The 72,089-nt window shown below is 39.0% G+C and overlaps 1 protein-coding gene across 1 annotated transcript; it reads right to left on the bottom strand.

Moving 5' to 3' along the window:
* Positions 1-13,451: 13,451 nt before the first annotated feature.
* Positions 13,452-44,352, bottom strand: LOC124544744 (aldo-keto reductase family 1 member B1-like). The gene is made up of 7 exons (XM_047123404.1): positions 44,205-44,352; positions 43,103-43,270; positions 42,907-43,023; positions 42,554-42,748; positions 37,055-37,258; positions 28,224-28,372; positions 13,452-13,715 (listed from the first exon to the last, which is right to left on the bottom strand). Exons 1-7 carry the CDS (start codon positions 44,268-44,270, stop codon positions 13,673-13,675), a joined length of 942 nt encoding a protein of 313 aa, XP_046979360.1. The 5' UTR covers positions 44,271-44,352; the 3' UTR covers positions 13,452-13,672.
* Between the last annotated feature and the right edge of the window lie 27,737 nt (positions 44,353-72,089).

Raw genomic sequence — 72,089 nt, 5'->3', positions numbered from 1 at the left:
TTTTTCCACATACTTTCCATCCCTCTCAACTGCCTTACGCCATCTTGGATCCAGCGCCTGTATATCAGCACTGTAAAATTCTGGACCAACTTGTTGGAGCCACTGTTTGGCAGCATGCACAACGGAGTCATCATCTTCAAACTTTGTTCCATGAAGAGCGTCTCTCAGTTTCCCAAAGAGAAGACAGTCACATGGAGCCAGATCAGGACTGTAAGGCGGGGGTTTCAGTGTTGTCCATCTGAGTTTCATGATCACTTCCATGGTTTTTTTGACTGACATGTGGCCGTGCATTGTCGTGCAACGGCAAAACATCCTGTTTTTGCCAATTTGGTCAAACACGACTCAGTCGAGCTTGTCTTCAGTGTTGTCACACATGCATCAGAATTTATGGTGGTTCCACTTGGCAAGATGTCTACAAGTAAGAGTCCTTCGGAATCAAAAAAGACATCATAGCCATCACTTTACCAGCAGAATGTGTGGCTTTGAATTTTTTTTTTTTTTCTTGGCTGAATTTGCATGGTGCCACTCCATTGATTGCCTCTTCGTCTCTGGTGAAAAATGATAGAGCCATGTTTCATCACCTGTCACAATTCTCCCAAGAAATTCATTTCCACCATTCTCGTACTGTTTCAAAAGTTCGCTGCATGACGTTTTTCTTGTTTCTTTGTGAGCCACTGTCAACATCCTGGGAACCCACCTGGCGCAAACCTTTTTTAACGACAACACTTTCAGTATTCTGCAAACACTTCCTTCCCCTATCCCAATGTAGCATGACAATTCGTTCACTGTGATGTGTCTGTCAGCAGTCACCAATTCGTTAACTCTCTGCACATTGTCTGGAGTGTGTGCAGTACGAGGCCTGCTGCTGAGAGGACCATCCTCAATATTGCCGTGCCCACTTTTATCATGTAACCTGCTGCCCATCGAACAACTGTACTGCGATCGACAGCATCATCTCCATACACCTTTTTCAACCTCTTGTGGATGTTTCCCACTGTCTCGTCTTCACAGCACAGGAATTCTATGACAGCATGCTGCTTCTGACGAATGTCAAGTGTAGCAGCCATCTTGAAGACGTGCTGTGACAGCACCACTCACGGGAACAGGTTGAACTAAGTTTGAAAACAGGTGGGAAGGATATATCTACACACGGTAAAACTTTCATACATGCAAAATGAAAACTGTATTTTTCCAAAAATAGTGTGCATTTTTTTTGGAGTGACCCTCGTATTTTGATAACATATGTGACAGAGAAATAATACAACAAATACTGTTGAGTTTTGTATAATAATCCACATAAAAAAGCATTAAACAGGAATAATGTTACACCATCTGGGCTTAAGCAATCTGATACATGAATGAAGCATCTACTTCAGAAGAAGCCACTGCAGCTTCTGTTAAACTAATCAGCTTCTGTTTGTATCAGATTCTCAATGAAGCATTTACCAGTACTACATAATTTTACATAAAACACTACCAGCTATCTGCTTACTAGAAAAGCCTAAACCATACAAACATTAGAGTTAACCACAATTTACATCTCTGTCCCATTCTTACAAAAATTATAGAAGTGTGTATTGTAATATGCTTCTGCTCTCTCTCTTTTACTATCAGGGTACTTTCAACATCCTGCCTGCTGTCTTCCTGCAAGCAGTTACAGGGCTGAGTAGGCCTAAGGAAACTATTTCTACTATGTTTTGTGCTTTTGAATTACACAGTGTTTTCTAACTTCTGAATAACAACAAGTAGTGTTATGGAGTAAATGTATTGGAATGTAAGTGAAAATATTGTTATGTCAGTTATCAACTTTACATAATATTCCAACAGTGTGCATCTGTAAAATAAATACCTTCTTCAATCACAATATCATTGCTTCGTAATACCATGCCAATGGACAGTACATTATGCCATGGGTCAGTACTGAGTGAAAGTATACTAATAATCCATCTGCTGGTCTATACAATGAAAGAAATTTCGAACTGCCAAGAAACACTGAACATTCTGGTTAAAGTATCCACATAGTGGTGGCACCTGAGTTTTATGTGCATCCGTAACATATGACTATAATGAGACACTAAAACTGTCCCAATTTACTTTCAGTCACACAGCAATCAAAACCATCAGCTTACACAAATAAATAGTTAAATTTTCATTCTGTGTTTTGCATCTCTTCCCATAATGAAACTATTAACCTTTTAAGGTGGTTATGCAAAGTAAAGATTATCACATCATGGATTCAAGTGCTGTCTTGACACTGAGCTCCACCTAGTTTCTGTTAAAAAAAAAAAAAAAAAAAAAGGAAGAAGAAAAGAGAGAGAGAAGAAAAAGAAGAAGAAAAAGCACGCCCCCATTACATTCTCAAATCTGCTGCTCCCTTGTAGGTACTTATCTTGTGGTCACTGATATGCATCAGGTCCATGGCTTCAATCTGCTTGATGTGATTTTAAACTTAAAAATAACTAGCAAAATCTGAGTACATTTTGTTTATCATTGTTTGGTATAAAAATTATATCTTCCTCCAGTTCCACGTAGCATGCTCAGTGTTGTCATCATACGATTCAATAACATCAGAATAACTGTCCTAACCAACTCAACAGACTCCAGAACTCTCGACAACTGCCCAGATTCAGCTGCGGTTGCTGTTTTTATTATGGTAGCTTGTGGTGTCATTCTGATGGTGTCAAACCAGCCCTGCATCATTATTAATAAGTGCCTAATTAATCAAATGAATATTTCTATAATTTCAAATTACACTGAAGGTCAATCATTTGGCAGATCAAAATAGTATTCAATGATACTCATAGAATGCTGGTTGTATTTACTTACAAACCATGATGATGTATTGGTTGAAATGGGTTTACATAGGGATAGAAGGACTAAAACCATAAATAAATGTGTGCTTTTAATCTTTCTACTCCTCTGTCAAACCAATTCCATGAGTATATTACAAACTTGATTTGCAACGACCAAGAACTGACAATCTGTGAGAGTCACTGAACATCTGCGTCTACATCTATATGGATACTCTGCATATCACATTTAAATGCCTGATAGAGGGTTCAACAAACCACCTACACAATTCTCTATTATTCCAATCTCGTATAGCGCGCAGAAAGAACGAACACCTATATCTTTCCGTAAGAGCTCTGATTTCCCTTATTTTAGCATGGTGATCGTTTCTCCCTATGTAGGTTGGTCTCAACAAAATATTTTCACATTCAGAGGAGAAAGTTGGTGATTGGAATTTCGTGAGAAGATTCTATCGCAATGAAAAACGCCTTTCTTTTAATGATATCTAGCTCAAATCATGTATCATTTCTGTGACACTGTCTCCCATATTTCACGATAATACGAAATGTGCTGCCCTCCTTTGAGCTTTTTTGATGTACTCCATCAGTCCTATCTGGTAAGTATTCCACACCATGCAGCATTATTCTAAAAGAGGACGTACAAGCGTAGTGTAGGCAGTCTCCTTAGTAGATCTGTTACATTTTCTAAGTGTCCTGCCAATAAAACGCAGTCTTTGGTGAGCCTTCCCAACAACATTTTCTATGTGTTCCTTCCAATTTAAGTTGTTCATAATTGTAATACCTAGGTATTTAATCGAATTTATGGCCTTTACATTAGACTGATTTATCGTGTAACCGAATTTTAATGAATTCCTTTTAGCACTCATGTGGATGACCTCACACTTCTCGTTATTTTCGCAACATTCAGATATATTTTCTAAATCTTTGTGCAATTTATTCTTACTGATGCCACAAGTGATGCACCAGACAAGAAATGTATGCACATAAGTTTTTGTATGGGCACAATTTGCACTGTACTGTTATTTTGTTTCGTAAAAGTTTGTAACTGTCAAAACATTAGTTTACATGACCCTTGGGACAGTTATTTTCCTACTGGTTTTTGGGATTCACTGGCATGAAAAGTGTATGAACGATGCACTTTTGGCAGTCTACCCATGATGAACTTTCCTGCAATGACTTAGCAACACGTGATCATGTGGATTTTGGATCTACAATGAGAATTCACATTTTAATAATGATTAGTAGTATCATAACAATGCAGGGAGAGATTTTAAATGTAGTCGCTATAAGAAAAATATCCAAGAAAACAAAAACTATCAGATGAAACAAATTATAACATGGAAAACCAAACTGGAGCTCACAACAACAATTCTACCTACACATTATTTCTGACACACTGTATATTTGTTTAGGCTGTGAAGTGTCAAACAAGCTAATACAGAATACTGGTGTTGTATAAACATTAACGTTGGTGCAAATTTTGCACCATTGAGAAAGGCATTAAATCTTTATGTAAGTTAATTTTCGAAACAGTTACAGATGACAGAAAAGATCAGAAATGAATGAGATTTATGGCTTCAGGATCAATGTAAATTTTCTCTGTTATCTCATAACATTGATGGTGTTCATAAGTCATTTAGCAGTGGTGATGGATATCCAGTTGAAAAGTGAATCATGGTACTCTCTCTCTCTCTGTCTTCCTCTCTTTAGGATTTGGCTAAGCCTTTTATTCGGGGCTGATCTGAAGACAGCTTAACAAGAAAAATTTGACATGAAGACAGGTGCTGGAAAGACCCATGAACTGCTGTCTCAACAGAAAAAGAAATAGGAAGGATCTCTCCAGGAATATTGTCATGAGAGAGATTGCCACTGTGCTGCCAATTGCTACATAGGGTGGGCCTTCACTGTCTCTACATCTCTAATGCAGATATAAATCTGTAAGTGTGACATCTTCCAAAGAATAAAAAACTAGATTGAACGAGTATTGTGAAGTAGTGCACCATGGCTCATTGTCACAATCACATGGATGAACAGATGCTAGCTTTTGTAAATAATACTGAGTTAGTTGAATCCAAAGGAGGATATGTAGATGACATTTCGGCTGATTCTGGTTACCGTACATGGAGCTCGGATGAATCAGAGGACAGCAATGAAGATTCTAAAAAAATTTCCTGTGCACACAGGAGTGGAAAAGGTAAAAAATAAAATGTCTCTGCGAACATACATTTTTGCTCCACATTTTTCATTGCAACTGAGCCTTTGTTCTATGAAAAACACTCACTTTACTTGTCTCTACATGTGGCCTCATCCAAAGAGCAACGATATCCTTACGGTATTAGAAAAGATAGTAGAGACAGTTACATTGCAATAGTTTGCAGTAGTCCTGCTAAGGTCGGTATTTTGCAAGATAACAATGATGAACACATTACCGCTATAGGAGACTGTGATTTTCATCTGAATGACACAGAATTTAGCCATGCACATGCTACAAGGCAACACAGTTCGGGTAAAAGATACTTTCTAAGTAACTTATCAGTTTAGAGATTGAAGCACCTGAAGGTGTCAAGTGGGATGTAGTTCCTACTAACTCCTGGAAGGCATAGACAGAAATTGTGCTTCAGGAGATTCTGGTCCTTCTCCAAAGCGAAAAGTGATGTTCCGTCGAGTGCTTGGCATTTGTTTATTGACAAACCTGTTCTCAAACATATTCAAATATGCTCTGAAACAGGGACGTGTAGTGTTGGGATGTGGAGAATTGTCATTAGTATTACAAGAGTTTGATACATTTCTTGCTAACTTTTATTTTAGGGCTGCACTGAATCTAAAGTAACAGAAGTGGACCTTCTTTAGTCACAGAAGTAGGAAATACAATTTAACAAGTCTTGTGATGTCACATACTTGCTTCAGAGAACTTATCCCAACCAGTAGAGTGGAGGCAGGGGTGAGGGGATTGTTCGAAAGTCACTTTTTGTATTCTTAAATAACTCAAAAATTGTGGCTTCGAGCAAATATACTTCCCAGCAAAAAAATTTAACTACATTGCATTTCCTACAAGAAAGGTTGTATTCCTTTTTTTCTATAGGACTAATAGTTTCCATGTTGCAGGGGATGGAAGAACCACAGGTTTTAATGGTACAAAATTAATGTCAGTTGTTAAATGAAGTGGGTTAAGAAATAAAGATTCAATTTGTGTACCACAGCAAAGTGCAGTAGAACCGTATGAAGGGATAAACTGCATTCTGCAGGTGTGACAGACTGGACAGGAGTTGGGGTTAGGTATGTTAAGTTAGACACGTCAGGGAAGATGACTCACAGGATTGTGGTCATGCACATGCCTCCTTGGTACACCTGCAAACTGAATAGTGAGCGGGCAAATCCCCACTCCCTCTGCTCCTCTACTTCACAAGAAGGAATCACAGAGTGGTTCACAAAGATATGCTGACCATTACACAACTCTGTGCATAAATTACTGGTGATGCAGTGCACAGAGTTGCCGAGGGGATTTTATTTTCCACAAAAAGTGTTAACAATACATGAAATACAGATATACGTTACTAATAATACTAATTCAAGAAATGTGTATGGACAGATTCTATGTAAATCTCTGAAAACTGTTCTGCAATGCAGGAGGGGAAATTGATTCCTAGTCATCCTGCAGGGCAGCTGTAGGCTTCTTCTGCGAAAGGCAATGTCTCCCACCATGAGTGCTGCTCACTTTTCAATTTACAGACAGACTATATCCCCCCCCACAAATTCCTGTCCAGGTATGTTACATGAGTACACAAAAAAGTGCACTCACATTTGTTATAGTGAAATTATTTTCAGAATATTAAGTGAGTACTTATTTGCAGTTTTTAAGTGAGCTTTAATGTGAAATACATTAGCCTATTGACAATGACTGAGAAGTCTTTTAATCTGGAAGTGTGATGTCGTCAGTGATCTATGAAGCACTGAGATTGGATTGGTAAATATTGCACCTTGTGGTATTGCAAAAGCTGTGTAACTGTACTTTAAAAATGGACACAAACAGTGTCACTTGCAAAAACCTCTTAGTCTGAAGCAAATAAACGGGCACAAATGTCTTCCTTCAAGGCTTCTAAAATATGGAGAGCACATGGAGATAAAGCGGGAGAGTATGCAGGTGTGTAGGAGCTTCCCAGCGCGCCTTCTGCAACATAATCGTATCAACCATGGCAACATGTGGGACTGATCTCTTTATAAAAAGAGCGGAGAACTTCATAGAATTACATTACAATATGACCTCTTGTCTTTCAGAATCAGTTCTGCTGGAACTCACTGTCGTTTCTGGTGGAATGCAAATTTATTTAACCACTAGTTGGCTGGCTAAGCATTTCCATCTCATCTCAGAAAATGTCTGCACGAACTCATCACTGATTTTGTCAAAAGTTATGGTATACGCATGGCTTGGCCACAAATGAAATGCGTAGAAGTGGGAGCACCATGTAATAAATTGATAAGAAAAATTAGCATTTATGGTGCTGGTCGATTGAGACCTGAGCCATTTTGTTTGTGGTTTCTATGTAGTGCTAGTACAGTGGGACGAGTACAAAACAGCAATCTAAGGATCATGGAGTCTAGTTCCTATGTAGAAACTTTTCTTTTTTCATATTTTCAATTTTTATACTACTTACACTGCAAATAAAGTGAAACAATGCCCAACATATTGCCTTTATTAACACTTTTATAAAAGTCATGAAAAGGAAAGGTAACAGAAAAAATTCGGGATTGCAAATAAATTTTTGGGAAGTGATTGTATCACTAACTTCATATATACAATAAGATACTTTTATTGTTTCATAGTTGATGATTTACACATGGTGGTGTTCCCAATTGGCCTATTTTACCTGCACCATAAACTTTTGTGTGCAACTGCCACAGCAACTCAAAGGTGAAAATGAAACAAACAGAATACCAAGTTCTGTATGTTTTCCAACCTCTTCTTGGAAAGATATCTGCAGGGTCCTCATGGACACTGTAAGTACATGCAGTTTTGTCAAAGATATGGTTGGAGACCATGGCTGTTATATGAAATAAATTGTTGATGGTTTTTCCTTTCTTGGAAACCTATCTGCAATCCCAAATTTTCCTTTCCCTATTCTTTTCAAGCCTTTTATGAAAATATTAGTACAAAAAATACACTGAAAATAATTTTTTTTAAATGATTTCAGTTAATTTCCAGTATAACATTAAAATTGAAAATAAAAGTTTCAACACAGGAGCTCAACCCTTGCATTGCCGTTCTCTACCCTCTCCACTGCATCACCTGCTGCTGTAAACCATGCTAACACAAATGGCTCATGGCTCACCAAACCAGAGCCAAAATGGCTACACTTATCTAAACATTTGGCATCTGTATCTCTCACTTTTTGTCACTTTCATTTCTTCACAAACCCTGCATGTACCATAAATCTGGACACAACTAGTTATGAACAGTACATGCAGTCATACCGGGTGTCAATTAACAACATTGCATGCCACAAGGCCACCAGCAACCACTGCAAAGCCTCACGCCTGACAGCATGTGCCCCCCCCCCCGTGGCCGCACCAGTCTCATGCCAAATGCCCTCAATGTAATGTCAATTACTACACTCACAGTAATCACTATGTTAAAGGTTATTATTGTTTTGGAAAAATCAGTGAATCTAATGACTTTAATGGCTACATGATGTGTTCCACAGATATTTCTCAATTGTGGGCATGATGCACAAGAATCATGCAGCCATACTAGAAATGGTCAATCATTTTACTAATGAATTAAATGGCGTACTGAGTGACTGAAATGACCACAAGGTATTAATGTTGCTTTCAACACTACATAAAAATGGCCACTTTTTATATGTCAGTACTTGATTTGGCACCTCTGAGATATTAGGTGTTAGAGCTCCATGTATAAGGCACATGACCTCCTATTTATGTTCATCTCAGCACCACACAAAAACCAGACTGAAAATGCTATTAAAACTGAAGGAAGCAGTTTGATAATACTTAATATGTTTTGTGATCATTATAATGTAACAACTGAACATTCCTGGCTCACAGTCTGAGTTACACTTCCTGAAAGGCTCAAGTTTCTCCACATCACATTTGTTTGCCTCTAAATTCACAAATTAGTTTGGTCCTTACTACTTCCTCCCAAAATATGGAAACCAAAGAGCCTGCAGAAGATATTTTTTTCACAGTATCAAAGATGAAGTGTTCACAGCTCTAAAGATACGCATTTTGGAGACAGTGTCTACTGCAAAATATTGGTTCAAATGATCGTCCTGGAATCTTGAACATTCCTCCTGGGATAGCATGTATATGCTACTGCCAGTGTAGGAGAAGTAAGTTAACCACTGTGCTAAGTTGAAAAAACTGCGTGTGATGGGATAGAAGATATCCGTGAACATCTTGTAACAAGATTTAATCTCGAGCATGAAGCTGATGATGCTATAAAGAGATGCTACTGGATTTGTACACACCTTATCAACATTAGTAACAAACACGAAACTGTTTTAATTCAAAATGAAAGTACATTAGGCAATTCCAATTAAAAAAGAATAATGGCCTGCTATGAAGCTTGTGGAAGGGTTTCAATCAAGTCACAACTGCGTTGCATGCCGGATTGGCACATACATTGCAAGAATGGTTCTCCACGAAATGCAGCCTTTTACTGTGTGTGAAATGTAGGGACCACAGTATACATTAGAAGACTTTGTAGTGAGCCACTTCATTTCATGTGTGTATGACAATCAGTGTTGGCTGGGACAGATAACAAGTCTCTCATGGGCTGCAAGATATAACCATCTTCTTCATGACACCGCATGGTCCTGCTAATTCTTTCAAATGGCCATCATCAAAAGATCAGTGTGCAGTTCCCATTTGCCAAGTGCTGTTATTGTTGGATCATCCTTGTCTGTGTGCAAATTCAGCTCAGCTACACATGTTCAATGAGAAGCAGATGAAAAAAATTACTGAACTCTTTTCAACAGTGAAATGTTGATTGTTACACTGTAGGCAATTTTAATGCACAGAAACTCATGAAGAAGCAAAATCATGACTGAAGACAGTAATAATTTGTGAATAATATAAAAATAAAAATGGATATATATATTCTCTATCTCATTTTTGCTATAAAATGCTTTCGAACAAAATTGTGAATTGTTTTCTAACTCACTTACAATGATGTAAAGTAACTGTTTTGAGTCAGAAATACCAGTTTTGCATGAAATTTACTTAAAATCAGCAACCGATTCAAATATTTGTGTGTCCATGATTTTTTGACCTTGAGAGTAGAGCTAGGTCTACCTAAAAAATTCTCACATTTTGTACAGCCAAGTATTGCACACTCTGATTGTACATTCCAAAATTACAATGACCAATAACATACTATGAAATTTTTAGAACATTTAGGACGGGGTTTTGGAGAAAATTTCTAAATAACCAAAAAATTTCAGATTCTTTCATCTTTATGTACAAATATTTTGACAGTTTAAGAATTTCATTCATTAATATCACAGTTGACAGCAGTCCTTCCATCATTTCTCAAGACAGTTAACTTCCCGCGACTATTCATATTTTCAAAAAATAATTTCAGAATTTGCAATAAGTTAGAAATTTTCAGTTATTTAAAAAAAAAACATCTCAGAAGTGTGTATATATTAACCATGTCTCCTAGTACTAAGAACAAAGCATTTATTGAAAATAAATTCAGATCTCTATCACTTTTGGTTCCTTTATTACAAATACTCTCTTTCACAGAGATCTGTAGAATTTTAACAGAGCATCAGAAAATCAAAATTTTGTATTTTTGGAGAGGTATCATGTGATTTACTGATGCTACATTCACTATTGATCTGTATGATTTGAGAGGAAATTCTGCTAAGCTGTAAAACAAGTGCTGATATTCAATAGTAGAAAATGAACACATTGATGCATCTGAATGTTTTAACACAAATGAAAACTTTACACACGTGTTGAAACATGGCAAAGCAACCTACTGTAAAGCCTTACTGTGTGAACTTAAAATTCCTGAAAGGAACAGGGAACTGGTAGACTGTTATTCAGATTGTGGAAGTGTTTGTCTTATGTTCTTAGTGTTTATCAAGTGTTACATCATTTAATCTCAAGATGTATCAACAAAAGATTTTTGGGCAAGCTTTGTGAACAACATAAGGCATACTTTCCACTGAAAATATTGTGGCTAAAGTTTGTAATAATTTGCAGCTGAAGGTAATAAGTGAATGAAACTTTCACCAATTTATAAAACTGAGGCTTCATATAAAAATTACAATGAATTAATTGTACAAATATTTTCACTGATTCAGTATCTCAAGTACTTCAAAATACTACATAAGCTGCCTGGACGGCACAGCATGACACGTAAGCATGTGGTACTGATCGCACACTTTTACTTGGCCCCTTAGTGGAGAATTCTGACAGCAGAAGCTTGCAATCAGCTTGTAGCACATTGGCTGCTGAGATGAACCCCAGCCCCTTCTCCTAGAGGAGCCAGCCTGCGGCTTACAAAAGAAACGAATGTGCAATAAGTTAACACACAGTAGAAATTGGCACCAAAGTTGATGGCGAGGCACTTCAAGGATCAGATCCCAGGTAAAGCCTCTTCACATGAAGTAATACTGTATTCAAAACAGTTATTGTTACAGCAGAGAACACTATTACATAGTTTATGTTTGCAGAGACCAAAACATTCTGGAGCTGACTTCCACTGATCAGAGGGGAGCCGAGAGGTAGCATGTGATCAGTATATATACAACCTACAACTACTTACGTGCACGGTTGGTCTGAATGATACAGGGTTACAACACTCCAGTCTGATATTCAACGAACTACAAGGTAGCTGGGAAAGGATGCTTTTCATGGATGGAAGCTAAACAAAATTTATGCATATCATTGCAAGGTGCTAAAGGCATTTTATCTTCTAGATGTACACAAAATTAATATGTACACAGCTGAATATGATTTGTTGCTTCTTATGAAACACAGTTCCTGCAATTACGTAAAGGTTTTCACAAAACTTTAGGGTGACCGTTTTAGTCCAACGTGATGTGGATACCACTCACTTCAACATGTACAGTTCAGTAAAATTTAATTCAGCAACATTCCAGTATGAGATGCAGCAATGTTTCGTACACATACCAAAATTTGAAGGCTGCAATCTGCTCTGCCAACAACAACCCACTACACAGTTCAATAGTGTCATATTCAAGTGTATTCAAACCAGTTAAGTTATTTGTGTTGCCTGTCTTTTAACTCAATTCTCCTGGAAGCACTTTATGACATTAATGGTAACCAGAAGCTGCACAAATATTCAGTCAGATTTTGAGATTTCACAGTGGTGCATAGATTGTCCAAGTAGTACCCTAAGACTACACCGTTGGACTCTGCTAACTCATACAAATACTTGCGTTTAATACTCTGTGGGAGTATGAAACGGAATGATTAAATAGGCTGTTATGAGAAAAGCACACGGCAGACTTCAGTTTAATGGCAGAATACTGGGGAAACACAATCTGTCTACAAACGAACTGGCTCACAAATCACTTAGTAAGAGCCCAACGTCTAGTTTTCGTTTTCTGTCTTCTATATGAAAATGGAAATGCCATGTGGCTAGGGCCTCCCGTTGGGTAGAGCGTTCGCTTCGTGCAAGTCTTCCGAGTCGATGCCACTTCGGCGACTTGCAAGTCGATGAGGATGAAATAATGATGATGATAAGGACAATACAACACCTAGTCCCTGAGCGGAGAAAATATCTGACCCAGCCGTGAATTGAACCCAGGCCATTATGTATGACATTCCGTCGCTGACCACTCAGCTACCATGGGCGGACTGTCTTCTATATGTAAAGTTTAAAAGGTTTGTCACAAGGAGAAGGACCAAAAAGTCCACTAGTGATATTTAACTTACTGTAACAAGTTCGATTATAAATAAAGGAAGGTACAGCCTTTACTTTTTTCTGCAAGCAGTGAGAAGCCTTATCAGCCTTTCATTTACAACTGTTACTTCAAAGGATGTGGGAAATTTCCAATGTGAAACATGTCCACCTTTGGCATAATACAAAATATTATTTTATCAATCTTTTTTCTGTGCCCCAATGAATCTCCAGTCCCAGAAATGAAGTTTGACATTTTTAACGTTGTGAATCCTACCACTATGAATCCAAGATAAGCTGTAATGATCTGTATCAGCATTCTTAGTTAGTAATATTCTTCGTGGAACGAAGCAAAAATTAATTAGGTACCGTGGAGAGGGCGAAAGTTATTACCGTCTTTCATTACTTCCTTTCATCTTGTTAGGTAGCAATCACCAAACTATCGCAACAAAGCCTACTTACAAAGTTACAAGAACCAGGTTTAAATTATGATTCTAGGAATATTCTACAACCCCCTACTTTTCACTTAAATTGGAATTGTTAGGACAAAATTAAGATTAATTACAGCATACAAAGAAGCATTTAAACTTCCATTCTTCTCACACTCAATACATAAATGGAACAGGAAGAAATCGTAATAACTGGTACAATGGGACATAGCTCTCCAAAGTATTTTACAAAGGTTAGTGGAGTATACATGAAGATGTATTGCTACAGTGGGCTGTGAGTGGAGACTAGATATAACATACTATTGGTACACAATAGCATAACTTTATTTCAAAATAATATTTGATTGTACATGTAATACATGGAACATGGTATTACAACAACAATGGAAACAAACAAATATCACGACATCTATTACATACAATTACGAAATGTTTTACTGATTAAATTAATATGTTTAATCTGCGAATCAGGCAGTTGTCATGATGTGCCACTTCACATCAAGTTTTGAAATTTATGGACTTCAGAACTCTTCATAGAATGGGTAGTGTATGGCAGCTTTGGTCCTGAAAACAAATATTGCATTTTACATGTTATTCACAACTCCAATTAGCCAGTTATTAGTGACCTACTGAGGTTGTGTGAGCATTTCCCTTGAACTGTAGAGCACTATGCAGTCCTTAAAATGGTTAATGACCAATTTAAAACAAAAATGTTCGTGCAAGCAGCCTTCTACAAAATCAAAGCAATTTAAATATTTAATCATAAAACTCAATTCACAGGCCTTGTAGAGGTAGGATGGCTTGCACGCCTCAACAGTACATACAACCACACCATAGGCACAACAACAACAACAACAACAACAACAGAGCAATAAATGAGAAGAGGCCTGACTAACTTGCAGGTACCTGAAGAGGGACAGCAGCTTCCCAGTACAAACTGATGACATTAATGAATATGATCTTCTGTGTTGGGATTGCCAATTGCTTAAAGCAATGCAAAATTACACTTATTTCCCTAAAGCATGCAGCTCTAATGTATGGATTAATAATGATGAAATGCCCCTGAGGTATAAAAGTACTCTATTCAGATTTCTGGGCAGGGACTACTAAAGAGGATATTATTCCGGGGAAAGGGAGGGGGTTGAAACTAGTGTTTTACAGATCAGTGTGTGGGCTATTAAGATTCTGTACTGGATAGGCAGGTTGGAAAACCTAAAAAGAAACAGATATAGCCAGATGTAGTGGGAAAATAGTTAACTGCAGTAGCAGGAAGAAAATGATTTATGGTCAGTTGAGTATGGAGTTCAAGTATAATATCAAATAAAGTTAACACAAATCAAATAATTAACTAAGAAACCAGGAACGCAGCTAAGCTAAAATACAGTGAACACAGTACCGCAGCCAAGACAAACACAAAGCTAACACCAATCACAAAGTTTATATGTCAACTGGATCAGAGTTGATATAGAGCTTGAGAGAATGTACAATGAAACAGAATAACAGGCTGTATATGTGGACACTTTTTCCATGTTAAGTGACAGTATATTTTCTCTCCGAACTGCAAAACTTATCAATCCTTTGAATGGTTATGGTTTTACACATGGGCGTACAGTTTCCCAGCACTTTAGAAATAGAAACTCAGGGAAAAAGACACATTTTGCAAATATCTTTGATGTGCACCAACATGTATGCTGCGTATTTTCGTATTACGAAATTATACATTGGAATTCCACCAAACACCACATGTTACTTTCTGAATCATTGAAATCGAGATTGTGATGCGCTTTTGTAAGCCAGTCATAGCTCATGCCACGTGATCTCGCCAGCCGATGACAGCGGATATTCAGAGCACAGGACACGTGATGTCAGCCAACAGCAACATCACTGTTAAGTAGCACGAACACACAAAGAGGGAAAGTTAATAGTTTAAAGTAATATACATAGTATTGCTACAAGAAAAGCAAAGCTTTCACATATAATATTGGTGTGTAAGGTTAATAACTGCAAGAGCAGTTGCCAGAAAGCACAGATAACAGATGACAGGCGCAGCTACCATAACGTAGGAAGCCCGTATGTACGTACGTGTAAAACATTGAAAGATTACACATTATGTGTGATCAGAGGATACTCCAAGAGCATCAGAATTTTGTGAACCATACTAAAATGTGCACATTTAAAGTGCATATTAGAAGTGCACATTCGTATGTCCAGGTTCCCAATGAAGTAGACCTCGACCTGATATTAAGCTTTTCAGTGTGGTTTTCGGGATGTAAATTTTCTTGGAGCACCAGTACTGTATTATATCATGTTTGGTTCTTTATTATGGCATAATGCCATATGTGCTAGAAGATGAAAACGTGCACTTGAAGTGCAGCGAACAGTTGAAACTAGCCAGTACTGTGGAATTAAACATTTCATTTCAAATACATTGACTGCCTCTTCGGAAAAGGTTAATAAAAGTCAAATCTCTTTAGCAAAACAGACAAAAATAACTTCATTGTTCTGTAAGGCAATTAATGCTTGACTGTCAGAAAGATGGAAATAAAATAAAATCTGAAACTAATAACATATTTTAACCTTCCGTAATTGTGTCAATGTATTTCAATTCACTTGATTGCTCCCAGCCACAGATATCCTTTTCGTTTTCATTTGACTTGAGAGTGAACGAAGGGGAAACAGCAAAATCACTAAATGTAAACACAGGTCACGTGGAGACTACCCACTGTAAGTAAGACTGCTCTGCGCCAGCCCCGGATCTACAATATTTGCTAACCGAGTCAATACTGAAAAGTCCGAAACATAGAACGTATGTGTTTGAGGAAATGTAAGACATGTTACTTGGTCATAAGTGTGCCAAAGTGCAGTGCCACAACTCTTCATACAGCACTCATCTATCGTATGGCACAGTATTTCGCTCTGTGGAATTGAAACGTGTGTATTTTGTAATGGATGCCATCAAACTACGTTCAGGAGAGTGGCAATTGAAATGTTCTGTGGTGCCTCTCCTGCTCCCAGTCAGCCGGTATGACAGCCTGCCCCTCTTTAAAAAAAATCTCACAATTAATAGCAAATGGGATTATTTGTAATCATGAGAACAAGAACTCTTCAGAAAATTTACACTCTCTATTGCCTATTAGCTAATAACTTGCTGTTTTGTATGACACAAAATTAAATACAGCATACATAAAACCAATAGAGACAAGAGACAAGCCAGAAAGTACACATTTCTTCAATCCTTAGCTTCTAACATTTGTTTCTCTCTAATCTTGCTACAGCTTCCTACATGGTGTGCTTTCCTTTCTGTGAAACAATCTATTACCTCATTAAAGTTTGTCAAACATTTTGCTACATGAAAAATCGAAATGTCATTATCTAATACTGAAAAAATCTGTTAATACAAATAATACCCAAGACTGGTGTGGTTTGTTGATCTGATTGTGTCTATTTTGTCACTGTCTGCTAGATAAAACAAAATAGGCCTTTCTTACTATTGCAGCAATTTTGCAACACACCAAATAAGCGAGACTGTTTTGGCACAAATGGTCATTTTTATGACACAACAGAATATAATTCACGAAATAGCAATATCAAATACCTATTAGGCCTATACAAGCAGAAAGCTTTATGTTAGGAAATAGTTCCACATTTCAGTCATTCACACCAGTTTCTCAACCATGGGATCGAGAGTAGTATTACGAAATTTTTATATAAATTTGGAATCATCTTATTATTCCATAATTTGTATGATTTCCCCGTTTCTTCTCCTTCCTCGTTCTAACAAACAATCTTATCATCACCAATTATGTAGCTATTCCTGCCATTGTCAAAATTTGTTCACCAATTAACTTCACTAACCCTGCCGGAATCACAGGTTTAGCTATTCCACGATTATTCTCTCGTTAGGCGTTTTTACATGTTCGTTCAACACGTTTTCCGCATTACTTCCAGAATAGAACTTAAGTGACTGGCAGCTGGAAACTGTACAATAGGTTCTTACTAATGTAGCAATCTGGCCAAAAATTTTCTGTCAAAATTTCTTTACACCGAGAAGACAATACGTAATCTTTCTCACCTGTTGGTCGTTTATTTCCATTCTGGTAGTCTGAATCTAACGATTTTGCTAGTAATTAGAACAACGGTGATCATTCGCCAACCCAATCAACCACATAATCAAACAGTGACTGGCATTCATCCGTTCAGCTTTACTCTGCTCAGCTCATATAGCCCAGTCCCCTGCTGTCTAGACATCATGTACACTATGCATGCATTCAAAAATCAACTTATGATTCATTCAGGTATCAACTTAAAATCTGTTCAAAAATGTTGAAAAACCAACATGGAGGTGCTTCAAAATCATATGAATAATAGATTTGTGAAACAAGATTTTTTTTCCTCAAGAATATGAATTTGGCGCCTCCTTTTCCCAGTAGCATCTAGCTGCTTGCTGTGACTGCTTGCACAGCCAACAGACACATTCCTGTAGCTACAAGGGGGAGAATCTACTACTCAAATGCAACTCAGCTGCGCATGAGCGCGCTCGTAACTGCTAAAACGAATCTAATGTAAACAGTTGTGACTTCACGCTCAGCGGAGGCAATTTGTTGTTATGAAGCATTGCACAGACTTCCTAAAGCCTTTGACACATTTTGCTGTTGTCAGACGCTTGCATGATTGCTGTGTGTCGTTGTTGTATATGGCGCATTTCCTTTGCAATTTAAGTTATTTTCATTTTTTTCTCTCGTTTATGTTTTATTGTTTAAGTATCACTCTGCAGTAGTATCCTTTGTTAGGTTAATACCCTTCGTCAGAGTTTTGGTTCTTACCAGTCAAAATTACAAAAATTTAGCATAACACTAAAAACAATGAAAAATTCCTGGAATTCTAAAAAATTCCTGGGTTTTTCCCAGTTTTCTCATGGATGAAAAATTCCCGGGTTCTTCCCACATCTCCCAGTTGTCCCAGGTCATATACGCCCTGAATAAATGATTCAGGTAGTTCAGTGAGGCAAAAGTTAATTTGGTGGGGACAGGAATCTGAAAGTAGGAAAAAAAAGAGAAGACATATTAGAAAATGGACTGGGGGAGAGGAATGAAATTGGAGGTTACCTGGTAGATATTATTAAGAGCACCATTTAATCATTGCTAAAGCTTTGTTCGTACCCGTGGTCTAGGGGTAGCGTCTTTGTTTCATAATCAAAACGTCTTCGGTCCCGGGCTCGATCCCCGCCACTGCCTAAATTTTGATAAATAATCAGCATTAGCGGCCGAAGACTTCCGGCATAAGAAGTCAGCCTCATTCTGCCAGCGGCCTTGTCAAAGAGGGCGGAGGAGCGGATAGAGGTTCAGGGCACTCTCTCGTCCTAGGGGTGGGAAATTGCCCCTAAAGGCGGAAGAATCAGCAATGATCAACAACATGAGGATGCAGAAGGCAATGGAAACCACTGCATTAGACACGTAACGTGTATCCACAGGACATGTGGCCTGTAATTGAAGAAGTGTCATGATGATCTCTCCACTGGCAAAAGATTCCGGAATAGTCCCCCATTCGGATCTCCGGGAGGGGACTGCCAAGGGGCTGGTTACCATGAGAAAAAGATTGAATAATCAATGAAATGATAACGTTCTACGAGTCGGGGTGTGGAAGCTTGAACGTGGTAGGGAAACTAGAAAATCTGAAAAGGGAAATGCAAAGGCTCAATCTAGATATAGTAGGGGTCAGTGAAGTGAAGTGGAAGGAAGACAAGGATTTCTGGTCAGATGAGTATCGGGTAATATCAACAGTAGCAGAAAATGGTATAACGGGTGTAGGATTCGTTATGAATAGGAAGGTAGGGCAGAGGGTGTGTCACTGTGAACAGTTCAGTGACAGGGTTGTTCTAATCAGAATCGACAGCAGACCAACACTGACAATGATAGTTCAGGTATACATGCTGACGTCGCAAGCTGAAGATGAACAGATAGAGAAAGTGTATGAGGATATTGAAAGGGTAATGCAGTACGTAAAGGGGGACGAAAATCTAATAGTCATGGGCGACTGGAATGCAGTTGTAGGGGAAGGAGTAGAAGAAAAGGTTACACGAGAATGTGGGCTTGGGACAAGGAATGAAAGAGGAGAAAGACTAATTGAGTTCTGTAACAAGTTTCAGCTAGTAATAGCGAATACCCTGTTCAAGAATCACAAGAGGAGCAGGTATACTTGGAAAAGGCCGGGAGATACGGGAAGATTTCAATTAGATTACATCATGGTCAGACAGAGATTCCGAAATCAGATACTGGATTGTAAGGCGTACCCAGGAGCAGATATAGACTCAGATCACAATATAGTAGTGATGAAGAGTAGGCTGAAGTTCAAGACATTAGTCAGGAAGAATCAATACGCAAAGAAGTGGGATACGGAAGTACTAAGGAATGACGAGATACGTTTGAAGTTCTCTAACGCTATAGATACAGCAATAAGGAATAGCGCAGTAGGCAGTACAGTTGAAGAGGAATGGACATCTCTAAAAAGGGCCATCACAGAAGTTGGGAAGGAAAACATAGGTACAAAGAAGGTAGCTGCGAAGAAGCCATGGGTAACAGAAGAAATACTTCAGTTGATTGATGAAAGGAGGAAGTACAAACATGTTCCGGGAAAATCAGGAATACAGAAATACAAGTCGCTGAGGAATGAAATAAATATGAAGTGCAGGGAAGCTAAGACGAAATGGCTGCAGGAAAAATGTGAAGACATCGAGAAAGATATGATTGTCGGAAGGACAGACTCAGCATACAGGAAAGTCAAAACAACCTTTGGTGACATTAAAAGCAACGGTGGTAACATTAAGAGTGCAACGGGAATTCCACTGTTAAATGCAGAGGAGAGAGCAGATAGGTGGAAAGAATACATTGAAAGCCTCTATGAGGGTGAAGATTTGTCTGATGTGACAGAAGAAGAAACAGGAGTCGATTTAGAAGAGATAAGGGATCCAGTATTACAATCGGAATTTAAAAGAGCTTGGGAGGACTTACGGTCAAATAAGGCAGAAGGGATAGATAACATTCCATCAGAATTTCTAAAATCATTGGGGGAAGTGGCAACAAAACGACTATTCACTTTGATGTGTAGAATATATGAGTCTGGTGACATACCATCTGACTTTCGGAAAAACATCATCCACACAATTCCGAAGACGGCAAGAGCTGACAAGTGCAAGAATTATCGCACAATCAGCTTAACAGCTCATGCATCGAAGCTGCTTACAAGAATAATATACAGAAGAATGGAAAAGAAAATTGAGAATGCGCTAGGTGACGATCAGTTTGGCTTTAGGAAAAGTAAAGGGACGAGAGAGGCAATTCTGATGTTACGGCTAATAATGGAAGCAAGGCTAAAGAAAAATCAAGACACGTTCATAGGATTTGTCGACCTGGAAAAAGCGTTCGACAATATAAAATGGTGCAAGCTGTTCGAGATTCTGAAAAAAGTAGGGGTAAGCTATAGAGAGAGACGGATCATATACAATATGTACAACAACCAAGAGGGAATAATAAGAGTGGACGATCAGGAACGAAGTGCTCGTATTAAGAAGGGTGTAAGACAAGGCTGTAGCCTTTCGCCCCTACTCTTCAATCTGTACATCGAGGAAGCAATGATGGAAATAAAAGAAAGGTTCAGGAGTGGAATTAAAATACAAGGTGAAAGGATATCAATGATACGATTCGCTGATGACATTGCTATCCTGAGTGAAAGTGAAGAAGAATTAAATGATCTGCTGAATGGAATGAACAGTCTAATGAGTACACAGTATGGTTTGAGAGTAAATCAGAGGAAGACGAAGGTAATGAGAAGTAGTAGAAATGAGAAGAGCGAGAAACTGAACATCAGGATTGATGGTCACGAAGTCAATGAAGTTAAGGAATTCTGCTAACTAGGCAGTAAAATAACCAATGACGGACGGAGCAAGGAGGATATCAAAAGCAGACTAGCTATGGCAAAAAAGGCATTTCTGGCCAAGAGAAGTCTACTAATATCAAATACCGGCCTTAATTTGAGGAAGAAATTTCTGAGGATGTACGTCTGGAGTACAGCATTGTATGGTAGTGAAACATGGACTGTGGGAAAACCAGAACAGAAGAGAATCGAAGCATTTGAGATGTGGTGCTATAGACGAATGTTGAAAATTAGGTGGACTGATAAGATAAGGAATGAGGAGGTTCTATGCAGAATCGGAGAGGAAAGGAATATGTGGAAAACACTGATAAGGAGAAAGGACAGGATGATAGGACATCTGCTAAGACATGAGGGAATGACTTCCATGGTACTAGAGGGAGCTGTAGAGGGCAAAAACTGTAGAGGAAGACAGAGATTGGAATACGTCAAGCAAATAATTGAGGACGTAGGTTGCAAGTGCTACTCTGAGATGAAGAGGTTAGCACAGGAAAGGAATTCGTGGCGGGCCGCATCAAACCAGTCAGTAGACTGATGACAAAAAAAAAAAAGAAAAAAAGCTTTGTTTCAGAATCAAGACAAAATTGTTAGATGGAAGAAACTTGTGAACGAAGTTAAACCAGAAGAAATAAAAATTTCTGCAGTTTGCTGACCATGCTGGAATAAATGGTGTTCTGGGAAGAGATAATAAGACAAATGAAGAGTACAAGAAAAGAAAGTACTTTGTCCACTTTTTTCAAAAATGAGTTATGTATCCCATCAGATGTAGGACCTGTGTTGTTTAATACTGTTAATTGACCTCGGTTTGGAAACCTCTATGTACAGCAACATGCACGCTGTATATTTTTCACATTACAATATGCTGCATATTTTCGTATAACAAAAGTATATTTGAAATCCACCAAACACCAAGTACGTTAGTTTCTGAAGCATTGGAATCAAAATTGTGATGTGCTTTTGCTAGCCTATCATAGCTCACGTCACATGAACTCACCAGCCAATGATGATAGCAGATATTCAGAGAATAGAACTCATGATTTAGTCAGCAATAGCAAGACTGCTGTTAAGTAGCGTGAACATACAAATAGCAACAAGTTAATGGTTTAAATTAATATACATAGTTAGCTATAAGAAATGCTAAGCTTTTACATGCAACATTGATTAATTTTGCGCGTGATCCATTATAAGATACATCTGACAAATGTGCCAGTAAAATGGAGCTGTGAACAACTGGTCTTCTGAGCTCCAAATGCTAGTAAGCAGCTGGCCCTCAAAGTGTTAAGCTTTAAATGACAATCAAACACTCTACAATTAAAAAAATTCAAAGCACATTAGCACACGTAACGTAATTCATCTTGCGTAAAATGAAATCTACTTTGAAAGTAATGCTCTTCAAACCACCATTTGCAATATTTTCCCATGAGCTGTTAGAATTTGTTTCAGCAGTTGCACGTGCAGCCATAATGACGTAGGAAGACCCGTATGTTTGTAGGTATATAGCATTAAAAGATCTTACATTACATCATAAATGAAACAGGGCATCAGAGGATGCTTCACAAGCATCTGAATTTCATAAATCTTACTAAAATGCATAATTTGGATTAAGGTGCACATTCATGTCCAGATTCACGAATAAGTAGGCCCCAACCAGATATTAAGCTTTTCTGTGTGGTTTCTGGGATGCAAATATTCCTATAGTACCAGTAGTGCATTATCTCATGTTTTTTCTTTATTATGGCCTAATGCCATCTGTGGCAGAAGATAAAAATGTGCTCCTGAAATTCACCGAACAGTTAACACTAATCAATAATGTTTAAAATAAACAGACTGCCAAAAATCTGGAAATAAAATACAATCAGAAAACTAAAACTACAAACATATTTTAGTCTTCTATAACTATGTGAATGTATTTCAATACACTTGATAGCCCCCAACCACACAAATCTGTTTTGTTTTCATTTGATGTAATACCTTTAAACGAAGAAGAAACAGCAAAATCACAACACGTAAACACAGGTCACATGGAGACTACCCCACACGAATCTGGCAGCTTGGGTGCGCCATAAATTTTTTCCGGCAGGATCTGGCTACTTGTTGCTACTGCTGATACAGCTAACAGCTGCACTGTAATCAGCCAGGAGCAGGAGAAGGAGAAGGTAATGCTCATACGCAACTCAACTGCTTATGTGTATCAGCCAGCCCCCTGGCAACTGCTGAAATGAACCTAAAGTAAACTGTTGTGACAGCATGCTCATCGGAAGCAATTTTTTCTTATGAACTGTTGCATACTCTCCGTACTATAGCCTTTTACACATTTTACTGTTGGCAGACACTTGAGTGTGCACTGTGTTTTGTTGTTGTAAATGGTGCATTTCCTTTGCTAAGTACGTTTTATGCTTTTTTCCCTTGTTTATGTTTTATTGCTGCAGTATTATTCTACAGTAGCGGGCTAAAGTAAAATTCTTTGTTATCAGTTCTTAGCTGTCAAATCTACAAAAATTTAACTGAAAACCAAAACAATGAAAAATTCCTGAATTCTAAAAAAAATTCCTGGGTTTTTACCTTGTTCTGGTTTACGTCACCACAATCACATCAATGATACATTGCAGCTTAATTCATAGACAAATGCCCACAAGCCAACACTTCTAGAATCATACAATTCAATAAATGTACACACCAAGAATGAGAAAGCCAACGTTCTCTTCCAGTAACATATAGAAAAGCATACAATAAGGAGTCACTCTTAGAAGTACTCTAGGATGCTTCTCACACTGCTCACACATTCAAAAAGAATTGTTTACAAAGTGTACTCTTACTCAGAAGTGCTCTGGGATGCTTCTCACACTGCTCACACGTTCAAAAAGAATTGTTTACAAAGTGTACTTTAAAATATATTGAAAAACGAATTCACTTTAAAAGTATTCCATTAATAACTTCACTCACACAGGAGACCACATACACTTACGCCTATTTATACTTTACTGATATCAATATAATGGAAGGAAACATTCCACGTGGGAAAAATTATATATAAAAAACAAAGATGAGGTGACTTACCGAACAAAAGCGCTGGCAGGTCGATAGACACACAAACAAACACAAACATACACACAAAATTCAAGCTTTCGCAACAAACTGTTGCCTCATCAGGAAAGAGGGAAGGAGAGGGGAAGACGAAAGGAAGTGGGTTTTAAGGGAGAGGGTAAGGAGTCATTCCAATCCCGGGAGCGGAAAGACTTACCTTAGGGGGAAAAAAGGACAGGTATACACTCGCACACACGCACATATCCATCCACACATACAGACACAAGCAGACATATTTAAAGACAAAGAGTTTTGGCAGAGATGTCAGTCGAGGCAGAAGTGTAGAGGCAAAGAAGTTGTTGAAAGACAGGTGAGGTATGAGTGGCGGCAACTTGAAATTAGCGGAGATTGAGGCCTGGCGGATGACGAGAAGAGAGGATATACTGAAGGGCAAGTTCCCATCTCCGGAGTTCGGATAGGTTGGTGTTGGTGGGAAGTATCCAGATAACCCGGACGGTGTAACACTGTGCCAAGATGTGCTGGCTGTGCGCCAAGGCATGTTTAGCCACAGGGTGATCCTCATTACCAACAAACACTGTCTGCCTGTGTCCATTCATGCGAATGGACAGTTTGTTGCTGGTCATTCCCACATAGAATGCATCACAGTGTAGGCAGGTCAGTTGGTAAATCACATGGGTGCTTTCACACGTGGCTCTGCCTCTGATCGTGTACACCTTCCGGGTTACAGGACTGGAGTAGGTGGTGGTGGGAGGGTGCATGGGACAGGTTTTGCATCGGGGGCGGTTACAAGGATAGGAGCCAGAGGGTAGGGAAGGTGGTTTGGGGATTTCATAGGGATGAACTAACAGGTTACGAAGGTTAGGTGGACGGCGGAAAGACACTCTTGGCGGAGTGGGGAGGATTTCATGAAGGATGGATCTCATTTCAGGGCAGGATTTGAGGAAGTCGTATCCCTGCTGGAGAGCCACATTCAGAGTCTGGTCCAGTCCCGGAAAGTACCCTGTCACAAGTGGGGCACTTTTGTGGTTCTTCTGTGGGGGATTCTGGGTTTGAGGGGACGAAGAGCCACTTCCTCGTCCCCTCAAACCCAGAATCCCCCACAGAAGAACCACAAAAGTGCCCCACTTGTGACAGGATACTTTCCGGGACTGGACCAGACTCTGAATGTGGCTCTCCAGCAGGGATACGACTTCCTCAAATCCTGCCCTGAAATGAGATCCATCCTTCATGAAATCCTCCCCACTCCGCCAAGAGTGTCTTTCCGCCGTCCACCTAACCTTCGTAACCTGTTAGTTCATCCCTATGAAATCCCCAAACCACCTTCCCTACCCTCTGGCTCCTATCCTTGTAACCGCCCCCGATGCAAAACCTGTCCCATGCACCCTCCCACCACCACCTACTCCAGTCCTGTAACCCGGAAGGTGTACACGATCAGAGGCAGAGCCACGTGTGAAAGCACCCATGTGATTTACCAACTGACCTGCCTACACTGTGATGCATTCTATGTGGGAATGACCAGCAACAAACTGTCCATTCGCATGAATGGACACAGGCAGACAGTGTTTGTTGGTAATGAGGATCACCCTGTGGCTAAACATGCCTTGGCGCACAGCCAGCACATCTTGGCACAGTGTTACACCGTCCGGGTTATCTGGATACTTCCCACCAACACCAACCTATCCGAACTCCGGAGATGGGAACTTGCCCTTCAGTATATCCTCTCTTCTCGTCATCCGCCAGGCCTCAATCTCCGCTAATTTCAAGTTGCCGCCACTCATACCTCACCTGTCTTTCAACAACTTCTTTGCCTCTACACTTCTGCCTCGACTGACATCTCTGCCAAAACTCTTTGTCTTTAAATATGTCTGCTTGTGTCTGTATGTGTGGATGGATATGTGCGTGTGTGCGAGTGTATACCTGTCCTTTTTTCCCCCTAAGGTAAGTCTTTCCGCTCCCGGGATTGGAATGACTCCTTACCCTCTCCCTTAAAACCCACTTCCTTTCGTCTTCCCCTCTCCTTCCCTCTTTCCTGATGAGGCAACAGTTTGTTGCGAAAGCTTGAATTTTGTGTGTATGTTTGTGTTTGTTTGTGTGTCTATCGACCTGCCAGCGCTTTTGTTCGGTAAGTCACCTCATCTTTGTTTTTTATATATATTTATACTTTACATTTTATTCCAATGAACTTAAAATCACTATCAAATGAAAATGGGACATAAGGGAAAAGTAAGTTAACTGTATTATTTAAAAAGTAATTACCACACTGTGAGACAGGACAGTCAGTGCCTTCATGGAAAAATGTTTTTGTTTCTCTACAAAACCATGATTGCTCCATCACACACCTCTTCGCCCAAAGCAAATCAACAGCCACCAATGTCTTTCTTAAGGTGTGTGAATTGCATGAGGAGAAATCAGGACTCTATGGAGGATGTGTAAGGGCCTTCCAGTGAAATTTCTGCAGCTTACTTTAAACAACCTTGGCAACATGTGGGCAGTCTCACAGTAAGTCCTGAAGTAAGACATTCATAGTCATTTATTTGCTTCAGATGAAGTAATCATGGTTCTTTCTTAAGGTGTGTGAATTGCATGAGGAGAAATCAGGACTCTATGGAGGATGTGTAAGGGCCTTCCAGTGAAATTTCTGCAGCTTACTTTAAACAACCTTGGCAACATGTGGGCAGTCTCACAGTAAGTCCTGAAGTAAGACATTCATAGTCATTTATTTATATCTAAAAACAAAGATGATGTGACTTACCAAATGAAAGTGCTGGAAGGTCGACAGACACACAAACAAACACAAACATACACACAAAATTCAAGCTTTCGCAACAAACTGTTGCCTCATCAGGAAAGAGGGAAGGAGAGGGGAAGACGAAAGGAAGTGGGTTTTAAAGGAGAGGGTAAGGAGTCATTCCAATCCCGGGAGCGGAAAGACTTACCTTAGGGGGAAAAAAGGACAGGTATACACTCGCACACACGCACATATCCATCCACACATACAGACACAAGCAGACATATTTAAAGACAAAGAGTTTGGGCAGAGATGTCAGTCGAGGCAGAAGTGTAGAGGCAAAGAAGTTGTTGAAAGACAGGTGAGGTATGAGTGGCGGCAACTTGAAATTAGCGGAGATTGAGGCCTGGCGGATGACGAGAAGAGAGGATATACTGAAGGGCAAGTTCCCATCTCCGAACTCCGGAGATGGGAACTTGCCCTTCAGTATATCCTCTCTTCTCGTCATCCGCCAGGCCTCAATCTCCGCTAATTTCAAGTTGCCGCCACTCATACCTCACCTGTCTTTCAACAACTTCTTTGCCTCTACACTTCTGCCTCGACTGACATCTCTGCCCAAACTCTTTGTCTTTAAATATGTCTGCTTGTGTCTGTATGTGTGGATGGATATGTGCGTGTGTGCGAGTGTATACCTGTCCTTTTTTCCCCCTAAGGTAAGTCTTTCCGCTCCCGGGATTGGAATGACTCCTTACCCTCTCCTTTAAAACCCACTTCCTTTCGTCTTCCCCTCTCCTTCCCTCTTTCCTGATGAGGCAACAGTTTGTTGCGAAAGCTTGAATTTTGTGTGTATGTTTGTGTTTGTTTGTGTGTCTGTCGACCTGCCAGCACTTTCATTTGGTAAGTCACATCATCTTTGTTTTTAGATATATATTTCCTACGTGGAATGTTTCCCTCTATTATAACCATAGTCATTTATTTGCTTCAGATGAAGTAATCATGGTTCTTTCTTAAGGTGTGTGAATTGCATGAGGAGAAATCAGGACTCTATGGAGGATGTGTAAGGGCCTTCCAGTGAAATTTCTGCAGCTTACTTTAAACAACCTTGGCAACATGTGGGCAGTCTCACAGTAAGTCCTGAAGTAAGACATTCATAGTCATTTATTTGCTTCAGATGAAGCAATCATGGTTCCATAATTGTAGAAAAATATTTTCTCTCTTGCATCACAGTGGCACAAATATACTAACTGTTATGGTGATTACTTTTGAAATAATGAACAGTTTACTTACTTTTTCCCATCTGTCTATATTTCATTTATCTGTCCCTTGGACAAAACAATGAAAAGATCAAGTTTAGGCAAAAATCTGTAACTTACTCATTAAATGCGCAAACCCTGTAGTTCTTATTGAAAGTGTCAATGTAAGCTAGGTCTTCAGCATTCAGCTCAAAATCAAAAACATTGAAGTTCTCCTTAATTCTTTCCTTGTGGACAGATTTTGGTATTGGAACTGTGCCAATTTGAATCTGAAACAAAATATAAAGGCGTATTACAAACAAATCTTGATAACCATAATGTTTTATGTTTAATGATTAACAGAAAGCACCTCAGCTGTATTAACACGTTTATTTGCTTAGTTTTGTTCTTAAATCATCATCAAGTTGCTAACATGTGTAAGTTGTCATCTTCAAGATAATAATCAAAGTAAAATATTGTGTAATAGTAGAAGAGGTAGCTTTCATTCCCTTTAGTGTCAGCTGTGCTGCTCAGTATGATTATTTGCTGCATGATTAATCGATTTACATATAGTAATGTTTTTTAAAAAAAATTGCTTTTCCTTAAACAGCACTTTACATCACACCAGAAGTGTGCCCTACCTGTAATTTAGAACTTTGCCTGAAATTTAGAACTTTTTTATCAGCTATAAGTATTCATTAATCACAAGCTATCATGTGCTGGAAATTAAAAGTGAAGCTTGGCATTAACACTTTGGCAACTAAGACCAATGGCAACTCAGGTCACAACACTGCACTAAGCAGTGCACTTAAATACATCTCTATCCGCAATGTTTCACAGTGCATAAGCCATCAATCACTCAACTACCGTATTTACTCGAATCTAAGCCGCACTCGAATCTAAGCCGCACCTGAAAAATGAGACTCGAAATCAAGGAAAAAAATTTTTCCCGAATCTAAGCTGCACCTGAAATTTGAGACTCGAAATTCAAGGGAGAGAAAAGTTTTAGGCCCCACCTCCAAATCGAAACAAAGTTGGTCCATTGTAATATGAGACACAATTTAGGTCAAATGAATGACGATACAGCTACAGTAGTTTGGCTCGAGTCGTAAGCTTAGCAGTTAAGCTTTACTAGGTAGCCACTGCTATGCGTCAGGCCCATATTTATACAGGTACCCTTCCTTTTTCACGTGCTTCGTCTATTTTGAATCGATTGCTTATTTTTCTTTGATCTGATAAGTGCTGTTCTCTTTGTTATAGGTGTTTACGTCACTCTAAGCTGAAAATGTGTTGTTGTACTGTGTCATGCATTGTTTGTCACATTCTGATAATGTGTGTTTACGACGTGTCGCCGATCACGGCATGGCTTGCTTTTGTGCGCGCTACTGCCGCTTACGATTAAAAAAAAAAAAAAAAAAAAGAGGAATTGTCTCATTAGCGAAACAATGGCAAGAGACTGCTATTTGTTGTTACTTACACTGCTGCTTTCTTTGATAATGATCAACAAGAACCAAATAATAGACTGTGTATGATAGATGTTCTGAATGAGAGTTTAGCTAAAATTTTTCGCCCTTTGAAAATCTTTGCAAACGCCTCTTTTGTACCTTACATTCTGCACAGAAATTAGAGTCATCTTAGATTTAAAAATCTAGTCAATTGCCGTGCTTCATTACTGACTGTATCACTATTAGGCATAAGAATAATACGAATATAAACATGACATGATATGTATATTCTTCCGCGTTTGCTGTTGTCTCACAATAGTTTCGAAGTTTATTAGGCAGACAGGATTTAAATGAGATAGCAGCAAACACGAAAGAATACATGGCAAAATGTTTATATTCGTATTATTCTTATGGTGAAGAGAATACTGCATGTGATTCTCATTTCATAAAAGTTCCTATTAGCAACCATCTCTTCTCACAGGTAGGAAAAAATTCAGAACGTAGAGTTGGCCATATTGACAAACATCCCAAACAGTCTTTCCAGTCGGATTTTCATAGTACATTGAAATGCTGCTACATTCGAAGATGAACAATACGGAATTTGTATTTACTTCGTTGGATAATGTATGAAAATGCAGTGGTCGAAACTCGGGGCGGAGAAAAAAGCTCGTCTTCCACCATTTTTTAAATTTATTTACTGACTCAGAGGTTATCTTTGTACCTGCAAAGCGTGCCTGTGTAGCACTACATATACTCGACGGCAGAAGTTAGTTGTGGCGGCACCTACCAACATTTTTCAGAACTTGCACTTATTTTGCACTCGATTCTAAGCCGCAGACGGTTTTTTGGATTACAAAAACCGTAAAAAAAGTGCGGCTTAGATTCAAGCAAATACAGTACTCTGTTTTCACAATAAGAACAATTGATGGATGATATGGAAGTCACCAATCACTCTAAATCTAAACCGATTTCACATGAGTACAACATATGGACGTCTTCCAACATATCTCTCGAGGTGCTATGTTCTGTTCTTAATTTCTTTAGAGGTAATTGTAGATGCAGTAGATGTTCTTGTGGCACATTGCTGTTCGACAACAGCTGGAAAAAATTACAAGTACGTCAATTATACCTTCTTTCAAATGCCACAAACAAGTGTATAATATATAATCTGATCAAAAGTATGACACACCTATGTCTTGTGGAATTCACCACAATGTGTCATAAATTGCAGACCAATCACTATAAAAGGATGCAGATAGTATTGTGTTCTCAGTATATGCAGCCGATTTTCCTCCTTCCAATCTCCTTGCCGTGAGTAATGCTATCCAGCGGTAACTGCTATATTCCAGATAATGAGACTGCCATACTTCTAAGGTAAAAAAAAAATTTAGAAGGCAGTAACAGCACTCAACAACATAGATGCATCTGTCATCATACTCAAGTAGACCCAACACTCACTCTCTCTCTCTCTCTCTCTCTCTCTCTCTCTCTCTTTCTCTTTCCAATGTAGTTGCTCTTTGGCCGGTCAAGTGGTGTGGCTTAATATGGAGCTGAAGAATGGTGAAACATGAACACTCACGGTCAAGTGGTGCGGCTTAATATGGAGCTGGAGAATGGCGAAACATGAACACTCCCAGGAAGTTAAATTATCAATCTTTAATCACTTCCCAATGTCAATGCGGCTTCACGTAAACACAATTATTTTTGCTTAGCACCACATCCAGGAAACTACCATGTAAGCACATATTTTAATACCTGTTGCAATGGAAACACTAAAGAACAACAAAAAAAGGTTAATTATTCCAATACGTACCCATAATTTTTCTAGTTTACATTTCCCTGTGCCCTCTACGGTCACATACAAGGTCTGTTCAAAAAATTCCGGAACATTTGTAATTTCATGGCATTGGTGAGTTGGAGTGAAATGTAGTTTGCAACCCTGCACACACCTGTATTTAATGAGTAACTATAGGAAGTTTCATTGTTTTATGTCTGTTAGTTAAATTTTCCATGACATTCAAGGAAACCTTTACACAGACAAACTGAATGATGCAGAAAGCCTACAGCATGAGTTTGTAAGTCATACTCTTCGATATGAATGGTTCACATGATTTGAAAATGGCTGGACAAAAGTTACAAGATAATCCTCGTCCAGGGCATCCTCCAACGCTTGTCACGAACGTCAACAAAACTGTGTGTTCCAATCAAAGACTGACTGTCCGAGAGATTGCAGAACAATGTAACATTTAAAATGGACTTTTTTATTTCCAAAGTTGAAAACCCCATCGAAAGGACACAGATTCAGATCTCTTATTACTCCCTCGCCACTGATAATATGATAAGTCCGGGACGTGTAGCCTGTCTGGTTGGCTAATGAAATTGGAATTATGGTGAGTGGAGTTGGTTGTTTTAATGCAGCTGGTAAGGTTAACTAGGATCCATGTTCTTCAGCAGGAAGGCTGGCTTGAGCCAGTATAGATGTAGATTGTCATCAGACCATGACGTGTTTCAATGACAAAGTGTTTTTAGAGTAGGAACCTACCACAAATGATGCATCACTTATAAGATGCATACATAGGTTATGAGTCCAGGATGGATGAGGATAGACATAGCATGCTAACATTTGCTGGTTTAAGCAACACTGTGTGTTATCTCTAGTTGGAAATTGAAGCTGGAATGCGGTGTAGCATCAAGAAATGAGCTGTAAGTTTACTAGTAATGCTCCAAGTCATTTCTGCACCAGCAGTGTTACATCAGCACGGAGACCCATTAAAACTGTTAGTAAATAGTCAACAACTCAGTCACCCAAAACTCAAACTCTTTATGTTATCTTGACATTGTCATGCCACCATTTAACTGTGCCATTCGGCACTGGGTAGTAAGCAGTGGTCTTGATGTGTACACCTAGGCCCTTTTTGAGGCAAGTAACAACTGATGCTCAAACTGCCGTCCTCTGCTGGTGGTGACAATTCTTCAGACTCCAGAATGAGTGATGCATGACAGTAACAGAATGCTGGCAACACTTTCTGCAGAGATGCCCTTCAGTGGAGCTTCCTCGACTAATGTGAAGACCTGTCATACCAGCAGATAAATGTGTGTATGTGTGAAGTGACTGTCAATTTCACTGAAAGTTTCACAAGCACTGGTTACAAATTTTGAAATTTTTGTTTCTTGACAGTATAAATACATGCTTTATCCCACAAATTTACATCTTGTTTCAGTGAAGGCCAAATGAAGTGCCATAAAATCAAGTACACTGTCCCCTTTATACCAGGCTGAGCAAAGCCATTTAGTGCACAGAAGACTTGCAGGCAGCAGGATGGAGAATTATATGGCCCCAGTTTACCTGTAGAATTATCACAAAATAGTGTGGCATGTCAGGTAACAATATTTTTACAAGCATTAAGCAAGAGCAGACTGAATTCTTCACTTTGCCCAGTTCTGGATCATTTCTCGGTTTAATATTTTTATATGAAACGCTGGGTGCCAACATGTCTGCAACTCTGGAACATGTATCGGCAAGAATATTCTCTCCACCAGGAAGGTATCAAATATTTGTGGTGGGATGACAGAAATTCCAAATGGCGTAGCTGCCTGGATGTTGATTTTCCTGGGCGCTGTTTAATGGCCAGTGTAATGGTCTTGTGATCTGTGACTAGTCTGAACTATGCCTTCCAGAAAGTAACAGAAGTGTTTTTGAGTGCTGAACATGCTGCCAAACAGCTTCCAATCACAGGTACTAAAGCTACAGCATATGTCAGTGAGACACCTGAAGAAAATTCAAGTTGTTCAGGTGTTCCTTCTTGCAGCTGGTGAAGAGAAGCAACTATAGCATAGTCCAAAGCATCAAACATCAAATTAAGAGAAGATCTGTCACGATATAAACCCGCTAGGTTGCATTAGCTAGTTCTTTTAACATCTTGAAAATCTGTCTGCTTTGTTGGTCTATGTAACAGGGCAATTATCCATCCTCTTAGTAATCTTGCAGAAGTTAAACAATGCTCATTGGATTTCTTCAGTATCTGGTGACATATATACGTGGAAATTCATCAGACCTACAAAACAAGAGTAGTTGTGCCACTGCTTTACCATGAGCAAGGTCCTCAATGATTTTCACTTATGCTTCTAATGGTGAAAAACATCATTACTAAAAAACATCTTTTCTCTCTCCCAAAAATCTGTGTCCCCACATTAATGTCAAGATGATGTTTAACTCGGCTCTTCAAGAAGCTGTTGCAGATGCATTATATGAACCTTATCTGATGCTGAAGAAATGAGAGTACATCTAAATCTGAACAAATGAGAGGTAAATCATTCAAGATGCTATGAATAAATTGCAAGACTCCACTGCAACAGCTGTTTTAGGCAAACCTACTGGTGTAAGAGGAATGTCAGGTGATAAGCTCTAATAGTCAGTTTTCAAGAAAGTCATTCTGTTTGCGAGTTCCAAGTCGAGACCTTGTAAATGAGTTATTGGATAGCGGTCTGGCATTGTGGTAGCATTTAAAGCTCTGTATCTCCACAGGGACACTAAGTTCCATCCTTCTTTGGAATGAGATGGAGTGCACTAGAGCAGCACATTTTAAAAGATGACATACTGGAAGGTTGATCATCTACTGAAATACATGTTTTGCTTGAGCAAATTTTTCTGACAACTTCTTCCTCGCAAGTGCGCTGGAGGATCCCACTTTTGTGATTTTTGTGTCACACATTAACTTCAAGAAAATTTTAATTAGGTTTCTTCTTCAGAATGTTAGCATATCTCTAGAGCATGCAAGATTTGTGCTGTGAATTAATCAAAAATAGTTAACTGTCATTATGTACATCTGCAGAGCATATATTTTTCATTGTAGATTTTCAGTCACGTAATTTTGACTAGACATCAAGAAACAAATCTTAGTTGCTCAAGAAACCGGCACCAGTAATTGGCTGATGAACATCTCTAAGAAGAATGGGCCATGGAAATCCCTAAGTTCAGTAGTCATTCGCCATACATGTGTATTATGGAGCTGTTTGCAGCACAGAGTTGCAATTTCTGAATATTTTTTTGGATCTAATATTGCTACTGGCAATATGGAGATGCCTGCTCCAGAACTGACCAAAGCTGATACTGTGTGCTTGCCCATTTCCCATTTATTAATAGGCGGCAAGATGATTCGGCCTCCCCACTAATGCCACGCCAAGTGTACTAGTTTTCCATCTGAGCATCAGCACACTGTTGAAAAATAAATTAACATGGTGCACATTTCTTTAAGTTCTGTTAGAATTTATCATAATAGCGTACACACACACACACTGCAGTGATTTCAATCTGCTTTCTAGCATGTCCCAGTTCATAGTTTCTGATTCTGAGACATTAGTTCCAAAAGCTGTCTTTCCAGATAGGAAAGTCTGTCATCTTGAGATGGAGATTAAACAGCACTATTTGTGAACTGACTGGGCATTGTAATGTGTACAATTTTGTCGGTCATTGAAGCCACTGCATCGAAACTTATGTCTTGACTAACAACTACTATAGAATGTGCATTGGGTGGTAGTCAATGAAGAAATACAGCTCTTAAAATCATTAGTTACACCCTGGCAAAAGCGCACATACCTCGGAGCAATAGATGGCTGCTGATCTTTTAGTTCTACTTCGGTTAGCAATTTTTTTAACTCTGCATAAGTGATTCATCAAATTTCATGGTAAGAAGAGTTTTAAAGCCTTTATATTGGAAGCTGATAATGGTTTTGACATGAAATCTGCAATGAGCTCACCAACTCCGCTATCGACAGATTTCAAAACATAATGATACTGTCACTTAACACCAATATTTCCGGTAATAAACTGGGACTCAACTTGCAAAAACCCATATCTTTTAATTTTTTTGCTAAAATGGTGGTATTTTCACTGCTACATGTGAAATTTCCACACCGGTATCATTCAATGGAGAATTTCCCATGAATAAACTTATTTTAATTGCAGCAATAAAATTGGAATCATGACTGGAGCAATTCAAAGCTGCAATGGAACTAAAAGCAAAGTATCAATTATCCCAATGTGAGTGTATAATTTTTACAGACTGCATTTCTTGTGTGTGTTATAGCCACATCAATTATGACAATTCTTTGAGTGTATAATTGATTAGTGTGTTTCTATTTTGAGTTAATTAATGTGACAACTCAATGCTGAGTGTGCCTTGTTGCTTTAGTAAATAACATGCTTGAAGCACCTTGAGGTTAGTGGTGAACAGAGCTTTACCCTGTGTGGAGACACTGGTTTTGTTCAGTAAGCTCTTTAGGGGTAGGAAAAAGGGTGATGTACAATATTAAATATTGTGCATTGTGCAACAACTAGAACCTGACTGCATAACCAAAGTATTAGCTTTGAAATTCCAATTAGACTGCCACACAATGAACTCTGGTAACAATTTAAGGATGTCAAAGAAACTTCAAGACAAAGACATGTTCTGAAAAGTAAGCAAAGAGGGGATTCATATCACATTGGGTGAATCAGTTGTACTTAAAAACAGTCACTTACAGCTTCTGACTAGTAATTTTTTTTTTTAAGCTGATGAATGGTGTGTGTGCATAATCTACAGGAAAATGCAAGCCAGAAATGTCGTTAGTTACATAATGAATGTGAATTTCAGATACGAAGTATTAATTAAGAAGTATATTAAATATGGAGAGAATGTTGGCAACAACAAATCGAAACTTCATGGTATGCAGCCCTGAGGAAGGGCCACCAACATCAATCAAATTATTACAAAACTGAACAATTAGGATCCAGTGGCTTTGGGCTGTGAAATTTACAGAATCTGTAAGAATTACATTGTGGTCAGGGTTCCATTAATCTGAAATCAGAAAAAAATTATTCCATGTACCCTGCACAAAAATTCTACAATTGCTGCACATTATAAAGAGGGAAGAATCACTTAACAAGTGGTAACAGCACGCATTACATCCTACAAAGTGTTTGGAGAGTAAACACACTGATCCTCTACTAGTCTGATTAAACATATCTGTTATTTGAAGTCTGTCACGTGGCACTAGTGGTATCAGTTTGATCAGTAGCTCCTCAGCTAAGGCTTTAACAAGAATGGGCGGCAGTTATGGAAAGAATGATTTTTCTCACTGCTGCTAGAAACAGTTAATACACTGCTTGCAATGCACAATATCCGGTTGAGCACACAAATTGTGCTACAACTGTAATGAACACACACTTTGGTCCAATGTTAATTATTCTGTAAAACACACACACACACAAACTTCCTTTAAAAGAAAGATTTCGGCTCCCATTTATTTGCCTTCATTGACTACTGCTCATCTTATTGTATGGATCCAGATCACAACAAAATTGCTAACAAAATAAAAGATTCAGCGCAACAACTTCACTAAACATGTTGAATTAGTTGTGAAATATCAACTGATTAATAAATGACAATGAAAGATAACTACTGCTAAGCCAGCTCAAAATTACCAGGCAGTAAAATGAATGATTAGGCCACTAACACTAATACAGTAGCATCATATTTCTGCACATACCAAGTATCTCAAAAGAACTTGAGCAATTGACTTTCCATATTTGTCAGCAAGCTCCTTCATCTTTGGATTCTGCATGAGTGGGACCTCACCCTCTGGCATTTTCATGGAGGGGTTTGCAAGTGGACTGTATGCTGTAATAACAATGTCTCTTTCCTTGCAAAACTGAATTAATTTCTTCTGGTTGAGGTAAGCATGACATTCAATCTGAAATAAACAAAGTGCCTTTTTTGAAAACGCAGCAAATAAATTAAACAGAAAATTCAGTCATCCACATCAATAGTGCAATAGTAACATCCTTGGCTCACTTGATAGGAATCAATGATAATCTTAGAAGCATATTTTTAACCTTGTTCCACACATTATCCCAGAATCATTCTGCAACCAAGGAAACATCTGGAATCCTACATATCGTCCCCTATCATCTCTTCGTTGCTGATTTATTATTTAAAAAATAATAATCACTGCAACAGCAAATAATTCCATTAAAAATTGCAATCATCATTCTTTTCCAACACAAATCTGTAAAATACGTGCTATGCTCCACGCAATGAACACAACGCCTCTTATCCTAAAGAGAAACATTACATTACTGCTGAATATTTATGGAAAAAATGTTAGCTTTACACAAAGAAATTATAGCATGCAAAGTATTCAGTTTCCTGGAAATCTTCTGCCTGTGTTTAAGAACACTAATGATACTGTGCATGTGCACTCTAAAAGAGCAGGTTACCTGCATACCAGTGCTGTTCACCACATTCCACTTATCCCTAAATGACATCTTTGATCATTAATCAAATTAATATGGTAGACATTCACTGTAGCACAATGTCTTACGAAACCAAGACACCAGACGTAAAGTTCGTTCTACACTTGTGATAACAGTAATGGAGAAAATCATCAGCCAAAGGGACATGATTACCATCCTTTACTTGTTTCCAGTTGTTGCCAACATTAGTAAAACTGTGAAGCAGAATAACAGCAGCCATCGAACATTTTCTGTGTAGTGTGCTGCGTTTTTGTGTCTGAACCTAAACCAGTTTTAAACTATTAAATTAGCGAGACAGCTGTGCCTGGTCTGTCATCTTGTTTCACCTACTTCACTACTGTCACCATTTTTTCTTTCCTGTGAGCACATGTATATGTAATGGGGCCAATAGTCAGAAGGGCGAATCTATTATGCTTCCCTTCACATTGTTCTCCTCTCCACAACATTCTAGGTGGGGTCAGGTGATTTCTTCACTTAGTATTCAAAGGGTAACAAAGTTATAAGTGGGGCACTCAAGAAAAACAAGCAAACAAATCAATGTTACACAAGCCTTGTTTTTATCTATTTTTCCAGCACCTCCATTACATTTCATGACACTGGTACAGCATCTCCACCTTCTCACCAGTGATTCTTGTGGTTTCTAGCATTACATGTTGAAAGAAAGCACAGGTAATAATAAAGATAGGTATTGTCCACAGCAGTAAATTAGGGATACAGTCGTTTATAATTTATTGCAATGTAACAGTCAGATTTAAACTAGTTGGCACTGGACACTTAACCCTATGCTACTGTGGACCGTCTCTCAGACTACGACAATAGTTTGCCTTGTGGTATTTCACACACCACTGCAAAGTGAACTGGACTCTTCTGTATACCTTCCTACTGGAAGCAGATTACATACACAAACCAGGACCGTTGCACTGTTGCTGCTCTGTTTCTTATTTATGGGCCTTGACAGGTCTCATGAACGTGCCATAGTGTTTGCATGTCTTGCTTTCATTGAATGTTAATTGAATGTTACTGTTTCTCCATGGGGCCACAGCCGGGTCTTCTATGGAATGTCTTTACACGAAAGAGATGTGAATGTTGAAGAACACCTCAGTCAATTCTCAGAATGACAACTTTGACAACAGCAATAGTGACCCCAATTTCAAGATAATTTGTGATCGTGACGCTAATTCAGCAGACAACAAACTGATGAAGTGATATCTGATGACGATGGAGAAACTTACTTCTTCGGCAAGAAGAGACTTTTCAGGTAAGTCTTTCCGCTCCCGGGATTGGAATGACTCCTTACCCTCTCCCTTAAAACCCACATCCTTTCGCCTTTCCCTCTCCTTCCCTCTTTCCTGATGAAGCAACCTTGGGTTGCAAAAGCTTGAAATTTGTGTGTGTGTTTTTTATTGTGTCTACCTACCAGCGCTTTCTCGGTTGGCAAGTTACAGCATCTTTGTTTTTCTATATAACTCAAGATTTAAAAGCGATATCACCTGTCAACATTCAAATCCATGACCTTCTGCATATTATGACTTACCTTACCCACTACCCTACAGCATCAGCATCACATACTGCTACAGACTTATATTTATTTCTCTACAGATCCAGTCACAATGATTTGCTGCCTTCAGAAAGTTTGGCCTCATGCAATATCATAGGCCGATTTCTGTGGTGATAACTGAATGACACCGAATTGTGTCTTATGCTAAACAATCTAGTAGTGTTCAGCTAGTGCTATGTATGAAGAGTGTGTCAACATTAACACTGAAAGGGGGGGGGGGAGAGAGAGAGAGAGAGAGAGAGAGAGAGAGAGAGAGAGAGAGAGAGAGAGAGAGAGAGAGAGAGAGATATGCCTGATGAAATAAGAGAGCCAGGTCCAGGATTTAGTATCCAAAGACATCAAGAAAGAAAACTAAACAAGGAACTGAAAGTGAACTGGCCATTTTGTTGCGACAGTTCAGCAACAGCAAACTGTTCGCGTGTGACACTGAGAGCTATGATTGGAGGTAATCAGCTCCAAAATGTGAAGCACATACTTTTAATCAAACTGTAGTTTAAATCAGTCTATAGGAATGGGGTAAAATAATTCAAGACTATTTACTAATGACATAGCTGTGTATTAGGTAACAGTAAGCTTATTCTGGCAAGTGAATTTGGCATAATTGCATTGTGCATCTACCACAACCAACCTCTTAACACAATTCTGTATGTGTCTCTATGGCAATGCCTTAAGTTGCCACAGCTCTGGAGGATGACTACAGTTTTCTCCTGCAGCTATCTGGGTTCACAGCTGAAAGCTGACAAGACTGCCAGCTGTCAGGGAACTTCTTCGATTGACACTTCTACAGTATTATTCAGAACTAGCAGAATTAACATAAATTGTACAAACTGGGATCACACATCACAGCAGAGCAATTTCGGCATCTAAATGCTGGGAAACTATGCTATGATCCACCCAAATTGAAATGATAAACAAGGCGTGTATGTCTGATGATAAAACATAAAAGAATGCAACAGAAGGCAGTGTACATCTACATTATACTCTTCAAACCAATGTGAAGTGCATGGAAATAGGTAGTTCCCATAGAGTGGCATATAAGGATTTCATTGTGCACCAGAGTGTGGCAAGAAAGATGACATGTTGTCTTTTCATCCCTACAGGAGCAACAATAGCAGTCGGTGGTTTATTCCTCGATTCTGATTTAATACTGGTTCTTGTCTGTTGTCAAGTGTCTGGTAGTTCAGATTTTGCAGCATATTCATAAAACTCTCCAATGGATAAAACATACCAGTGAGCAATCATGCTGCCCTTCTATGCCTATGTTTAACATCCCATGTTGAATCAATCTGGTATGGGTTCTCCCACTTTTAACAATATTCTAAGATGGGCCACACAGCAATTTCAATTTATAAGAATGTCATTTGAAGATTCATTGCACTGCCCTACTATCGTACCAATGAAATGATGTTTGCCACATGCTTTCCCTAAGACAAACTAGGTCATCATCCCATTTCTAAACAATGTACCTGCAAAATGTCTAATACATTGCTAGCATCAGCAATATAAATTATTTGCAAAAATGGGAGACTGCTATATGCTTACAGTATGAGTACATACAGCAAATTATTCCATACCTATTTTGAACAGTATAAAAATATCCTGAACAAGATAATTCATGAAGTCAAGAAAATTATCTGAAGTAATAAATCAAAACCCATGTGAAAAATTATGAAATTTGACAAGACAGGCAAGACACTCAAAAACACGCATTTATGGGCATATCTCTGAGCTTAAACATGAATGTGAAATATTCCATAATTATTTCATAAAGATTTATGACAAACTCATCAGGATCTACGCACTCACTCATTATCCAGATCTGGAGGTATTCCGAATATTTTTCTTGATAGAGTCACACATGTGCAATCTACAGTACTATTTGGCTGTAACCACGCATTCCTTTAGGTTGATGGGCGAACATTCCTTTGGTTTTGATGGTTAATCCAATTACCTTCAAAATTAAATTTTCCCTCATGTGTATGACAATCAGATACAATAAACTGCTCTTTACTGCATGGATGCTTCCCCAAATTTTTAAAGCTGCGAAAGTTGTTCCTGGGTTTCTTACTGGGTTGGTGTCAATAACAACAAACATATCTCCACTGAATCAAGTAAACTGATAAGTCACTGAAAGCAGTATGAACCATGTCATGGCTTTCTTGGAGGTATGTGCATGCTGAATCTCAACCAGTTTGGTTTGAAGATACGGAAATCGATAAATGGAGTATCTTAATTCATTTTTGAATGAAATCAATTGTGCACCGAGTGCATACTTTTAACAGGCGTGTTCCTTGATCCCACAAACTCCTTAGAACATGTCAACCATGCATTACTTTCAGAGAAACTAATGTTTTGTGGAATAAGGAGGAAAATGCAGAGGCTTCAAGACCTACAGAAATTTTAATCACATCAAAAGTGGTATGAAGTGCACAGTCCAAGGCAGAAGCAGCAAGACAAAGCATTCCTCAAGGTTCCACATTTAGTCTAGTTCTCATTCGAATATTAACCAATAATTTTCCCCTAAGCATTCATGAAGGCCTATCAGTGATGTTCAAGTCAACGTCACCTATAAAACATATACAATTACTAGCAAGTCGTGGGAAGTATAATACAGTAATACAGTGGTGGCGTTGGGTTGTTTGGGGAAGGAGACCAGACAGTGTGGTCATCGGTCTATGGAGGGATGGGGAAGGAAGTCGGCCTTGCCCTTTCAAAGGAATCATCCCGGCATTTGCCTGGAGCGATTTAGGGGAATCACGGAAAACCTAAATCAGGATGGCCGGACGCGGGATTGAACCGTTGTCCTCGCGAATGCGAGTCCAGTGTCTAACCACTGCGCCCCTTCGCTCGGAGGGAGGGGGGGGGGGGGGGGGGGGGTAACAGCTGTATGGTGGTAGAAAAGCCTGGGATTGGAATACTCTCAAGGTCATTTTGAAAAAGCATCACCAATTTAAATTATCTGGTCCTCAAATGCCAAAATGTTCCAATGTATAGAAATTAGGGCCACTGTAAATTCAACAGGCTCTTCCACCAATAAAGCTTGATTGTATATCAATACATTTGATGCCCTTGTGAATCTTAAGTCATATAACCAATTTGGTGACAGCTACATTTTAGAACTAACAAAAAATTAAATTTACTTAAGAGTACTGAATGAAAACTACCCAAATGTTACCTGATTGGTGACTGGCTTGATCTTTGCAACTTCTAGTAATCTAGCTAGCTGTTTGCTGTTGAAATTGGATACACCAATACTCTTTGTAAGGCCAAGGCGAACACACTCCTCCATTTGTTTCCAAGTATCCAGATAGTCAACATCTGTTGTAATAATTGAACCGTCTTCTCCTTTGGGGAAGTAGTCATCTCCCTCCTGTTAATAGACAGTATACCTTAAATCTACACAAAAAGAGTGAACGAGTAGTGCAGAAAAGGTATCCTGCACTGTTTAAAAATTAAAAAAAAAAAACAGTGTTGCCGCAACATTAAATTTTATTGTAGGCCTGCCAACACACTGTACCAAATTCTCACCTTGAAAGCGAAAGGCCAGTGCACGAGATACAGATCAAGATAATCCAGTTTAAGATCTGCAAGAGTCTTCTTACAAGCTGGCACTACCAACTCTGGCCGATGCTTTGTGTTCCACAGCTGCAACAAAGTTCCTATTAACACTGGTAGCAGTGTACGACAGTTTTATAAAACCCGACTTAGAATTATAGTACGATACCTTGCTTGTGACAAAGAGTTCTTCACGTTTGACTGTGCCATCATCCAGCTTTGCTTTCAAGGCAGCACCAACTTCTGGTTCGTTTTGATACACAGCAGCCCCATCAATGTGACGGTAACCAATTTCGATCGCGTACTTCAGCGCCTCTCCGACCTCGCCAGGGGCAGACTGCAACAAGCAAGCTTATAAGCAACGCAAACAACCTAGTGTATCGAGTACGCTTCACGTATAGGTATGCTACAGAACACAAATGGAGGTTTAAAAGTTGGAAATTATTGTATGGAAAATGTACCTCGCAATTAACTTCAGCAGTCAGGGCACAAATCAACTAGTTCCCTCAAATTTTTTTCCGTGTAAATGAAATGTTTCACAACCCTCTAGGATCAAAATCACAAATTACAGATTTTCCAAACTGGCGCGGTTCCTACATCTAACAGTCAAAACACGTATATATCTGATTTGGTCATGCAATACCACAAGAAAGAGCTTTCTACATCTATCATAGAAAACTCTCTTCAATCTATTACAAGAAAGGAGTTGAACAAACATTTCTTAACCGTTTTGAATCCGATTGTTGCGAGACTGCACTTACCACAATCGCAAGACTTCGAAAATAATTTCATTGCCAGGATCGAATACATTTCACCAAACGAAGTTTCAATATTATTTTCATGGATGAGCACGTTCAAGTCGTTTCCGCAACAATACGATTTAGAAACGCAGCACTCATTGTTTCGAATGTCAACTAAGTAATTAATTACGCAATCCACGTAATGCTTACCCCGGCCTTACAACAACGTACCTCTCCTGTCGTATATCAGAGTGACAGTGCAGTGTAATTTAAAGGCATATAATCAACTTGAAACTAATGACTATTAAAACAATCGGTACATGTTTCCACATTTACAATCAAGAGACCTGACACAGTGCAACTATCTGTGGTGTAAACATTCCATTTCGAATTCTTAAACTGCTCTTGTTTCCTCTGGAACTCTTCAGACTCTTCCTTAAATCATAATATTCGAAATAGCCGGTTTATAGATTGTTTCACTCACTCCAACGCCATTCGCATATTGACAAAAACTCTAGCAGTAATAATTACCTGCCAAGTGCCAATCCCGATGACGGGCATAACTTTGCCGTTGTTTAACTTCACCGTTGGAGCCATCGCTATATAACTTTACTGCTTCTCACACTTCACAACAGCTGTAGGACTCAACTGGAACTGAGCCGGCCGGCGCGCAGGCCTTGGATAATAATTGTCTCGCAGCGAAAGTGGCGCCGCGCCAACTCCCGTGGAGAACGTAGGAAACAAAATTGGCGGGAAGTAACTCCTATTGGTCGCTCGAAATTCTGTCGTCGTAACAACGTAGAGCGCCAGCCACGAAAATTTTCAGTATGTACAATTGATTTTATCTTTAACAGAACACTCTTGTATTGGATAACATCAAACAGTCGCATAACAGCATAGCAGAACGAATATTCAAATGCACAAATTGTGACAGAAATTAAAAGCGTTACTTCATTTACAGCTCCCTTGAAAACCTGAAAAAGTTTATTTCAGAGATGTAACTTCGTTATGTTTTTATTAGCTACGATTTCAACGAATTTATGCTGTAGAGGAAATAGCTAATCCTTATCACCTACTTTTTATTAATTCAAGGCAACTAGAGAAATACTAATTATTTAATTCCTATCTAACTTCCTGCTTCGAGTAAAGAAATTGAGATACGCCACCTATTTTCAGTGTTGCAGCTTTGCATATAATAAAACGCAGTGGTGCACCATGTACAAGCTAAAGAAACTGATTAATTGCTTCTGGATGAGACCTTTATCGAGATCAAACAGAAAAAAAGTGATTCTTCTGAACCAGTATCTTTACACAGGTACACGCGGGAAATAAATAACTTTTATTTGATATGCAAAAGCGCGGAATTCAATACGTAATATGTTTACATCATAGTATAGTACACTTTAGCATAACTTCCAATCAACTGCAGTTCTGAGAAATAACAGCATTTGGAAACCATTCGTCCGAAAATTTGAAAATTGTGTTATACAGTTTATTTAAGAACTATGATAGCAACGAATTCACACATTTTTGGCGGTGTCATAATTTACAGAACACTGAAATTTTCACTAATCGTTGTGAGGATTTCACGTAGTACTAGTGCGTGGTCCTAGCTGGAATGTTGTCTGCGGCCAGTCAGGAGACAGCCCCAGTCAAGCAGGCGAACCCTCACGCAAGCAATACTGGAAAATTTCCTCTGACAAACATAACTTTTGTAATATTCCTTGGCTATTTCGACATTTTAGTTTTCATGCTACTTTCGTAACCGACAGTTAGTTGCGAAATTTGGAAACTGCTAAATGTAAAAATACAAAAGCTTTTGCTACAATTTTATTTGGGAGGGAGTCATGACACCCCAGACACTTCTTAATGTCAGCTTCCCACAGCTCATTAGATTGTCGTCTTCGCCTTTCCTTATCTCTTGAAATCATCTAACGAATTGCCTTGATCCATTGAGGATCCGATCGCTCGCCTTGCTACATATTCCACTTCCGCTTAATTTTTATTATAGTTATAACCACGCTTTCAATTCGAATACCAATCCAAGTTCACACTTCTGTTTATTTCTTGTGTTGTCCATCCAATTGTCTTCAGCTGCTCTACACGTAAAAAAAATCTCATTTGGTTTATGGTTTTATGATTTCATGATTTCGTTGACAATTTGTACTGTTTCCATTATGTTACCTGAACACTATCTCACCTTTTTATAACTGATATCCAGTTTCGATATTTTATTAAGTTCTACCATTAGTTATTGAAGAATGTCTGCGCTAAGAGATAAACACCAGTGTCATCAGAGATGTGAAAGTGGTTCTGACATACTCCACCTTTGCTTTAAGGATCTACTGATAGCCTTGTAATTTTGTCAGGGACACCAAAGGACTGGAAACATCATTTGAACGTATTGATCTATGTCTCGGAGCAGCAGTTCTAATACGAACATCGCGAAAAGCAGAAGAACTGGGTGCAGTTAAATCAAATGGGGTGACGTCGGGTGAATTAAATTAAGAAATGAGATGCGAACACAAGTGTACTAGTTTTCAATATTTGTGCAGCAAAATCTTTGACGACGGCGGAAGGAAATGGGGTACAAAATGCAGACTGCCAATAGCAAAAGAGCTGAAGAAAAAAGTGTTAACATCAAATATAAAATTAAGTATTAAGAAGACTTTTCTTAAACTGTTTGTCTGGAGTGAAATCTTGTATGGAAGTGAAATACGGGCTATAGAGAGTACATCTAAGGGCAAGAACAGAACAGAAGCTTTTTAAAGAGAATATTACAGATCACTACTGAAGATTATAAGCATCGATCGCGTTACTAACGAAAAAGTATTGACTCGTGATGGCGAGAAAAATTTATGGCACAGCCTAAGGTAAGGAATTCGTAGATTGATAGGACACATTCAGAAGCACCAAAGAATACTTAATTTGACAGTAGGTGGAAGTGTGGGAAAAAAATTGTAGAGGGCGACCTAGGTTTGCATACAAAGAGAACTGTATCAGGTTCAAATGGCTCTGAGCACCATGGGACTTAACTGCTGAGGTCATCAGTCCTCTAGAACTTAGAACTACTTAAACCTAACTAACCTAAACATCACACACGTCCATGCCCGAGGCAGGATTCGAACCTGCGACCGTAACGGTCGCGCGGTTCCAGACTGTAGCGACTAGAACCGCTCGGGCACTCCAGCCGGCACTGTATCAGGTAAGTTTCCCATACTCAAGTAGGCTTATGGTGGACTTGTGAGTTGGAGCAAAAATGATTTTATTTTCTTGCTATTATATTCTGCAAGTAACAAAGATTTCTCGACGAAAAATGCCGCAGACAGTTAGGGGAATCATAAATGTGAAACGAAATTTCATAGACATGTCCTGTGAACCGTCTTACATCAACGTGCTGCAGGAATCGCGAATACTTCTTACCAAAGTGCGTGCCAGTGACAAATACAAAACCGCTCCAGCTGTGTCTGAGGATCTCGACTGAAACCAGCTACGTAGTTTTTTCCTGATATACTGGTAATTATTTTATTATTGTTATCTACTTGTAAAAGTTCTTCATCTTTAAAAATCGCCCTATTTTCCATTAATACATGCCCTACTTCACAAATTTTCCATCTGGTAAACCTCCACTGAAGACTACAACAGCAATTAGAAACCGAGGAGAAATACTTCTTAACAGCTTCAAAATATCTGTGCGATCTTTCGATAAGTTGTATGCAGTAATATGGAATATACCGAGTGATCAAAAAGTCAGTATAAATTTGAAAACCCAATAAACCACGGAATAATGTAGATAGAGAGGTAAAAATAGACACACATGCTTGGAATGACATGAGGTTTTATTAGAACCGAAAAATAGTATTGTTAGACGAGTGAAAGATCTCTTGCGCGCGTCGTTTGGTGATGACCGTGTGCTCAGCCGCCACTTTCGTCATGCTTGGCCTCCCAGGACCCCAGACCTCAGTCCATGCGATTATTGGCTTTGGGGTTACCTGAAGTCGCAAGTGTATCGTGATCGACCGACATCTCTAGGGTTGCTGAAAGACAACATCCGACGCCAGTGCCTCACCATAACTCCGGACATGCTTTACAGTGCTGTTCACAACATTATTCCTCGACTACAGCTATTGTTGAGGAATGATGGTGGACATATTGAGCATTTCCTGTAAAGAACATCATCTTTGCTTTATCTTACTTTGTTATGCTAATTATTGCATTTTTTGAACGTTTGTATTTTTTTGGTTCTAATAAAACCCCATGTCATTCCAAGCATGTGTGTCAATTTGTACCTCTCTATCGACGTTATTCCGTGATTTATTCAGTTTTCATATTTATACTGACTTTTTGATCAACCGGTACACAGGGCTATTCAAAAAGAGGGAACAGATTTCAAACATTTATTGCTTCAGAACTTCAAAATACAGATAAGTTGTATGCTGTAATATGGAATATATACAGGGCTATTAAAAAAGAGGGAACAGATTTTAAACATTTATTGCTTCCGAACTTCAAAAGACAGAAACACAATTCCAACTTTCCTGGAAAGAGAAAAGTTCAAAGTTTTAAGCATTCAACGTGAGCACCACGTGTTACACGACTAATATCAAAACGTAAGCTCGTTTTCTACCAGACGAAGCAGCTGGTCTCTCGTTATCGAATTCACAGATTTTCAAGAGCGACAGGCAAAGAGGGCGATAAAAACTCAAGTCTTTTACGTAACCCCGCAGCACCTTCTGCTTCGCCTCTTCCAGTCCAACGTCGTGGAATGGTGTCATTTAGGTAGTGTTAGACGTTGCTTAGAGAACTGAGACTTAAAAGCGACTTTCTATCCCTGCGGAGATTGGGGTTCTGGGATGGCTGCCTGCAGACAGTATCTGGCGTGACAACGTCGCGGTTTCTGACATTAAAAATCAAATGCCAACCAAGCAGTGTACTATCCGCTCTCTACCTCGATTCTGTAGGCATCCATCTGGGTTTGCGGCGATTCATGTGACAAGCTACACGACCCAAGGGCACTGCAAAGAATCCCAAACGTAGCTCTGCGCCTCATGGGTAAGGACGCGTAGTTTAAAGCGTGCTCTCTGCATCTGGACGCACAGCCGTGTAGACCGTCCCCAACAAAGGCAGGGCTGTGTCGCTGACGCGACAGCTGCTTTCCCCCACCCTCAGAGCAAATTTGAACACCTGACGTAGCATCACTCAGCAATCGTCGAATCGAAAGCGGTTCAATAATTGCTGTGGCAGGGACATGAGTGTGCGCAACTGTTTGCAAGGATAGAGCCCCAGTGTGTGGGTTTTTGTGAGAACGACCTAGTGTGGAATAGAGATGGTCAAACTGAAACAAGTAACTGCTTCGAAACAAATGAAACAGTACAATGTAATGTTTCGATACGCTGTTTCGAAACAGTGAGACAGTTTGTGTTTTGTAATCTAATAAACCTACACATTTTATCATCTTGAATTTCTACTGTATAGGTATGTCCATATAAACACAAGTGAGGTGCGAGAGCGCTACACTTGGGCGTCTTGGCAGTTTCGTATTTCCTGCATCAAATGCGTTGTTTTCGTGTTGTGTGACGTTCATACTTTTCAATTGGCTGAGGACAGGCATAGCTGAAGACAGAACAACCACCACGAACGGAACTGGAGGTGGGAGAAAACTGCAGAAACAACGGATATGCTACTGGGATTCCCACATTCCGTTAGTATGGGTAATATACCCATCCTGCTAATTTACATGAACACAAAGGGAATCATTGTGGATAATAGGCAGTGACTATAGACTCACAAAAACGCCAAATAATTCGAATAAATAATAAAATATAACAGAAAAAATTTTTGTCTTTCAAGGTGTTTGTTTCGAACAGTTACTATAAATTCACCATGCTCTCCAGCCCTTCCCGTTCACCATTACACTATCAGTGATATGTCAAACAGATTGCTTGTAATTATACCTACATCAAATTTATGTATATGTCTAATAACTGTCACTCTGCGCCTTTTTTTATTCAAAATGTTGTAGGCTTACTTGCGTTTCTTAATATGATTATTGTTCATGAAAAGAGAAGCTTATGTTATAAAAAAAGTGTAATTTAATCGAATGATTTTCACATATTTATTATTTTGAATGTGAATAGTATGCGTTGTTTTATTGTTTGGTTAGTGTTTATAAAGCAGATGTTATGCCATTTCGTAATAGGCTAGTGAGCTAGAAACGAAGCTTTATTTTCGGATATCTTAAGCTTCATGCTATTGCTTGTCAAAAAGATTTCGACACTCTTGAAAGTGTTTCATGAAGTGTTATGTTGTGTTTCAGTACCTGTGCCGAGCCCGAATCTCGTACGACACAGAGCGGAATGAAACATCACTGTTTCGATACAATTAGTCCGTTCCAAGCACAGGTGGACTGAAACAGCCTTATTTTGAAACAACGATACAGTTTCTGTGTCTGGCTCGAGATCGAATCTGGTCCGGTTATCCGAGACAGGTGCAGAATGAAACACCACTGTTTCGAAACAGTGAACCACAGCCGTTCCGAAACACTGAAACAGTTCCAGGTATCGATACACTGTATCGAAACATAGAAACAGTGGCCAAGTCTAGTGTGGAACATTTGTCGCGACTAAACAGTCACTGAAGGTGTATAGTAAATACAGGGTGCGGCGCGGGAACTTCCTTATTTTAAATATCATAAAAGTACTGGAGATATCAATTCCCTGTTCTTCACATAGAGGCACATTTAAAGCTTTATTTCATTAAGTTTTGAAAATGATATCTCAAAGGTAGCCTCCGCCCTGCTAAATGCATTTGGAATGTCGAATATAAAGCTTCGGTCCACTTTGTCTAGCCGGCCGGTGTGGCCGTGCGGTTCTAGGCGCGTCAGTCTGGAACCCCGTTACCGCTAAGGTCGCAGGTTCGAATCCTGCCTCGGGCATGGATGTGTGTGATGTCCTTAGGTTAGTTAGGTTTAAGTAGTTCTAAGTTCTAGGGGACTGATGACCACAGATGTTAAGTCCCATAGTTCTCAGAGCCATTTCAACCCACTTTGTCTAGCGCGTCTCCGTAAAGAGCGTATCTTGTTTCGTAACTCACCCAGGATCCGTGCACGATTGATACACATCAAGGATAGCCCCATAAGAAAAAGTCGCACGCAGTTAAATCTGGCGAGCGTGCTGGCCAATGACGATCGCCCTTCAAAGAGGTGAGACGGTCGGGGAAGTGTTCGGACAGCTATTGCGCCGTCTTGGAACCAGAAATCCTTACATCAGTTTCTTCAAGTTCGAGCAGAAAAAATTTGTCAGTCATCTGCACACAGCGCTGCACGGCCCTGTAGTTCCTTTCGAAAAATCATGGATCAATAATGCCAACTTTGGATAATGCACACCAGTCGCGTTTTGTATGCAGGAGCTACTCATGAAGTTCTCGAGCGTTCGTTCCTCTTCAGTAGCGCATGTTTTGTTCATCCAGACAAATGAAAATGTTCCTCGGCTCTGGACAACTCAAGGTCGTCAAAGTCAGGTTCAAAAATGGTTCAAATGGCTCTAAGCACTATGGGACTTAACATCTGAGCTCACCAGTCCCCTAGACTTAGAACTACTTAAACTTAACTAACCGAAGGACATCACACACATCCATGCCCGAGGCAGGATTCAAACCTGCGACCGTAGCAGCAGCGCGGTTCCGGACTGAAACGCCTAGAACCACTCGGCCACAACGGTCGGCGTCCAAGTCAGGTTTCCGATAAAAGGTTTCACATGCTTTCTTTTTTTTTCGTGGAACACAATAGCGTGGATTAATGGTGCACCTGTCAGTTTTTTGGATGAAATTTCTAGTCCCACTGTAGGATCAGAAATTGCAAGAGCAGGTGCATGTTTGCGTGCTTATCGCTTGGCGAATTCAAAATCGCCAGCCTTACTTTCTCGATCAGGAACACAACCTGCAAGTGCAATAATGAACAGTACCCTGAATGCACGCTGCGTTGCGATGACCAAACGGCCATTGCAAAATAAGTCGCCACGGCGAACGTGCACTCCTCTCTCGTCCACTACATAACTAACCTTTATCACTACTAAATTAAACTTTAAAAAAAGTTAGGTTCTACCATTTCGAATGCGCCGAACCCCGCAACAACAGCGAATAGAAGTCACTGTAAGGCGCGCGTTTCAAATAAGGAAATTTCCGCTCTACAAAACAAACTCGGTGAATCACCTATAAAGGCCTGTAATCGCGACTAATGGCTCACCGTAATTATGTTAACAGATTTACGTTTGTTTTAGCAATCGTTTTAACCGTTAAAGAAGTACAACCGATATATTCCTTAGCTCCGCTGGATAAACGATGGGGAAAATCAATCGCTCAAGCAGACTGTCAAACACCTGTGGAAGCTTAAACCTTCTAAAGCAACAACATAATCTATGAACGGTATGAACTATTTTCCGAAACGAGCCTATAACTAATAATGAATTGCCCTTCATCATGTTCAGATAAAATATTGAGAGTACCGTGAACAACTACTACTGACGCCTAGCAGTATTTAATCTCCTTACCCGTTTCTACTGCCATTACGAGTGTCCTCTGGATTATTTTTAACATTTTTTTCATAGATAGTACCTTATATTTCCGCCTTCCACTCTATTTTTCTTCCTCCGCTACTTCAATTTATTTTTATTAGTTCTTTTAAATAATTAATTAGTATATCTAGCTTTGGTTTTAGGGCTTTACGGACAACTATTTATGAAGCTAGTCATTTTATTAACGTGCTGTGTACTGTAAAAATAATAACTGTGAAACAAAGCCCTCAGTTGTTATTAGACTGCAAGTCATTTGTAAAAAACACTAACAAATAAATAAATGCAAATTTCACTATATAGGATGTGTGATGGATTAGGAATTGGGACTTCGACGATGTAAAGCGCCAACTGAAAGAATTCGTCACGATATCCCTTAAGAGGACAACCAACAACTCTAACAATGGATTCCAAGCCGAAAAACTGCTTGCATAAGGGACAGAGGGGGACCAACGCGTTACTGACTTGCTCAATTTGTAAAGCTCTTCCTCTTGAATAAACCATCATGTTTTTCTGAATTTGTAATCATTTGTTTGTCTGCACATGTACATTAAATCTATCGATTTGCACCCCATTCGGATAATTCTTTCGCTGTTTCTCTTTTTTGCATTAGAGAGTCTTTGACGTTAAGCATGTAAGAGAGTAGAAGTTTGAAAAATGTTTGAAATGTCAAAAGCTTGTTGAAAGTAGGTAATTGTTGTCGTTATCAAACACTGGATATGTATGATCTCTGAAATTTGCGATTAATTTTAAGTGGAAACTAGTTTTTCACGCATCTCATTGTTGTATGACGTATTTTCTGAACTGCGTCCTACAATGAAATAACTTTGTAGGCACATTCAGTGGTATATATGGACATTGCCTAAACAAATTGTGTTGCAAATAGTGCCAGCAGTATATAAGTAATAAACTGAAACGTCATACCTGATCCTGAAGTTTTCCTACTACATGAACAGCGAAAATGTTGTAAGCGATAAACTTCTTTTCTTTCATCAATTTGAGGGGGTTTAAGCGAGGAAAAAAAATTCTCAGAGGTTTGAAATTGATTGTTAAGTTTGCTGGAAGTTGCTAAATGCTCTCATTGTCAAATACTGGATAAAAATAGTTATAGGTAATCTGCGCGCGATGAGTTAAGACATATGCATAGCTTCTATAATATGTGCCTCAATCTGTCAAACCTTTAGCATACGATTACAGCTCTTAAGTAGATAATAAGAGTGTTTTAAGTTTTTAAATTCGCTTTATATGAAGTTCTGAATATCAAACTTTTGTTGCCTCTAGAAAGTGTTGGATAATCATCTAGCAACTGGGATTCGGTTGCTACGAAACGTGTTAGCAGTTCAGTAATATAGTTTAGACTTTAGATGCTCGGTACTACCAAATTAATTTCTTCCCAGCCTTGCGACTACTCTGACAATACAGGGTGATTCACGAAGATATGCAAATATTTTATGTTGTTCTACAAGTAAAACTAAAGAAAAAAGTTCATATAAACATAGGTCCGCAAATGTTTAGTTACGGAGTTACGGCTAATAAAATATTTTGCCTGAAATTGAGCAACTTGGCTAATATGAAGCCATCGCACAACTGTTCGAGGTTAAAATAAAGCACGGTTTCAATTTATTTTGTTGTTATTGGTCTGGTAAATCTAATAAAACGTCCCAGACGTTTCTCCGCAGTAGTTTTCCAGAACATCCAGAGAAGCAAAGACGTAATTTCGTAAAATTTTTAATTTATTAGCTACTTGGCCCTATCTGTTTTTTAAATTCCAGACAATTGCACAAAGTTTTCAACAGAAGAGAATTTAATTTTGGAAAAATGATGGTAATAACGTTAACTGAAACTGTATGAACGTGTCAGATAATCTGCTTTTATTAATACCATAGCACACGTGAATTCATGTTAAACCCGAAAAAACAAAGCTCAGTGTTAAGGAAGTTGTTCAGTGTACATACAATTTCACGAAACATTCACAATAAATGTTCAAAAGTGTCTCCACCGAGTTCAATGCATTTAGCTGCACGTGTATGAACAGATTTTGTTGCTCGTTTCAGTTTCACAGAGTTGTTCTTAATTTCGTCTATTGCATTCATAATGCGATTAAGTAATGCCTCACGTGTATTAATTTTGTTGGATAACATATGCGATATTCGTTAACTGCAGCCGTAACATTACTCGTTTCAAGGTTAGGAAACGACTGAAACAACTCACTAACGGTTGCAAACAATGACAAAAGTTTCTACATTCTTAATGGAAGGTGAAGAAATTTACTTGTATAATAATCGTTGCTTGTCTGGATATTCTGGAAAACTACTGCAGATACACGTCTGGGACATGTTTTATTAGATTCACCAGACCAATAACAACAAAATGAATGGGTGTCGTGCTTTACTTTTACCTCTTACAGTTTTGCAAAATAAGTTGCTAGATTTCAGGCAAAACTTTTATATTAGCCGTAACTCCGTAACTAAACATTTGCGGATCTATCTTTATACGAACTTTTTTCTTTAGTTTTACTTGTAGAATAACATATTAAAATATTTTCATATCTTCGTGATTACCCTCCGAGAGGAAGATAAGGATCTACTACATCAGAAACGGAACACAAGCTCGGACTGGGGAAGGATTGGAAAAAGAATCGGCCATGTGCTTTCAGAGAAACTATCATTACATTCACTTTAAATAATTCACGGAAGCCACGAAGAACTTAAATCTGAGGAATAGACGGGCATTTGAATGCCATTCTCCTGAATATTAATCCAGGGTTATGCCACTGCGCTAACGAACTCGGCGAGCTTCTGGAAGATGACTAACTACTACGGCTTAGAATGTCGATATTAATGGTCGGACACTGTTGCTTACCCCCAATACTGCCAATACCGAAATTTTGGGGTGCAGGCACTGCAGTTAAAACGACTTCTCAGTAGAACAAGAATGAAGTATTTTGTGTGCTCCTATGTGAATGCGAAGTTACGTCACGAATTTAGAATGTACTTTCTTCAGAAACATATTTACGTTGTTTATGTTCCAACTAGATCTCATTTCTCATAGGACGACAGGGTGTAATTCAGTAGGCAGTAACGAGTCTTTTAGTCTTGTTGTTCAGTAATCCGAAACTGAAACAGGAGAAGAAAATGTGTTTCCACCAACGTTGTTTGAATTATGAGGCAGATTTCTTGTCTAGCGTCTGCGATGCCGCGAATTTTCTGGAGTTCGTCCTGTGGAATTACCTACAAATCGCGTTGACTAGATAACACCGAGTGTCTTCACAGTTGCAAGAGATAATCTTAACCGAAGCTGTGAGAAATACGTGCTGTTGTATAGAAATAATGCTGATGGCGTGTCGAGAAGGAGAAAAAGAATGTGCAATATTTTGAAACTGTCCATCTCGGTGTTATCTTTCGTGCCTGGGCAAAGTTAGGCAGATGATGTCACGGACAAAGGCACAGTATCTACAGAACTACTAGAGATGCTTCAAACTCGTAGACGTCGAGAGGATACTTGAGCTTAGCAAACTGGGCAATCAACTGCAATATTTTGCAACGCATAGTAGGTTATAATCAGGGCTCGGATTTTTAGGTAAATAAATATTTATTTATGCAGATACATATTTTAAACATTGTGTAATTACAGAAATTCCTGTTTTTCAGTTATTACAATATTACATTTTCCACCAATCAGATAATTCTTCAGATTACTTACTTTCTGTTTTGCGTTACTTAAATGAGGAAGAACCTGTGAGCTATTTAATCTTAAACACCTGCTGCCCTAAATGCAGAGTGTACGTCATTTTGTTTCCACATGTCAAATTGCAGCTCTGTGTTTACCATCTTATCGGCTGCGCTCACCACAGAAGCAAGGGAGCTCCTCGTCCATAGCCGTACGTCTCGCCTCCCTCCCAATTCACATGTTGCTCATTTCTGCTGTTGTGGAGTGCAAGGCAGTGCTGCAATGACTACAGCAAAACCGACAAGAAATTATCAGTAGCATGTTGCAGAATTTAAGGGTAATTTTAGTTCAGATGGACGCGTCCTGTTCTGCCAACCATATGGCATAGCAATAAAGCTAACAGCGAGCTCGAGTTACGCAAGAACATGCAGCTGCAGTTACGTACCTGATGAAAAAACAAGCTCTAGTTAGTGATGCAGTTCCATGTTCTTCTGCAGGGCCTGATACATTTTCAGTTTATAGAGTATATTTGTGTAGTGCATTTGTGTCAGTCGGCATATCTCCTTCGGGGTAAATAATTTCTCTCCAAATAGTCAAATCTTGACACTCCTAAAGCGTCAGCTCTGAGAAAAAGTGTCTTCCGAAGTTTTACCAACACCCTCTGCAACAAATTACCTCCGACGAGTAAAAATGAGAAAACTGTTACGATAGCCGAAACTTCGGACTCTGCTGCAGGCAGTTTGGAACTTTCGTTGCTGGGGTATTAAAGAACTCGGATTTCGAGTAAATGTTTTCTGCTAGCAAGCGAAGAAATGACTATTGCGAAACCTGAGATTGTTGCAAGATCATTTAATGAAGCGGTTCAAATTTTATGGTCAACTGGTGCGAAATTTGACCATGTTTTACCGCCAATAAGAGATGCTACAGCATACAGGGTAAAAAGTATTTAAACCGACAAACTCTGGGAGGTTGTAAGGGACATCAAAACAAATATTTTTCCCTAATGTCATTTTTTCATATGAGGATTATTTAAACCGGTGGAGGCCGTATTACGATCTTCAGTTGTTAGAGGGCGTATTACGCTCTTCAGTTGTAGGCAACTGCTGTCCACCAGTGCAGTAGTGCATTGTCTCTGTTTACTAATCGAGCGATACACCTGGAGTGAGTCAGTACTTGGTGCGTACTACGTAGCGCACCACAACGGACGAACTGCACAGCGGGTTTATCAACAGCAATATCCTAATCGCCGTATCCCGCTGCTGTGTGCCAACGTCTGCGGGAGACCGGGTCATTTAGCAGATTACCTGGACAGGGACGCCGTCGCAAGGAAGAACGCTGCAATTTGAGGAAGCTGTCTTGCAGCATGCAACATGGGGACGAATGAGACGACTGTAAGAACAGTCCTTCGAGAGCAATTGTTACGCCCATTTCACTTTCAGCGTGTCCATAACTTGGAACCAGTTGATTAGCCACCCAGAGCACAGTTTTCGCAGTGGTACCTGGAACAGTGTGAAATGCATCCTACATTTCCATCTTCTGTGTTGTTTACCGATGAAGCAACGTTCGGGCGTGATGAAGTCTTCAACATGCACAATTCGCATGTTTGGAGTGAGGATAACCCACATGCCACAGTTACTAGCGCTCATCAAGTGCGGTTCTTCGTTAATGTGTGGGTCGGTGTTGTTGGGGACTGCTAAATTAGGCCGTATCTGCTACCTAGGCCATTAAATGGCAGGCACTATTACAATTTTCTCGCCAGAGCATTGCCAGAATTGCTGGAAGACGTACCGCTCCCTACAAGACAACGCATGCGGTTCCAACATGACGGGGCGCCGGCACATTTCAGTCGCCGTGTGCGTCGATTCCTGGACCGACGGTTCCCCGAAACGTGGATTGGCAGACGTGGTCCTGTACCATGGCCTGCTCGAACCCCAGATGTGTCCCCTCTGGACTGTTTTGTGTGGGGAGAGATGCGCAACCTTGTTTACGCAGCTCCTGTTGCATCAGAAGAGGATCTGGTTGTCCGGATAGTAGCAGCAGCAGGAACAATTCGGGATACTCCTGGGTTTTTTGCCAGTGTCAGATAGAACATGATCCGACTGTGTAACCTTTGTTTACGTGTTAATGGAAGCATTTTTGAAAATCTACTGTAATTGAAATTGGGTTGTGTTAATGTGCTGTCTGTTGGTCATAAAAAAATGGAAAAGTGTTTGTTGGTTTAATTAAGTTGCCGCCAGAGAAATCTTCCTCTGCCGGTTTAAATACTCCTCATAGGAAAAAATGACATTGGGGAAAATATTTGTTTTGATGTCCCCTACAACCTCCCAGAGTTTGTCGGTTTAAATACTTTTCACCCTGTATATGAAGGAGGCAGCGGCAGGTCTTCCTGTTAGTTGTCCTGAAATGATTACAGAAACACGCACTGCACACGGATTATCTGACTATTGATAGAGGCTGTTACAGGTTTCCTTCAATAGAACAGGGGTTTATCTACGGTTACATGCTGTCTTCAATATAATTTACATTACTCTTTTCCTAATCGTTAACAATGCGTTCTGATATACTGACATCCGCCAAAACATACATTTTATACGTCCTGCATATCAAGAGCCTGGAGTCGGAGTGTGGCGTCACCACCTCCCCGCCCTGAGGGTTCGCTTATGGTGACAAACCTCCGACAAGTATTTTGGTGCATATTGTGTATACACGTGAAAAATTCAACGGGGGGGGGGGGGGGGGTGACTGTCTCTCGGCTTAAGTCTTTCAGTGAGAGAAATATTCAGTGCGTTGTATTTTCTGAGACAAAACCTATTAGTAAAAAGCTAAACTTTGCGCAGTCAGTTTCGGAAAGCATAGGGAGCTAGTAAACCACTAAAGAATGAAATGAGCATGTAGATGTTTCATATTCTGAAGATTGAAATAAAATTAAATTGAATTATTAACAGACATAGACATAGGTCGCAGCAAGTGCTGGGAGATGAAGAAGCTTGCACAGGATAGAGTAGCATGGAGAGCTACATCAAACCAGTCTCAGGACTGAAGACCACAACAACAATAACAATAGACATATGAGTGGTATGGTGAAGGGTGGACTATTGATCGTGACCGGGCCAAATATCTCACGAAATAAGCGTCAAACGAAAAAACTACAAAGAACGAAACTTCTCTAGCTTGAAGGGGAAAACCAGATGGCGCTATGGTTGGCCCGCTAGATGCCGCCGCCATAGGTCAAGCGGATATCAACTGCGATTTTTTAAATAGGAAGCCCATTTTTTATTACATATTCGTGTAGTACGTAAAGAAATATGAATGGTTTAGTTGGACCACTTTTTTCGCTTTGTGATAGATGGCGCTGTAATAGTCACAAACATATGGCTCACAACTTTAGACGAACAGTTGGTAATAGGTAGGTTTTTTAAATTAAAATACAGAACGTAGGTACGTTTGAACATTTTATTTCGGTTGTTCCAATGTGATACTTGTACCTTTGTGAATTTATCGTTTCTGAGAACGCATGGTGTTACAGCGTGATTACCTGTAAATACCACATTAATGCAATAAATGCTCAAAATGATGCCCGTCAACCTCAATGCATTTGGCAATACGTTTAACGACATTCCTCTCAACAGCGAGTAGTTCGCCTTCCGTAATGTTCACACATGCATTGACAATGCGCTGACGCATGTTGTCAGGTGTTGTCGGTGTATCACGATAGGAAATATCCTTCAACTTTCGCCACAGAAAGAAATCCGGGGACGTCAGATCCGGTGAACGACTAATCCCCCTATATTCAATACCGTTTCAACCGCACGCGAGCTATGTGCCGGACATCCATCATGTTGGAGGTACATCGCCATTCTGTCATGCAGTGAAACATCTTGTAGTAACATCGGTAGAACATTACGTAGGAAATCAGCATACATTGCACTATTTAGACTGCCATCGATAAAATGGGGGCCAATTATCCTTCCTTCCATAATGCCGCACCATACATTAACCCGCCAAGGTCGCTAATGTTGCACTTGTCGCAGCCATCGTGGATTTTCCGTTGCCCAATAGTGCATATTATGCCGGTTTACGTTACCGCTGTTGGTGAATGACGCTTCGTCGCTAAATAGAACGCGCGCAAAAAATCTGTCATCGTCCCGTAATTTCTCTTGTGCCCAGTGGCAGAACTGTACACGACGTTGAAAGCCGTCGCCATGCAATTCCTGGTGCATAGAAATATGGTACGGGTGCAATCGATGTTGATGTAGCATTCTCAACACCGACGTTTTTGAGATTCCCGATACTCACGCAATTTGTCTGCTACTGATGTGTGGGTTAGTCGCGACAGCAGCTAAAACATCTACTTGGGCATCATCATTTGTTGCAGGTCGTGGTTGACGTTTCACATGTGACTGAAAACTTCCTGTTTCCTTAAATAACGTAACTATCCGGCGAACGGTCCGGACACTTGGATGATGTCGTCCAGGATACCGAGCAGCGTACACAGCACACGTCCGTTGGGCATTTTGATCACAATAGCCATACATCAACACGATATCGACCTTTACCGCAGTTGGTAAATGGTCCATTTTAACACGGGTAATGTATCACGAAGCAAATGCCGTCCGCACTGGTGGAATGTTACGTGATACCACGTACTTACACGTTTGTGACTATTACAGCGCCATCTACCACAAAGTGAAAAAAGTGGTCCAACTAAAACATTCATATTTCTTTAGGTACTACACGAATATGTAATAAAAATGGGGGTTCCTATTTTAAAAAAAACCCAGTTGATATCCGTTTGACCTATGGCAGCGCCATCTAGCAGGCCAACCATAGCGCTATCTGGTTTACCCCTTCAAGCTAGACGAGTTTCGTTCTTTGTAGTTTTTTCGTTTGATGCTTATTTCGTGAGATATTTGGCCCAGTCAGTCAATGGACCACCCTATACATATATAAACACACACACACACACACACACACACACACACACACACACACACACATATATATATATATATATATATATATATATATATATATATATATATATATCAGACGAGGTGGCGCAGTGGTTAGCACAATGGACGCGCAATCTGGAGGCCGACGGTTCAAACCAGAGTCCGGAAATCCAGATTTAGGTTTTCCGTGATTTCCTTAAATCCCTTAAAGCAAATGCCGTGATGTTTCCTTCCAAAGGACACGACCGCTTTCTTTCTCCACCCTTCTCTAATCCTTCGTCTCTAATGATCTCGGTGTCGACGGGACATTAAACACTAATCACCTCCTCCTCCTCCTCCTCCTCCTCCTCCTCCTCTCCCCCTCCTCCTCCTCCTCCTCCTCTGGAATAGAATCAAGGGGTTTGTATATGGTTCTTTATTACAGTCAGAACACGATGTTGTAGTACTAGTCCTGTTACTAAAAAGGGAGACATCAACAGATAATTCTAGACAAAGTGTTATCATTTCGACAGGACTCATTATACACGCAATCCAGTACTGTTCAAAGAACTACACTTTTGTCTGCTCAGACAGTGAAATACACGAAACAGTAAGCTTTTGCACTATAGATGATCACAACCTTGTCTGCAAAACCCACTACCTAGAGCTAATGAGACACCTTCGATCGCCGCGCGGGATTAGCTGAGCGGTCTAGGGCGCTGTAGTCATGTACTGTGCGGCTGATCCCGGCGGAGGTTCGAGTTCTCCCTCGGGCGTGGGTGTGTGTGTTTGTCCTTAGGATGATTTAGGTTAAGCAGTGTGTAAGCTTAGGGATTGATGACCTTAGCAGTTAAGTCCCATAAGATTTCACACACATTTGAACACCTTCGATCCACTATTTTTGAAGTACACATTATTACTTCTATAAGTAATATAAAAATGAAATAACTCATTTTCTCTGCGTGTTTCTATTTACGAATGATTTGCGGAATCCTTTTTTTTAATAACAAGTTTCAGGAACAGTATGTTCAGAATTGAAACACGTATGTAACGCAGCAGCGATGGCGAGGCATTGTAGCATCTGTGACCAGAGAGTATGCGCTTGACCGCGCGAGTGTTGCGAGCGGTTCTCAGTCAGTAGTAGTCTTTGCGAGTTAGTTGTCGCTATGCAGAGTAGCAGTCAGTCAGTCGTTGCGAGTCTGTCAGTTCAGTCGTTGCGAGTCTGTAGCTCTGTCTAGTTGAGAGCAGTACTCAGTCTGTAGTCGTCATGCAGAGCGGTCGGTCAGTAGTAGCAGCCCAGTGCGGTTGTGTGATGTAGGCGGTCGGCAACAATGGTCAAGATGAGGAATAAGAATAAGGTATACTGTTAATTAATATAATCATTAGATAATGAAAAATTTTATTTATTGTAATTATTCTCCAACAAGTCTCCCAATAATAATTTTTTTATTTCAAAAGCATTTTCTCAAAAATTTAATTTTTTATTGAACTCAAGATTTCGTTGCACTTCCCATTTCATTCCACTTCTTTTGAAGAAAAACTCCACTAAAATCACAAAAAAAGAGAATATTATTATTTGCAATGCAGTTCCTCCAAGCGGTGCGCAACAACAAGAGCAGATATGTGACATCCATTTATTCTGAGGTAAGACTTTAATTCTGATTGTTTTACACAGGGCCAAAGACCGATATTTCGGTTTAATTGAATTTTCTTGTCACTGAATGGACTTTAATTTTTTGAAGGATTTATATTTGAGTCAGATTGCGAATTTCACATTTTTTGTTGCCATTGTCAGTACATTTCATTGTGGGCAGGTTACGCTTAGAGCCATGTCCATTAGCATTTCTAATTAGTATCGTCCTTTTTCTTTTAAAATTTTTGTAGGGAGGTTACACTTGGCCCCCATTTCTATTAAGTATTGCTATATTTTCTCTTATATTAAATTACGGTGGGGAGGTTACACTTGGCGACACCCAGTCCAGGATCGTATTTCGTTGAGAGTCTTTTGAGCGACAGTCAGATATCTGCTCTTATTTGCTTAGATAATTAGGATTTGGCGCAACGCTTTTAATAATATTGTGACTTTCTTTCTACAGGTCAACGGCAATTTGCTGCTTTGTTGTATTTGTGTGTTGCTTTTGCATTGTGCTTATTTGCTTTGTGAAAAATTTTGACTATTGTAAAAATGCCGCGAAAGACTGTGAATAGTGTATCGCGAAGTATTGTGAATGAAATTACCGACTTAAACAACGTGACCGATAGTAATTGTGATACGCAACGTAATGATGACAATCCTGCGTTCACTAACAATCAGTGCATTCCAACCACTAATGATGACTTTCACCTTAATGATGAACAAACGAACTCAATTGTCTCGTCTGTTAACTTGACGACAATTGATGACGCAGAATGCTCTATGGTAATGAGCGCTGTAGAGCTTAACACACCCGATTTGGAAAACTCAAGTGACGAACAGACAAATTTGTCTAATGAAAATGAACAGATCACACAAAGTAGGACGGATTTATTTAATTCCGAAACAATGACTGATAGTGTACATTCGACTGACAAACTTTTTTTTAAATCTCAGAATAACCAAATGGTTACAGTAAGCGAGAAAGTTCCAGATGCTCTATTGAACAGCACAGAGAATAGAAATGCTAATTTTGAATCGGATTCAATTATGGCATTTTTGCGGCAAAATTTCAAACAGTTTAATGAAAGATTTGATAAAAATGACGAAAAACAAGATAAAAATGATGAAAATTTCAGACAACTTAGGGAAGATAACAAACAACAGAATGAAAACCTCAAGCAACTCAATGAACAGGTCAAACAACTTAGGGAAGATAACAAACACTTAAATGAAAAACTTGACAATAATGACGAAAATTTCAAACAACTTAGTGAGCAAATTACAGCCGTTGCCGCGCAGTGCCATGACACTAAGGAACAGTTGCGCGTGGAAATTGAGGCTTGTTCACAAAAAAATAGCGAAGAAATAAAGTCTGTTGCGCAAGAATTAAGGGAAACGCAAACAGCCGCGACAAATACACTCAGAGACGAAATTAGCGGAGTCGCCAAACAGTGCTCTGAAAAAGCTACACAATTACGGGACGAGTTTAGAGCAATGACGGTAGAACTTTCGCGCACTATGGACGCAAAGATAGACACGAAATTCGAACAGCAGAACACTCAGATTAACGAGCGCTTTAGTCAGTACATACAGAACAGTGATACGCGTTTCCGCAGATTTATTCAAGATCAAAACAAAGTAAAACGACAAGTCATGGAAACAATCACTGCACAAAGACAAGAGGACAAACGTAAAATATTCGCGAAAGCGAAGACGTATGTAGACAATAATATTACTACAGTGTCCGATAGAATTAATACCATAGAACAATTGAACGCGGAATTACGGGATGAAATTTCTGACCTTAAATCAAAAACAGATACACACACAGTAAATATTCAAACAGTGACAGATAGATTCGAACAGTTAGATCTAACACAGGATTGTGATGTTATCAAAGCTGATGTTAAAAAACTGAGCGAAACTACGCGCAAGTTGCAAAAACAGATTAATGCGTCTGATTCTAAAACCGATGATCAGGTTAAGATATTGACTGAAAAATGTGATGAATTGGGCAGTCGTATTGATGTTATCGAAAATGCTAATGACAATAAATCAGACGATACTGCACCGGTTTCATTTATCCAAACGCCTGAATTTCAAAATTTACAGCAGACTATTAATGAGATCGATTCATCTAACAACACGTTACGTAGGAAATTATCAAATTTACAACAAGAAGTAACAGAAATGAAAAACACTTCTGTTAATAATACACAACAGACGCCACTTTATGAACATGTGTCAGACTCACGCAGCGCGTATAATTTGGGTAATCTGCAGAGAGTACGGGACTTAGATTCCGAACAACCACAGTTCAATAGATACTCTTACGATCCTGAACCTGTTCCATCATGCAGAGATGATAACTTCGACTACAAACATTTTCTGTCAGTGAGAAAGTTTAAGGTTTTCAAAAACGATAGAACGCAGATTCACCCACTGGATTGGATTCAACAGTTTAGTTTTGCTCTTCCACCGACTTGGCCTGTAACACATAAACTTGAATTTATTTGCAGTTTTTTGGAAGGCGAACCGGCAACTCGTATGAGACCGATCGCGAGACAGTGTTACTCGGTAGAGGAATTTCAGAATGCTTTTCTGTCAGCGTATTGGTCGAAGACGACACAGCGCGGAATTAAAGACCAACTAATTAGTTTGCCAAACTATGAAAACTCAAATTTTCCCAGTGTAACGCAATTTTTTGAGCATATGGTACAACAAAACCAGTACCTAAGTGAACCGTACAGTGAATCCGCACTTATACAACTATGCATCTCTAAATTACCACGGTCATTACGAGTGTCACTTCTAACGGGCCAGCAAAAAGAAAACATTTCAGCATTCAGAGATCTTTTACAGCTCTTGGAAGTACAGCAATCTGATTATTCTTTTGTAAACAAAAACTTTTTGAGTAACAACCAAGGTCAGCAACAGTACTACAATTATGATCAGGGACGTAATTCCAGTCGGAAAGATAACAGACGTTTTAGGAACGACAATTACCAAAACTTTAATAACAGGCAAAATTCGAATTATCAATACCGTCAAAATTTTCAGCAACAGGAACAACACTTTAGTAACAATAGAGGTGTTTCACAACAACAACATCAAAACCAGCCGGTTAACATACCTAACCAACAATGGAATACACAAGGTCAACCAGGCTTTAATGTTTCGCCGCGTGGACGTATAGCCCCTGGTACAACAAATAGTAACGTACGTCAGCAAGGAAACAACTACGTACAAAGAAGACAGTATTTCAATTCCTATCGTAATGCACCGTATAGGAATGACTATTACGACAGACGTAAAAATAATGAGGACAATTTTCAGCGAACATCTAACAACAGTCGGTCATACCAGCAGCAAAATCATACGCAAGAACATATTCTCATGAATGAACCCGACAGTAGGTACCATCCAGAGCGTAACACGCCTGGAAGAAGTAATAGGACAGTTCAAATAGTCGAAATGCCACAGAATCCTCCTAATAATAATAACACGTCAGATAGAATCTGACTAGATAATGTACAGGACGCATCTTGCAATAATACAAGCACTACCTTAGACACGCAAAATGTTGTTCACGAAAATGTAATTACTTTTGACGACATCAGAGACACTCTTTTACAGGAAAGACCAGTTATTCAGAGAACCATTTCACATCCTGTTATCGAAATTAAAATTGGTTCATCGAAATTCTCAGCAGTAATTGATTCCGGATCACCTATATCAGTAATAAATGAGGAGACTTTTAATGAGTGCAACAAAGAGAATACTTATCCGACATTACCTTTAGGCAAAACAAAAGTGAAAGGAGCAGTATCGAGTAAAGGAGTAGACGTTAAATTACAGACACATTTATCATTTTGTATCGCAGGTCACACGTTTCACTCTAATTTTTGGATTGTTCCTTTATTGACAACAGACGTTATTTTAGGCACGAATTTTCTGGTACAACACGAAGCAGTCATTGATTTTCAGAATTCTTATTTAATGTTAAAGGATGAAAATGTACAACTTGCTTTAGAATTTCAGCACTCATTATCTGCGGAAGAACAAACAATTAACCGCACAGAGGTCATTTCCGCAACACGTGACATAGACTGTAATCCCACATTGTTAACGGATACGTACGTACACAACTATAATACTCCAGACGAAATGGACTACGACGTAATACAAATGATTTCTGATAAAGTTAAAGAGAGCAGTGCAACTACAGACGACGAACGAACGCAATTACACAAAATTCTTTTACAGCAAGCTCCAGTTTTTGACAACATTCCTGGTACTATGTCCGGCTTTATGTATGAATTTCAAGTCAAACCGCACGACACATTTAAAGCAAAGCATTATCCCATTCCATATATTCACAGAGAACAAGTTAAAAAAGAATTGCAGGATATGCTCGACCAAGGAATTATAGAACCAGCAGTTAGTCCGTACATAAACCCACTACATATTGTTAAGAAAAAAGATGGCTCACTTCGCCTTGTACTTGATTCACGTCACATTAATGACATTATTATTAATGAAACAGATCGACCACAGACATTAGAGGAACTTTTACAGAAATTTCACGGCACTGCTATTTATTCCACATTAGATTTGAAATCGGGATTTTGGCAAATTCAACTTCATCCGAATTGTAGAAAATATACAGCTTTTCTCTGTTTCGGCGACTGTTATCAATTTTGCAAATTACCGTTCGGCTTAACTATTTCTTCTGCAGCTTTTATTCGCGGTTTGAACACAATACTTCCGACAGAACTTAAAGACAGAATCACGACGTATGTAGACGACATTCTTATCGCAGAAGCTAACTGGTCTGAACACAATCTGATTCTTGAACAACTGTTACAAACTTTTCATGCACAAGGACTTACAGTTAACCTCAGTAAATCGCATTTTGGCAAAACTTCCATAAAATTTCTTGGACACGTAATTTCAGCAGAAGGCATTGCGCCTGATCCAGAAAAACTTCAGGCTCTACGTGACATTAGTGTTCCTACGACGAAGAAGCAATTACGCAGTTTTTTGGGCTTAATTAACTTTTTTCGTAAATTTATTCATCACTCTGCTTTAGACACACCCAGATTATGTCAATTAACAGGTAAAAACAGTATTTGGTCTTGGGATAAGCAAGCACATTCTGAATTCATGAACCTGAAACATGCTTTGTTGAATGCACCACTATTATCGCACCCAGATCTTACTAGAAATTTTTCCATTGCCACCGACAGTTCCAACACCGCCTTAGGCGTACATATTTTCCAGGAAATTGAAGAAGATGGTTCAATAGTAATCAAAAACATCGCATTTGCAAGCCGCATTCTGTCACCTGCTGAACGAAATTATTCTGTTACAGAACTTGAAACATTATGTGTTGTATGGGCTTTCACGAGATTTAGGCATTTTCTTTATGGCAGACATACCACCGTCTACACAGACCACAGAGCGATACAATTTTTACTTTCAGCTAAATTTACTCACGACAGGTTAAGTAGATGGAAACTATATTTACAAGAATTTAATTTTACGATTGTCCACATTCCTGGCACACAAAATGTTATAGCAGACGCACTATCGCGTTCTCTCGGCAACAATCAGCAAGACGTAGCAACCAACTTCTGCAAAACAAATTTCAGTGTCATGTACATTCAGCAAGTTGCATTTGAAAATTTTATTTCATCGTCATTACAGGACATAGCACAAGAACAAAATAAGGACAATGTGTGGAAAGAAATTAAACACCTTTGGCAAGATAGGAAAAATGTTACGATTAGGAACCACTACACTGTACGCAATGACATTCTGTTTCGCCGCTCTCATCCTGACAGCAACATTTGGTTATTATGCATTCCTGACGAACTGGTTAACAAACTAATTTGGTACACTCATTTAAGTTACGCACATTACGGAGCACGAAAATGTTTTCTTATACTGAGACAGAACTGTTATTTTACCAACATGGAAAAACGTATACGACGAGTTTTAGCGTCTTGTAAAATTTGCCAGAAAGCTAAATCAGACACCACTTCACATATTCCTCCTTTATATCCCATTATACCTGTGAAATTAAGACACATGGCCGCAGTAGATATTTTTGGTCCGATTCCGAGAACTAACAGAGGTTTTTGCTACATTTTTGTCGCTGTTGAGCTCACTTCAAAATTTGTTACTTTCACTCCGTTACGCAAAGCTACTGCTAAAACTGTTTCAAATGCATTTATAAAACATTTTCTATCTCATGTAGGGCATGTAATGAAAGTAATTTCCGACAATGGATCACAATTTCGTAGTAGTATATGGACACGCATGTTACGAGCTAGAAACATTTCTCCGATCTATATATCCAAGTACCACGCTTCTTCGAACCCTTGTGAAAGATTAATGAAAGAAATTGGTAAGCTGTGCCGAATATACTGCCACAAAAGACATATTGATTGGGATACACACATACTCTCATTCCAAGATGTAATTAATTCCATTCCAAATGAATCCACTATGCTATCTCCGACTGTTATACTGAAAAACGTTGAACCACCGAACAAAATTAAAGAATTAATAGAATTCCCCAAAAATCGTCGCCTACGACACCACGAAATAATTGACATTGCGCTGAACAACATCAAACGTGCCGCAGAGCGCCGGAGAAGACAGCAAAAACAGGTTTGTACACGCCGCGACTTTCACGTTGGACAGAAGATATTAGTACGTACACACTATTTATCCAGCAAATTAAAAGGTAAGTGCAGTAAATTTGAACTTCTATACGCAGGTCCGTATCGGATTCGCAGCATCCCTCACCCCAATGTTGTACACGTCGAAACTTTGAGAACCAGAAAATCGAAAGGCAATCACCATATCTCAAACATTAAACCGTTTATTGAGTGAAACCACTGTATGATTCAACACACTATGATGCCATTTACTAATGCAATTAATTCACCTGACTAATTATTGATGATTATCGTATTTTTTTTCTTGGCAAGTGCCCGGCAAGGTAAGGTTAGCAGGTCGCTCTTCTTGTCGTTACACATCAGACCGTGCATATTTTTCCAGATGAATTTACACATTTACGACTATTTCTGCAACTATATTTATGTGACTACTTATTGATGATTATCGTATTTTTTTTTCTTGGCAAGTGCCCGGCAAGGTAAGATTAGCAGGTCGCTTTTCTTGTCGTCACACATCAGACCATGCATATTTTTCCAGATGAATTTACACATTTTCGACTATTTCTGCAATTATATTTATGTGACTAATTATTGATGATTATCGTATTTTTTTTTTTGGCAAGTGCCCGGCAAGGTAAGGTTAGCAGGTCGCTTTTCTTGTCGTTACACATCAGACCGTGCACATTTTCCATTTTTTTGTGTATATGACTGTATTCCAGTTTTGTTTGTATGCACTATGAAATAGTTAAGATATAACACACACCAGTCGACTTTGACATTTTTTTTTTTTTTTGCCTTATGACATCTCAACATCGTGACTGTTTCACATTTTTTTGCTACTGCATTGTATTATTCTGTGTACATTTTTTCGCATCCGAACACTGTCAATGTCTTGGACATATTACGTTTTCTGTCATGTTATGCTGTATGGTTAATTGTGTCACCATAAACCAGTCATTATTTAGTGGGTATAGGATTTAAATGCAAGACATTAATCTTCGTTCATCAATTTCAGAAAGGAATGATGATTCTAAGAAATAAATTTAACATAAATGGGAATTTCACCTACGGAATAAACGAAAGGAGATGCAATAACTTTATGAGGAAGAGTAAAGGGATCAGGATTAACAAGCATTAACAAGACTATACTATACTCATCACAGAATAGCAGTCTTAACTAATTTTTTCTTTCAGAATACAAGGTGATTGATGCAGGCTGTCAGAGAGAACTACACATCTTATTTTTAGTGATGAAATATGCTAGAGATAAGGAATAGTTATGTAATGAGTAATGAAGTGATTTTTTGCAGATGATAATGAATACTGATGAATAATGATGAAGGATATGATGTTATGAATAATGAAGTTTTTCTTTACAGGTGACAGATGAGGATAATGTTGAAGTTATGTATTTATGCTACGTAGTTATTTAAGTATTTGTTGCAGTTTGCTTTGACAGCAGGTGTTACATTGCATAGTAGGATGACGGAAAGTTTTGGAAAGGACAGCTATGGAACACATTTTATACACATTTCACTACTTGTTAATTCGAAGTTCACTACTTTTCAGCATAGTGTGCGTTTCTTCTTTCAGGTCAATAATCCGTTTTTGTATTTTTTCCAGGAGAAGTTTTTCATGACACTTACTAAACCTGTTACTTATTATACCTGTTCTAGTACTTGCATTTTTATATTTTTTACCCATTTGTGTTTATCATTTATAAATGTGATCACATGTACTGCCTTGTTACATAATCTTGCTACAGCTGACTCATGACGAATGACGTTACCTATCCTCATTTGCAGCAATAGGTCAAAAGCAAAAAGTATTATGCCTCAGCAATTAATTATCGATCCCAACGCAATGCATTGCTACCAAAAAAAAATGTATTACCAGTCCCACATAATGTCACTAGTTTATGATAATTCTGAATAATACTGATCAACTCTGAATAGCATGTCACTCGAGTAATGACCTCTTAATGAGACTATATTCAAAATAATGCTTTGTCACTAGCTAATAACTGCCACTGTTTATTGTAATGCCTGTGATTACTAATGATTTGACTGTAATTAACTGATTTTTAATAATGACTTTGTAATGATCTGAATAATACTGAATGATGAACTATGTTTTATTCTATTCAATACTTGATGGCCACTGAGTGCCAATAATTAATGTCAATCAACGAAATTGTTATTAATTATGCCATTAATTAACTCTTGTTTTCAATGTTCATACTTTGTAATTTGAAATGAATGTGACTGTTTCATAATGCTTTGTAATTAGGAAAAGACTAATGATTCTTAATAGATTGGAATGACACATAATTAATTAACTATGGTACTGTTTAATAATGCTTTGTAATTAATTAAGGCTAATAATTCTTAGTATATTGAAATGACAAATGATTAATTAATTAACTGTAATTAGACAAATGATTAATTAACGACAAATGATTAATTAACTGTAATTAGACAAATGATTAATTAACGACAAATGATTAATTAACTGTAATTATACAAATGATTAATTAACTGTAATTAGACAAATGATTAATTAAAGACAAATGATTAATTAACTGTAATTAGGAGAAGGTTAATGATTCTTGATTATACTCTGTAACTGAAAAGAATGCGATTATTTCATAATGCTTTGTAACCAGGAAAAGAAGGCTACTGATTCTATGTAAAACAATTAATGAACATTTTTCTGTAATACTACATACTTGGTACAGAAATGTTCAATAACTGGGCTATGAATGCCACGAACTATCAATGAAGACTGTAATTGTCAATATTATGTGACTTGATGTCCTTCACCTCATAAGCTGACTACCCTGAATTACTGCAATGTCCATTTGTCCTGTTTATCCCAGTGATCATGGAGCACTATATTTGGTTTTGCACTAATTCTACGTTGGT

The sequence above is a fragment of the Schistocerca americana genome, chromosome 8, assembly GCF_021461395.2.
Source record: "Schistocerca americana isolate TAMUIC-IGC-003095 chromosome 8, iqSchAmer2.1, whole genome shotgun sequence".
Lineage (NCBI taxonomy): Eukaryota > Metazoa > Arthropoda > Insecta > Orthoptera > Acrididae > Schistocerca > Schistocerca americana.
Note: the sequence above shows the minus strand (reverse complement) of the source record. Positions and strands in the feature narration are given on the sequence as shown.

Coding starts and splice junctions, on each gene's coding strand:
- LOC124544744 (XM_047123404.1), bottom strand. CDS start 44,270: ATGGCTCCAACGGTGAAGTTAAACAACGGCAAAGTTATGCCCGTCATC. Junction 43,271..44,204: donor TCGGGATTGGCACTTGGCAG/GTAATTATTACT, acceptor TGCTTGTTGCAG/TCTGCCCCTGGCGAGGTCGG. Junction 28,373..37,054: donor AAGTTCTTTTGAGATACTTG/GTATGTGCAGAA, acceptor ATTTTGTTTCAG/ATTCAAATTGGCACAGTTCC.